The sequence below is a fragment of the Arvicanthis niloticus genome, chromosome 9, assembly GCF_011762505.2.
Source record: "Arvicanthis niloticus isolate mArvNil1 chromosome 9, mArvNil1.pat.X, whole genome shotgun sequence".
Lineage (NCBI taxonomy): Eukaryota > Metazoa > Chordata > Mammalia > Rodentia > Muridae > Arvicanthis > Arvicanthis niloticus.
This window is the reverse complement of record NC_047666.1, coordinates 82309675-82381763: the sequence shown is the minus strand read 5'-3', so window position 1 is coordinate 82381763 and position 72089 is coordinate 82309675. Positions and strand designations below refer to the sequence as shown.

The following is a 72089-nucleotide window of genomic DNA, read 5'->3' as shown; positions in this document are numbered from 1 at the left end:
ATATTTCTTTGTGAGATATCCAACATGTGTTCCTTATAGAATTTTGAACAATAAAAGAACTACACATGTTTTGGTTTTATGAAATTAAATGGCATTAGATTGGTTCTTCGCAAAAAGTAAAGGTTGTCTAATTGAGAATATTAAGAAAAATCACAGAGCTCTACCAAGGTGTGCAAGTGAACCTTCTCACTGTGGTGAGTCAGAGGGCACCGGCACTTGCCCCCACTCCCTTCTTCCTGCTCTTCACAGGAAAACAGAGCTTTCCCTGGGTGCAGAGTTCTGTCAGGCAAACGCTGCCAAGAGCCCAGATGTTTCTCAGCATGAGAAGATGGATGTGTGTTCTGCTGAAATTCATAAAAGGGGTTGTTCAATATCTGTAGACTGAGAAGGGCAAACAGAGAACCTCGCCCTGAAGAATAAACCGTGGCTTCAGGTTTTTCCCGTCTGACTCTCGTTTTCTTCTTGTCTGCACTCGGTGAATTCAGCAGGCATGAAGCTGAAACACGTAGCCATGGCCCCTGGAAAAGTCCAGGGGTTTACCAGGAGGTGTGACCAAGCCTTAAGGAATAGACCTTTAACCATGGACAGTTAAAAGCCTTTTAGGAAAAGCAAGGAGAGGGGCTGGAGAGGTGGCTCAGTGGTGAGATGCAGCACCATGTTGGGGCAGCTCACAGCTGCCTGAAACTTCAGCTTCAAGGGATCCAACACCCTAGCCTGGCCTCCGTGCCTGCTGATGACCAGAGGGCGGGGGGGGGTGAGAAGGGGAGGACGGAAGACTGTACAGTTGGCAGGCAGAGGCTGGTCCCACGAGTCCCCACCATATCAGCACCTGAGGAATTAATAAGATATCAGTGTCCTGTGTCATCCTAAGAGAAGGGAAGGATATTATGGTCTGGACTGAATAGTCTGCAAGAAGGAGGGGTCCTTATTCTTTAGACAAAGCAACCCTGAGAGGCAAAGATGAGTGGCCGAGGAGCAGCCGCTCGCTGCTCAGTGACGAGTCGGTGACTGACTACACCTGAGACTTCCCAGTCTCCAGATATTAAACTCGTATGTTCTGGAGCCATACTTATTTTCTTAACTTATTAAACCAGGTAAAATCCTACCTACAGAGGGAGGGAGCAGAAAGAATCAAATCTTCTGGCATTTTATTATCTAAAACAGATAAAGTAGGTGTTAAGATCTGACAGACCATTAAGAAAAGAGTTAACTGGTTTTCAGCAAAAGCGAAACAAGAAAACTGAAAATTAAGTATTGATTTTCTTTTCTCATAAACTGGTATCGTTGTATATAGGCATTCATTTTGTTTTATGGGAAGAGTTGGAGGCTCTCTTGGGTTTAATCTCTGTTCTATTTGCCCTGGCATGCAGGAGGTGGCTACTGCAGGCTCAGCCTCGTAAGTGACACTTTCCAGTCAGGAGACCCCAGAGTAAGACCTTGTGGAATGTTTGCAAATGGATAAACAACTGTTGCATATACACCATGTCAAACCTGGTCTGTAGGCTAGGAAGTATGTGTGGATTATTTCTACCATAAAGATGTGAAATCTCATCAATTCTTCCTGGAAACTTGGCAAACATCTGGGGTATAAGACAATAATCAAATACTTTTTCTTCCCTCCCTCCCGTCATTCTTTCCTTCCTCCCCCTCTGTGTATGTGTGTGCACATGTGTGTGCATGTGGTGTGTGTGTATGAGTGTGTGTGTGCATGCGTGGGGGTCTGTGCAGGTCAACCCCATTGCCTACAGATCCTCTGGGACTTTGTATCCATTTGACCCCTGGATTCTTTACACTTTGCATTTCCCACCATATATATATATATATATATATATATATATATATATATATATATATATGAACCTTGGCGGTGGCGTGCACATGTCTGCTGATGTACACGGTGCACTTTTAATCTCCATGAGGCATCCTCCCTCTTGGTATCCTTGGCTTATTTTCCTTGACTTGTGGGTAACATTCGTCCATCCAGGAATCTGCAACTGCAGTTGATTGATTTCTGACTACAGTGCACACTGAGGGTTTTATTCTTTCATCTGTGATCAGCTCTTAAGTTCTTTCCAGAGCACAGGGATAATGACATTACTGGGAACTTCACTGTGTGTGAACCCTGGACGTGTGTCTGGGTTGTAGATCGTCCATCCGTGTTTGTAGCTCAGCTACACAATCCCAATGCTTCTTTATCTAATTTGGTGCACGGATGCACCCACGCTTCTGTCCCTCCACAGCTTGCCTTTTACCTGTGATATAGGATTTATTTTTAAACATCTAATGATAATTCAATTCTGGTTTTTTTGTCCATTTCTCTGTTAGAGCACTTGGCATTCGTTTACTAATATTTATGTTCATCTCCTTTAAACTGTGAAGTAACAGTGTGTAAACAGGAGTGTGTACTATACACATATAATTACATGTATAACATACATGTATAATTACATGTTCCAGTGAAGGGAAGAGCAAGGCGGGCATAGATAGTACACGAACAGGAATATGCAGGTCACACGTGTATTGTTAGACAAGCAAAGGACAGAGCAGGCTGAGTGTGGCATAAGTCAAGAGCACACATGCTTAAGACCCTCAGAGCCATCTCTGACGCATCCCTCCTGTGCCCCAGGGGGGCGCCCTGACTATTTAGAAAGTTATCTCCTTGTTTTCCGTGGTGACTTACTGCCTGTGCAAATGCTTCAACCCGCAGAGTGTGATGGCTTCTTCTGAATGTAGACTGCAAACGTGCTTTGGGTCAGGACTGTATCTGTGAGGCATAGCGTGATCTCTAACCATCTTAAAGTGTCCAGAATTTGGGAGGTTCTGTCTTACTATGTTCCTACAACTTTATGTGTACCTGAAATGTACACTGGATTGTCTTAGTTAAGGGTTAAATAAACCTAAAGCAAAATAATAGTCATCTCAGTTCACTTGGATCTCCCATTTTACCCAATTTAAAAACCTCTATATTTGTCCTAGATGGGGGAGGGGTTCTGAACGCACTGCCAGCTGTTGTTCTAGCAACCATCTTAGCTTTGCTTCTGAACATTTTGTGTTTGATTTAATCAGTAATTAGATTTAATACACCCAAACTTCCCGTCTAATGTAACTAATGGTGGTCAACTCTTTTATATGGTTTTTCTCCTCAGTATTTGGACCCAAATATGTACCTTAGAAGAACTGATGGTCCTTCTGGCTCAGAGGAACCTAATAGGGAATAATTAAGTTAAAAACCACCAACATACTGCCCAGGACCACAGTGCCTGTTAAAAACAAGTAATTAGATCCCAGGGGTGTTGCCAAGTCTGTAGAGGTAAGCACATTTTTAGAAAATATTTATCTATTCGTTTATTCTATGTGTTCATGTGAGTGCCTTGAGAGTTACCTATGTACGCCGTGTGTATTCACGAGGGGAGTCAGATCCCCAGGAACTGGAGTTATAGGCTGTTGGGAGCTACCACGTAGGTGCTGGAAACTGAACCCAGCTCCTCACAAAAAGCAGTGAGCACTTTTAACCCACTGAGCCATCTCTCCAACCCTGTGGCAAACTAATTTTTCAAACTCTTTACTGATATTCACCTTGTCTTCTTGTTCTCTGGTTGTTTCTCTTAAAACAGTCCATGTTCTGTTTAAATTAGCTGAACTTGCCAGCCAGCTCCAGAAAGCCTCTCAGATGTGGACACAGAGTGCAGAGGCAGTAGTTAAAGCAAGAACTGAGAGGTTAGAGGTCACGGGGCGGGGCTATGGGGAGCTATCCAAGGAGGAGGATGCGCACTTTAAAGGAACAAAGAGAAAACTTGCTGCCAAGAGACACAGAGTGGGATAAAGTACAGTTCCACGAACTCCGCGTGGTTCAGTGGTACCAGAGCTTTCCACAGTTAAAACAAGATGCGAGGGAAGCTGTTGAGACTGTTGTAAGTCAGGCGGCATGGTGCTTATGGCTTGACAAGGCCATTGTACTGTTTTTAGCGAGCAGTGTGGAGCCGGTTCACAATGGGAACATGACCTAGTCTGGGTTTTAGAAATATAGCCTTCAAGATAGTGTGAGATTTATGTTGTCAGATCTGTATTTTGTAAGGTTCTATTCTTTACTTACATGTTTGAGAAGACGGTCTGTGCGCATGAGTAGCACGTGCTGAGAAGGCAATAGGAGCTGCTGTGTGGCCGTGCTGGGAACTGAACCCAGGTCCTCTCAAGAGCAGTGAGGGTTCTTAACCTCTGAGGCAGCTCTCCAGCCCCAAGGAGTATTTTATGTATTAGGATCTATTTGGATAACAGTAACCTGGAATAACAGGTTACTTTTTAAAAGTGAATTCAAACCCTCACTTCATCAGAGCCTCTGAGACGCCAGGACGTCATTGGCTCAGTCTCCTCCCTTGTCATTCTTCTCATGTGTTATCCCAACTCAATGTCTGGGGTGGTAAATCCACACTGGGCAGCCAGACGTAAGAGAGAGAAGTCAAGGGAGATGAGTGCACTCCCTGAGTGTCTTTTTTAAAAGAGCCCCAGAAACCACCACGTGACACCGTAGTGCCGCTCTGCAGATGCACGTGAACCAGTGTGCACACCCACCACAGACCAAGTAAGCAAGTAAGCAAGCAAGCAAATAAACCAACAACTTTAAAACATCTACCCTGGAACTATTAATTCTCTGGGGTTTCCTCCAAACAAATACTAGGGACAACAGAAAGTGTGATTCCCTAATACCCAAGTGGCTAAGCTCCCCTGGGACCCAGTCTCTCCTTGTGCAAACCAAGAGTGCTGAACTTGCTGCCTGGCTCAGTCAGCAGACCCCTTGCTTGCACCAGTCAGCAGCACAGAATCAGTCACCCTGTACCTCGCAGGCTGGTACACCTTGCCAGTGGAAGAAATATAATTGAGGCAAGATGTTCAAGTTCAAGTAAACACAGTCAGTCTAATTGCTTCCCAAGTCCTTCCCTCATCTGCTGGAACCTAGTTCAGTGTGGTCTGGTGGTATTAAACTCTGGCAAATTTACAAAGCGCTTCATTACAGTAGAGCGAGCTTTGCCAATTACATTTCAAAATTGCGTTAAAAGGTTTGATTTGGTGGGAGGAAGGAACGGCTCATTTCCTGCATCAGGAGGCAGCTGGAGGTCTCAGAGTGAGGCTGGAGCGCTTTGCAAGTCAAAGCAGGTAGGACCCAAGGGTGCTGCCAGGCTTTAGAAACTTCCAAGGAGTCTAGAATAGCAGACAGTCTGCTGAGGGTCGGTCTTTGGAAAGACTGTTTGATTCCAAGGTCCAGAATGCCTTACACAGACATAACAGTGGGCCCAGGGGCAGGACTAGTAGGGGCCAGTGTGTGATTTGGGTCAAGCTGTCCTCATCTCCTGTGGTCTCTGCCAACTAGCAGTGGTCATCAAGGTTAGAGTCTTTAAAACCCAGCAGCTTGACGAAGCGCCAGCAGTGCCTTTGGCAGACACCGTGCTTTCCCTTGGAAAGTATGCTGGCCAGGATTTCTTTTCTTTTCTTTTCTTTTTTTTTTTTTTTTAATAGTGGGAATCTGATACGGGCATAATATTTTAGAGTTGATAGCTAGCACAAAATGTTCATTTTTCAGCCAAAGAAAATACTCCTCTTTGAAGAAGTATTAGATTGTAGGCTATGGTAAAAACACACATTTCCCAGGTGTCCAAAGAGAAATACAAATCAGGGGTTGGGGCTAACTTTGAAGCCATGGTTATATGTTCCTCAAACCCCTCGGCGATCCCCAGCCCTGCTGGGTGTGTTTTCAAATGCCGCAGTCTTGGCAGAGGATACACGACATTGCGAATGTCTGTACTGTTTGCCAAAGCATTACATCTAGGCACATTTGCAGGGTGGGACTCAGAGTTTTCAATTGCAGCTGCTATCGTATGTTGAATACCAGGTTAGGTTTACAAAAGACTTCCAAGTACATGAAATCTATAAATTAGCAGCGACTTCTCAAAAGTCAAAACACCACACCTTTGCTCATGAGAAATTCAAGACTGGTGTGTGGACAAATGTGATGCTGTTCAGAGAACAGTCCGAGTGGTTACATGGAGCTAAATGTGACGTTGAGGCTGGCCCTTCCTAGCAGGGTATTGGGTAAACAGTTAGCCTCTCACACAATTGATTGGCGATTGCTTGATTTATAGATTGAGGAAAATTGTGAACATGTTGCATGTTGTCTCAGCATGTACACATGTGTGCCCATGTGTGTGCCTCTGCATGTATGTGAGCATGTGTGCTTGTGTGTGAGTGTGCATGTGTGTGCCCATGTGTGCATGCATGTGTACGTGTCTGTATGTGTGAATGTGTGTTTGTGTGTGCCTATGTGTGCATGCATGTATACATGTCTGTATGTATGAATGTGTGCTTGTGTGTGTGTGAGCGTGCATGTGTGTATGTACATTGTGTACATGTATGTATGTGTATGTGTGTGCATGTATATGTGCATGCATGTATATTGCCTGCATGTATATGTGTGTGCATTTGTATGTGCATGTGTTTGTGTGCATGTGTGTGTGCATGCATGTGTGTGCATGTGTATGTGTGTGTGCACTCTCATGTGTGTGTGTGTGCGGGTGTATGCACGTAAGTAAACTCAAGATCTTTTCCCTCAGTTGCTCAGAAGTCAATCCCTAGGATTATCTTGTCTCTCTCCCACTTCACTTCAGTCTACCAACACACTCTGCATCCTTCTTTTCTGACTCTACCAGAGCCCAACCGTATCTCGTCACCTCCTTGGCTGCCAGCCTGTGGCGCCAGCAGCTCTTTCTCTACAATAGCAAATGTCGCCCTGCTCCTCGCTTTCTGAGACTATTTTCAGTACAAAGCCAAAACAGTCCTTTGTAAACAGAAGACAGAGCCCGCCACTCCTCAGACACACCCCAATAATCTTGTCCTCCTTCAGAGGGAAGGTTGACTCCTCCTGGACAGATATGACCTGGAATGCTCACCCCCTCATCACCCATCAGCAGTCATTGTACCCTCCCCACCCCCACTGGCCAGCATGGCGGCCTCCATGACCTACCACCAGTCAACAGACCCGCCTTAGAGCTCGGTGCGCTGTTCTCTCTTCCAGCACAGGCCAAAGTGTCAACCTCGGTACAAGTGTGAGCCCAACACTGCCGCTGAATGAATAGGAGTGAAAAAGATGCTCATAGCACACTCAGCAGTGAGACATAGCACACTCAACAGTGAGACATAGCACACTCAGCAGTGAGACATAGCACACTCAACAGTGAGACAGGACCCTAAGCTCATAGCACACTCAACAGTGAGACATAGCACACTCAGCAGTGAGACATAGCACACTCAGCAGTGAGACATAGCACACTCAGCAGTGAGACATAGCACACTCAGCAGTGAGACGTATCACACTCAGCAGTGAGACGTAGCACACTCAGCAGTGAGACAGGACCCAGCAATGCTAAAGCAAGAAAACTAAGGAAAAGATAAAGTCTGTGTCCTTAGAAGAACTAAAGATTTTAAAAGGTAGTATTTTGAGCAGGTCAGTGGTGGTGAACTCCTTTGATCCCAGCACTTGGGAGGCAGAGGCATGTGGATCTTTATGAGTTGGAGGCTAGCCTGGTCTACAGAGCAAGTTCTAGGATAGCCAGGGCTGCACAGAGAAACCTTGTCTCAGAAAATGAAAGGGAAAAAAGTATTATTTTCTTATACCATTTAATCATTATATAACAGAATTATTTTATATTGCTGTACACTTAAAGCTAGCATTTAGGGGCTAGAGAGATTGCTTAGCTGTTACGAGTGATTACTGGTCTTACAGAGGTCCTAAGTTTGATTCCCAGGATCTATCTCAGGTGGTTCACAACTGCCTGTAACTCCAGCTTTATGGGATCTATTGCCTCTGGAATCCACAGGCACATAGACTCAGTGTGTACATATCCATATATACCACACACACACACACACATGCACATGCACACGCACACGCACACACATGCACATGCACACACACACATGCACACGCACACACACACACACACTTAATATAATAAAATAAATATTTTAAAAGTAAGCATTTCAAACTGAGTCTCACTCTAAAATTCTATAGTTACAGGTACTATGAATATGATTAAGTACATTAAATACAGTTGTTCTCCATCCAAATGTGCTTGTAACATCCTGACACAGAGAACTATTTAAATATCACATTGAGTTGCTGTGTTTTTAATGTCAGAAAGATCCATCCCTCAGATGGACTGGGGAGGGAGAGCAGAGATAGAGTAAGGACCAGCCTCGGTGAGCTGAGCGCCAGGAAGTCTTTCAGGACTACAAATGTTTCTCTTTGGTTCACACCTATTTCCTAGTAGACAGTACGAATACAAGACCAAGTGTCTCGTAGCTTCTTTATTGAGTTCCGAGAGAGACAGTCGCCTCCAGTTGATTTTCCTTGCGTGGAGTTTGTTGATGACCAGGTGTGAAAACAACAGCTGAGCAAATCGCCGAACTGTAAAATAAATCAAAGTCAGCAGCGCACAGCCCAGCCTGTTGAGTCTCACCAGCAGAGTGGGCTTGTAGGGAACACGGGGCCGCAGGGAGCACGGAGCAGACACCGCTGACTTGGGAGAAAAGGGGAGGAACCACAGCAAGGTCTCACCTGGAATCTTCGTGTCACAGGCATCCTAGTTAAGTTCCAGTGGGGTTACCACAGAACCTCCCTGTTCCTTCATAAGGAAGCATGACATCCTTGCTGTCTCTAGACCCACCATGCCAGGCATTTGTCATTTTATGTGGGAACAGATAAGACAGAGATAACAGAAGACGTTATGTGGTGATAAAGTAAACTCAGCCTGGAGCGACGACCCAGTGGGTGAGGTGTCTGTTGTGAAAGCATAGGGGGCCTGAGTCCAAGTCTCCAGTACCACATAAAACAGAAAACTCAGGTGCTGTGGCTTCCTCCCATAGGCAACAGAACTTAGAGGCAAGCAAAAGGTAGCTGGGTGGAGCCCACTGGCCAGCCTTCTCGCCAAAATGGCAAGGTTCAGGCTAAGTGTGAGACCTTGACTCAAGAAGTAAGGTAGAAAGAGATGGAAGATGTCTGGTGTTGACGTTTGGCTTCCACAGTGCCCGTATGGGTGAGCATGACCAGGTACACGCAAGCACACAGAGAGAGGAGAGAGAGAGATTTAAAGATTTAAAAAACCAAATTATTTTTCTAATCTACAGTTAATCCTTTATAATTCAATTCAGTTCACTGCTATCTGAACAAGCCTTCAAATTTGAACTTGATGCTACGTCCTTATGCACCAGAATGATATCTTTCGAACTTGGTACATTTTTTTCTGGCTGAGTGATCTTTATACTTTAGGGTTGCTTCATGTGTCCAGGAATCTGACTGACTGTAGCTTGTGTCCGGTGACCTAGAACTGTCCTGCAAACCTGCTGTGGTTAGACCTCAGGACGCTGAAGAGTAACAGCTTGTCATGATGAAGCCCTCCAGCCAGGTCAGAAAGCACAGAAGACACTCTGGCAATTTTCCTTCAGTCTCTGGGCATCGGAGAACTCCTTGAGCAAGTCTGTTGATGCTTTAGATCCCTTTGCTGGCTGCATTTTGGCGCATGCGCACAGTGGGAAAACCTCTTAAGGGGTCAGGAGAGGAGAGCTAAGTGCCTGCAAGGGTATCATCACGAAGAGAAAATCGACGAACTGTTGGGAATGGACACGAGGCTGGTTGAGATCATCAAGGAGGAGAGGAAAGAATTAAGGCAGAGTACAGAGCTCTTGGCCTGAAGAGCCCGGCTGGTTCTCACTAAGCGAGCAGACGGAGACAGCGTCTTCGGGATGTTTGGAAAGTGAGGTAATGAACTTGGTTTGAGGCTCAGCACATCATGCAGAACACCCAGATGGAGAAGTCAAACAGGCCAGTGGAAATACTTAAGATGACTAAGAGAACACAGTCTGCGTAGTTAGATCACTGGATATCTTGCCTCTGTGCGTGTGTGTTCTTGTGTGTGTGTGTGTGTCTGTGCTCATGTGTATGTGTGCTCATGTGTGTGTGTGCTCATGTGTGTATGTGCTTGTGTGTGTGTGCACGTGCACACATGTGCACGTGCACACTCGAGAGTATGTATGTCCGCATGCATCTGTGCACTCAACAGAAAATCCACAGCCCAGAGAGAAATGTTCTGCAGTGGAAACCAGAGCTTGGGCGGGTGGCTGGTCTGGACTTACGGCTCCTCCTCATCAGCCCAAAAGAACAGAACGAGGAGGCCAAGCGGATCTTCCCACATTGTAGCAATGGAGTTACAGTGTTATTGTCCAACTGAACCTGTAGACCACACCTTTTATAAGTGATCAGATGTGTTCAAAGCCTGAGGTTGTCTTATATGACTTGGATGTCCTGGACTATGTGCCAGCAAGACGAAAGCAAGTCTGACGTTTCTCCTGAGACTTGGTTTGTAGTTATGAAGCCCATGGTCATGTGATGGTTACGTAGCCAGCAGCACACATAGTTAGATAACTCCAGCACAGGCTTGGATCCTGACAACGAGGGACAATTGTCAAAAAAAAAAATGCTGTCAGAGTCTGAGTCAGTGTGTTAGTCTCAACCTGTGCCATTGTCCACAGTGAGAGGCCCTGTGACATACAACCCCATACTTACATGATTCTGCATGAAACTGAGTCACATGCAAATGAAATTTATTATAGCCAGTAGTAGTTCAGCACTACATGACTCCTTCATTTGCACAGTTCTGCATTAATATCAATATTTGGTATCTTCACATCAGTGTCTAAAGTCACACTCAACACGCCTTCTATTTTTACTTGGTCGCCTGGTTCTGACCAGGATTCCTGGACACTGGAGAGGATGACCACATCATCCATCAGCTGACTTGGCCACCCTCTTACCTCCTGGTGTCCCTTCCTCTAGGAATATGTAGCTGCTGCTGGCTCTGCCCAATGGCCACCATTGTGCTCTGCACACCTGTATCACACCTGCCCTCTGCTCTGCACACCTGTATCACACCTGCCCTCTGCTCTGCACACCTGTATCACACCTGTCCTCTGCACACCTGTATCACACCTGCCCTCTGCACACCTGTATCATACCTGCCCTCTGCACACCTGCTCTCTGTACATCTGTATCACACCTTCCCTCTGCACACCTGTATCACACCTGTCCTCTGCATACCTGTATCACACCTGCCCTCTGCTCTGCACACCTGTATCACACATGCCCTCTGCACACCTGTATCATACCTGCCCTCTGCACACCTGTATCATACCTGCCCTCTGCTCTATACACCTGTATCACACCTGTCCTCTGCACACCTGCATCACACCTGTCCTCTGCACACCTGTATCACACCTGTCCTCTGTACATCTGTATCATCCTGCCTTCTGCACACCTGCATCACACCTGTCCTCTGCACATCTGTATCATCCTGCCCTCTGCACACCTATATCACACCTGCCCTCTGCACACCTGCTCTCTGTACATCTGTATCACACCTTCCCTCTGCACACCTGTATCACACCTGTCCTCTGCATACCTGTATCACACCTGTCCTCTGAACACCTGTATCACACCTGCCCTCTGCACACCTGTATCATCCTGCCCTCTGCACACCTGTATCACACCTGTCCTCTGCACATCTGTATCATACCTGCCCTCTGCACACCCCTCACACCTGCCTTCTGCACACACGTATCATCTTGCCCCCTCTCGGGTGTCACATATTATTCCATTTAGGGTAATACCACAGTCTCAGTCATGTCAAGCCACTTGATCAGTCTTCCCATGTGGACTCTGTGTGTGTGTGTGTGTGTGTGTGTGTGTGTGTGTGTGTGTGTGTACATGGATGCATGGACATATGTGTTCCTAGTGTAAAACATGTGCTAGTGACTTTCTGTTGTCTTTTGTGATGTGGAAACAGGAGAACACATAAGCATTTGGACAAACAATGCAAGAAGCCTTGGGTCAGCAGACAGAAGGTTGAGTCCCCAGGGGTCAGAGAGAAGTTGTTTCTCAAGTCACCACACCCATCATAGCCCTCAAATGCTCTAGCATGAACAAGTGGGGCAAGAAATGGCACCAGGCAGACTCTGCTTACTTCCTAACTGTGCTTTAATGACAGAGACTGTCCTGGTCTGAACACAAAGACCCCTGTTTTATCTCCTGTCTGTCCTCTCCACTACACTGTCTGCTTAATAGAAACAACATATTACATCTGCTCTGAGATGATGCTGTGTGTTCAGGGCTTCTCCTGACCGTGCGTCTCATGACATCACTGTTGGCCTGGGTCAAATCCTCAGAAAGGCATCCTCTCCTAACTGTTTTCTAAGGTCACTGACAGGAAAGGAAGGCCACTTTAAAGTCCATTCACCTCCTGGTTATGTCTCATCACACTGCTGCTTGTGGTTAGACTCCATGACTATCTGAACAAGGCCCGAGGCTGGAAATATCTGGAAATGTCTCTTGAGGAGGACCGAGGGCCCTGGATTTATGTCAAAGTCCTCTGTTAACTTCCTCTTTGAGGTCTTTTTTTTTCTAAGCAGATGATAAAACGGTGGTGTGTCACACAAAACTGGGGACTCAGTCACAAGAGTTCTTGCTGCATAAGCAGTAGAGCCAAGTCTGGTCCCCAGAACATGAGGTGAAAAGCTGGGTGTGTTGACACACGCTTGTAACCCAAGCACGGAGATGTAGGGACACTGATCCCCGGGACTACTGGGTTCTTACAAAAATGTGGGTGAATGACCCTAGAAGTTGACCACTGGCATCCACGTAGGACAGCACACATGGGCATATACATATACAGTTGTACACATAAGTGTGCCACCCTGTGTGCACACACATGCACACACACACACACACACACACACACACACTCACTCACTCAAATAGCATAACATATTGCCAAAGGAATGCAAGAAACTCTTCTTACTACCTGACTTCTGAGCCACCATGTTGCCTCCTTCCTGTCTCTGCCTGTTCTTCAGAGTCCGCCAACTCCCCTGGAGAAGTGCCAGTAATTCTCCAGACCATGGTCCAGTGTGTTGTTTCAGGTATAATAACATTTGTTAATTTGTAATTCCACCAAGATGCAAGTTGTAAGGTGGTGATAAAGCTGTAATTCTCACAGTGGAAACCGTGGTTCTTCCTTCAGTAAACACGTACAGCGAATCTACCCTGGGCGTGGGAAGGAACAAGTCTCCAGGAGTCCCTGACTCGGGGAGCTTAGCATCTACCAGGATGAGGTGAAGTCATGAAAGCGAGCCATGGTAGACTGCAGAAACTGATATTGCCAGGGTGGAAAAGACAGTGCGTCCCACCAACACTCGGGAGGGGAACGAGTCGTTTCTTCCTTTAGGAGAATCAGAAATAATGTATGAGAAAAGACAAGCATTAATAGCATTGGTATTAACAATGAGACAAGAAGCACATGTAAAGGCACTGGTGGTATTATTCAGTCCTCTATAAAGTAGGCATTTGCTCTGTTTTGTGAAGGATAAGCTGGAAGTTAAGGAAGACTCGGTCTTGTTTGTTTTTGAGGTAGTACTGAGAGTAAAGAAGGGTGTTGTTCATTGGTGGGGATCGGCAGTATCAAGGCACGAGCATGGGGAGGCCAGAGGCATCTGCTGGCGCCATGCAGGTCACTGTGGTTGGAGCGTTGGAAGGGTCCAAGCCAGTTACAGAAGAGACGCAGGTGCAGGCTATTGTGGAGTAGCATCTGCACATCATGAGGAGAGACTAAGACAGGCCTGCTGGTCCCTTCTCATCCCAGCAGCCAAACAAGAAGCTGGGGTTCTCTGTGGTGTGGGGAACCCAAACTCAGGTCCTCGTGTGCACGGCAGGCCGTCCCACCCCTGATGTCTTTGCTGTGACAGAGAAGGTTGGAAGTGTCCTTTCCTTTGAAGGACGTAGGAGCCCTCAACACCCTCCTCATCTCTTCTAGTCTCAATGTTAAATGAGGGTAAAGCTCGCTATCTACCGACTGAAATCTGTTCACAGTTTATCTGAATCCTGAAAACAGTTTCATTAATTGGTGCCATGGGGTTCTCTCTGGGGGACCGTACCCATCACGGACACCTGCAGCTGTAATCAATAATAGATACTTGGCAGTAGCAACCACTGACCAGTTAGCTGTGCCGGAAGCAGACGGGGAGAGGCACCTGGGTCGTGGTCCCTCGCTGCCTGCCTGTGTTTCCATCCAGGGCTGACCTGGATTTGTCTGCTCCTGTATTTATGCTTGACTCTGTAAGGACAGGCTTCTGATAGCTCCTCTTTTACTCCTTCAACCCAGGGTCTGTAAACAAGAATTGAGCAAATTGCCTGAAACTTTAATCTCCCAACAAATGGCCCCATAGCCTCCTTTGATATTCTCAGGCAGCCCCTCGTGATTGATACTGAGTGAGGTAAAATAGCACCTGCATTTGAGGCCGAGTTACTTCCACATAGATCATGAAGGAATGAAAGGACCCTGTGCCTTCTTAGACTGGTGAGATGCTGTGCAATGGGAGTCCATACTATCTATGCAAATATGAAACTGTATGCCAAACTCTGATCCTGAGGAGATGGCACGTGTTATACTTTACACATAACCCTCAGTTTTATGTTGCCCACATGCATACCCACTGCTGGAGATGGGAGGAAAAGCCTATGTACAGAACCCTCCTTCACACAAGTGAAGTGATAGTAATAGTGCCAATTTAGCTGGGCGGTGGTACATGCCTTTCATTCTAGCACTTGAGACGCAGAGTTCAAGGCCGGCCTGGTCTACAAAGCTAACTACAAGACAAAAACAAAACAAAACTAAACTAAACTAAACTAAACACAACCAGTAACTGAGGACTTTAACATTTGAACCCAGATTCTTGTTCTTGATACTTTCAAAATTGTGTATGTGTAAATTATTTGACGAATATTTTAAATAGTAAAAACAGCGTTTTGCCACATTTAATTTTTGTTTCATTAGGGTAAAAAGCACAAGATACAAAACAATTTCTTTGTTTTTTGTGTCAGGGTCTTTTTTTTTTTTTGAGACCTGGCCTAGTACCCTATGTACAAATCAAATTGGCTTTGAACTCATGGTGATCCTCCTGCCTCTGTCTCCGGAATTCTAGTATTAGAAGTGAAACTCGGTTTTCATATTTTCTATTCCCTGTTTACTTTTACAAGGGTTTAATTCCCATTCAAAGTTCTGGAATGTCTCCCCACAGAGGCTAAGGTCAAGGACAACTGAGAGGCAGGAGAAGGGCGATCTTAGAGCAGAGGTGAAGAAAAGCAGGATCGATCAGGTTCAGGAATGGGTAAGCCTTCGGATCCAGGAATACACTGGGCAGGAGTCAAACCGGGGATGAGCAGGGGGGCAAGGCCCTCAGAGCAGACCAACGAGAGTAACTCTCCTGCCTCATCGCCTGGCGCAAAGCCTTTGGACAAGACTCATGTCAGCCAGCTTCTGCGCTATCAGAAAGGATGCTCCCCTCTTACTCCCATCTTAGCTCCTCCTCTACACACCCCAAATCTTAGCTCCTCCCCTACACACACCCAAATCTTAGCTCCTCCCCTACATACACCCAAATCTTAGCTCCTCCCCTACACACCCCAAATCTTAGCTCCTCCCCTACACACCCCAAATCTTAGCTCCTCCCCTACACACCCCAAATCTTAGCTCCTCCCCTACACACACCCAAATCTTAGCTCCTCCCCTACACACCCAAATCTTGGCTCCTCCCCTACACACACCAAATCTTGGCTCCTCCCCTACACACACCAAATCTTGGCTCCTCCCCTACACACACCCAAATCTTGGCTCCTGTTCCTGGGCTCTTATGCAAAATTCTCTTTGTGCTCTATTTTGTCCTTGGTTCAAAACCACTGGCATTGTCTCCACAGCAGCAAAGAGGGAAACTGGTTTTGTTACAAAAGTACAGTAACTTAGGCAAGGGAGCAAGGAAAGTACACTGCACTGGGGGTGGATGCTGCTGAAGCAGTCACACGTACAGTCCACTGCACAGGAAGTGCTCACAAAGTAGTCACACATAAAGTCCACTGCAGAGGGAAGGCTGAAGCAGTCACACATTCAAAGGCTTCAGAAGCTTTTCTCAATCGATAGAAAAATTTCCTCAGAACTCTGAAACTATGAATAGAATCTCTGATAAGACAAATGAGGTCATAATGACCTCATGAGAACATGTAAGAGCTGAGAAACCCACACGAACTGGAGGAGGTGGGGTGGGGGGAATCAGGAGATGATAAATCCATTCTCAGCTCTTCCCATAACTCTCCCAAAGAGATTGTTCCCCAATAGGCCTACTGTGTTTAAAGGGCACAGGTTCCCTCTTCAAGGTTGAGAAAATGTAACCAAATGTTCACTGCCCTCCAGCTTCTTGTCCTTTTTCAACTTATTTACAATTATAATTTAAATAGGAAAGTGTGTTGTCTACCACGGGAAGAATAATTGCTAACTTGTAGCACCCAGCTTCAGTCGGTTACATAGTAGATGCTTTTGATTATTTCTGAATGAGTTCACTTTGCCATCATCCACAATGTATGGAACAAATGCATGGACTCCTGTAACTTCATATCTGATAACCGTACTCTCCCATCACCATTGTCTATTATAGAACATTAGTGTGGGCTTCTACACAGATAAGTTAGGTGGGGTTTTCCTAACTTGTGATCTTGGTATAACTGCAAGGATTTCAGTTGTTAATTGGCTCTAGTTATCTCTACTAACAAACTGCTTTGTGCCTTAAAATTACATGGTTTCTATTCCTGTCCCAGATGTTTTCTGTGTAGTCTTTGTCAGAGGGAGGGGGAAAGTGAAGAGAGAGAGTTGTAAACCATGAGTTGTGATAGATTCCAACATCTGTGCACTGGCCTAGGTCCTCAGAAATCCACAGTGGTCATTAAACATGTCAGCCTGCGAGGGAGGTATGACTCTCATTGTTTAACTTCACAACAGCAGTCAGAGTGCAGAGCTGGAAGCTCTGTAACCATGGTGACCTTAGCCTGTTCCCTAAGAGGCAGTGGTGGCCAGATGTGAGGTCATTGGTTGTCATAAAGGCTGAGGTGCTCGCCATGGTCTCTCTGATTCTTTGCTCATAGAAACATTGCCTATATTGACTCTGACCTTTCTCATGAGGATGTTCTTTCTAGTACCAGTGTGGTAAAGGAATCATTAAATTTTATAAACTGAAGACAGTTGGATTAGCAGGTAAGGTCGCTTTAAAAAGAAAGTCCCCCTTGGGCCTCTGCTGTGGTCACTGCCTGAGGCCATGATCTCTTTACCTAGGAAAGAGAAGAGGCGACTCCTCTGCTGGCCAAGATGAACGCTTCGGAGCCTCTAACCAGTGATACTGACATCAATAAGCAAGACAGTAAAATACAGGATGAAGAGACGTAAGAATGGCTCGAACCGGGGCACGCAGGGTCTGGCTTACAGAGTTAGGGACGGAATACACACCTCAGTGTTTACAAAATGACTTAGGTGTGGGTGGCAAGCACCTCAGCAGGTAACAGTGCTTGCCTGCAAGCCTGTGGCTGGGGTGTGATCCCAAACCTCTGTGACAAAAGGAGCCCCCCTCCTCAATAGTAAGTACAATAAAAAACCATTTGGGAAGTCACTAGAACTACAAATTCCATATGTTTCCTAAATACAATGAATCACAGTATTAACTGTTTTCCCAACCTCTGTTTCATAAGACCTCAGCCTCTGAGCAACATAAAAAATAAATCCCCCTAGACAGAACTCTTCCATAAAAACCTGGGTGGGATTCACAGCTGCCATTTAATGGGCCAAGGCCAGCAGCTTAAAAGCTTAACTAAAGCAGGTGTGGAGGAGGTGTGGTGGCTCACACCTGTGTTCCCAGCACACTGGAGGCTGAGGAAGGAAGCCTGGGCTGCACTCCGAGATTCTCTCAAAAAATAAAAGCTATACGGAACCACCTCCGACAGCAAACCACACCACAGTGATGAACACGAGCCATCAGAATTCGCTCAGGGAAATGTTGGTGGGGAACCACATGTAAAACGGTCACTGTCCCACCGAAGCTGTTAACCATCTGTCAGCTGAAGCATCCATTGGGGAGGGTTGTCTCTGGTTGGCTAACAAACGCATTCAGTTCTTGAGGGCACATAACCAGAAGCCATGTGTCACTTTCGCCATCAGTACCCAGCACCTGTCTGTCATGAGAAGCTGGCACTGTCAGTATCTTCAAATCCGCATGCCCCAGCCCTCCTGAATGCTGGCCTGAATTCCTACCATTGCTCCTGGCTTAGTGTCTGTTACTTACAGAGATAGGAAAATACAAAGAAGGAACTTGGGGAATGCCAGGACTCGAGGCAGTAAGAAGACTGCCATCTTCTAACAGAGTCTACAGACGGGTGAGTGTAGGGCCCGTACGCCCAGCTGTACCATGAGAGCCAAGTCCTGGAACCTTCACGCTTCCCAGGATGTGTGCAGCCATCAGACACTTATTTTTAACAGGCTTCCTGTGTCCCTGGGCCAAGTTTCTCTGTTCCAGCTACACAGGGGCTTATTGGGAAACTTTACACTGGAATTACATGTATTTGGAAGGGATGTTGTTTTCCTGAAGGAAAAATTTGGGGCATTTACAAAGTGAGCGTACAGAGAAAAGAGCCAATGTGCAGTGGAATCCGGAAGTGAGGAACATGGATCACCTCCCAGGCTTTGTCTAGCCCGCAGCAGCAAGAAGCCCTCCCATGGGACCTGTCTCTGGCTGCAGAGATGACACGTGTAGACAGTCAGGCCCTGTAGTCTCCTACAGCCCACTGCTGTCATGGTCATACTCCAGAGTGTGGGCTCCTCAGACAAACGGGAGTGCTTGGAGCATCACTGAGCTCACGGAGCACCGAGCAAGTAAAAATGCAAGTTTGAAAGCCTATGTCATTTTTTTTCACATTTTTAAAACTCTGGTTGCGCTTTCTGAGAGGCACATTTAGTGGTACCTGCTGTTGATTACAGAAATCTTCAGATAAAAAGGTTTCCAGGGAAGAAATGCTGCAGAGTGAAGAGCCGTGGGCATAATGATTCCTAGCAAGGACTTTGTGAAGATGGCAAGAAAGGAGGTTCCAGGTCCTGGTTCCCCATATAAACCACAACAAACAACCTCATCCAGACATAGTCTTTAACAACCTTATGAACTGTGCCACGTGATGGATCCTGCAGAGATTTCCTGGAGGAAGGAAGCTTCATTTTGGCTCACAGCTTCAGAGCTGTCAGCCATAGTCAGATCCAACACCTTTAGGCCAAGCAGAGGCTGAAAGAACATGGAGGAGGGGTGTGGCTGAGGAGAGATGGGAGGAGCCAGAACAAGATAGAAAGCCCAGGACCCGTGTGATGATCCACCGCTTCCAGCTTGACTCCAGCTCGAACCACTGATTGTGAATCCATCAGTAAACAACCCCATTCGTTAGACAGAACCTTCTTACCTGGCCATCACTGGAAACTCTCTGGTAGACACGTGCAGAGGTGCCTTCCACTGATCCTGCTAGGCCTCTCTTACGACAATCCTGTCACATTCAGAATTAGTCATGAAGTAAGAGCTCTGAGAAGAGACCAAGAGAGAAGTCATGTGGGAAGCAAAGAAACTGGTTCTGGATTTATAGTAAATCCTGTAGACACATGTCTTGACATAGGGACAGCTAGATAGGCCATGTGGCCAGTTTTATAAGAGAGCAATGAAAGGGTTGGACCCATTGACTTTTATTACAATTTAACCAACACACACACACACACACACACTCCTGTTTCTCTGAGACCACTGGAAGAGTGTTGATCGTAAGCAATTATTAATTCTGAGATTCACCAGAAAAACCAACTCCACCATTTTGGGCCACATTTGAAGCAAGCTTTAGTAAATATTAAATGCTGACCAAAAGATGGACTTTGGTCAGGATGATTCCCTGGAATTTCTTGCCTGAGAGTGGCCTCAAGCCATGTGTCACATGGACATGTGGTGTCATGGCCACTGTACTTTCCCATGAGACTTTGCTGTTTTCCAAGAACTACAGTTCCCAGCATTCCAGGAAGTTACCTGGTTCCTGGGCAGGTGGGGGCTAACCAGGTTAATTTTGGGCATTACACCTTGTCCTGAGATGAAGCATGAGAACACTACTTAGCTTGTGAAGAATTATACTGCAGTTTGGGGACTTTACTCAAATGAACATGTGAGGCTTAATAAATGCTTTTTTTTTTTTTTAAACTGTGTTTCTAATAAAAGTCACTTATCACCATGGTACTTGAAAATGGCCATTCTTCCCTCTTTTCTGGTTTCCATGGGAGACAGGGAAGGGGAGGCTGTTACTGGACAGCAGTTATTATCCACATAATTTTGTCAATATTGAAAAGTTAGTCAGCAGCTCAGGAATTCAAAGAAGAGGTTATACCAGTGAACGGGCACTAAGGTCTTTTGTACACTCACAGTTAGGAAAATACCCATGTCTTGACTTGAGTAAAAGAAATCAATTTAAAAATCTAAGAAGGAAATGCTGAAATCCTAATTGCAAGCATTATACTGACCTATAGATTTTTTACTTTTCAAAACCACCACCAGTAGATATCTGTTGATCTTTAAGTTTAAAAAAAAACGAAATATACAAGAAGACAAGGCAAGCTCACTTCCACAGTTGGAACCAGAGTTTGGGGGTGCTGGGTTTCCTGTCAGATGTGTGAGATCCATTTAGCAGAATTCTGAGTAATACCTCGTGCTTCCTGAACTCAGATGTCTTGCTTTTCTTACTTTGTTCATTATCATTTTGCATACAGAAGAGAAGAAAAAGTTGAAGTCATCACTCCATCAAAACAGCATTCATCAGTCCACTTTTTCCCAAAGATAATGGATTCAAACACCACGCTTATCCCGTTGTCAAGTTCATGTTCCCAAGAAGGGCCGGTCGGCTACTACCAGGTCTCCAGCACTCAGAACAGTGGCTTCACCTTATCATCCGGAGGACCGCTGACTCCTAAATCCACCATCCTGAGCTGCTCCCACAAAGACAGCAGCCTGGGAAAGCAGAGTACGTACCAAGTGTCTGAAACGTTCCCACAGCACGAGTTTCAGTTGGCTCTTTCTTTGATGCTGCCTGTTATCATTTGGCCCCAGGGATGTTTGTTTCTCAGTATCAGTATCACACAGAGTAGGTTGGCAGGGTCTCTAGATCTGAAGGTTTAAATCCAGGGCGCACATGTAAACGCAGATGCAAATACAACATCTCCACGAGGAAGACACCTGCAGCTACCATGATGGCTTCTGGGTCCACCATTAGCATGTGCTAGAATCACTGGAGAACTGAAACTTGTTATGAGTTCCTAAGGACCCTCCATTGGACACTGCTAAAAAGAGTAAGGTGCCTAGAGCCAGCATGGTGGGCTGAGGATCAGCTGCTCTAGAATTGATTAAGGTGCCTAGAGCCAGCATGGTGGGCTGAAGATCAGCTGCTCTAGAATCGATTAAGAACTAAAATTGCCAGTATTGTAGTCCCAAGAATCCTTCTGGTGAGCTCTGCTGTAAGGATCAAGCAAGCGGTCTTCACCATCTCTGTGGAGAAGATGCCTGGAGCTCCAGTGATGGCTGAAGAGTTAAAGTGTCAGGTGTGTAGTAAGAAGAGCCCTTTGCAGGACACTGACACAAAGGATACCCAGTATCTTCCCTTGTGTCTTTAGGAGACTCAAGGCTCACATGCATAACAGATATCAAAAGAGGAGATGATACAGGAGATGAGGTAGCAGAGAGAAAGGGACAAAGAATGTGAAGCAGGAGAAACTGGGTGGTGCTGAGCCGTGTCAGTAGGGCACAGAGCCACAAGTGCTGTCGAGTGTGCTGCTTGCTGCAGTCAGATGCTGCTGCCCCAGCAAATGCAGAACCAGCTCTTTTCTGCCCTGCATAGAGTGAGGAGGGATGGACTCAGCACCCGTGATTCTGACAGTCTGTCCCTGCGGATCGAAAATTAAGATACCGGCTTTGCAGGGTTCTGCCAGGCTTGTATGGAAACCCAGCACATAGTATTACTGGAAATCAGCTCCAATCCTTAGCCCACCTGTAAGCTCCTTCTAGAATAATCCACATTTGAATTGTGTGTCCACAAGTACCTAATGCCTCACTCCCTCTACTCCGTGGATATTCGAAGTCTGGCTGTTTCTCATCTGTTCCCTGTTTAGTTCTGGTACATTCCTAGGCTTTGACATGATGTATGTGCAGTGTGTATGGCTCTCATGATGTTCACGTTATGCATCATTGTCCGTGTGACTCAGATGAGCTGTCCAAAGACACTTGCTAAATTCCTGGTGACCTTTACCACTGAGGTACAACGTTAAATATGCAAGTACAGGCTTTAGATTTAAGAAATCATGTTTTCCCATCTCCTGGTACTATGTAGACTATTGTGTTTGCTCTGTGTTTAGGTTAAACTAAATGCCCCTGATAACGGGGGCTAAGGGGAGCTAAGTGTAGTGCTGTGCCTTGCATGGCAAGAGAAGATTGGGGTGCAGTCTTTTCCTTGAGTACCACAGTCCTGCAGTCCTGCAAACTCAGGCCTGTGAACACTGGGACATGTTGTGCCAGTTCAATGCCATCTGTGGTCCTCACTGAAGTAAAAACAGGAGCTCAGTTAATGCCTCCTTCCCTTTGAGAACACAAGCATTCTCTCCTCATGATAGGCTGCCAGGGAGGATGCCATGCCTTGCCCTTTCCCAAAAGACCTCCCCACCGGGCTGTGGACGATAATCTAATTCTCATGTTTCTTCTCACCAAAATCCTTAGAGGAACCTCTATAGTCATCAGGGCCATTGGTATAGCTTGGTGACAATTCAAGATGTTCTTAGTGTGCATGAGGCCCTAGGCACAGTCCTATTGCTACAGCAAACACCTATTCTTTGTGCCTTAATACATTTCACCTTTTATTAAAGATAAAAAAAAATCTAAAACAAGATCTGAGTTGTTTTTATGATTTGATGATTCTTGGCCCAGGGTCCCATAATGCAAATCCCTCATCCTATACTGATAGCCATTGTTTTCTCAGTGCCAGCTAAATACCAGACACCTGATTTACCCTGGTCCTCATCGTCTCCTGCAGAGGTGGTGTTGTACCAGGTAGGATTTTAATTTGGGCAGTATAGCAAGCATTAAGTAGAATAAGAGTATATTTGTAATATATAATACTCATACTCAAGTTTGACAGGTTCAGTGTTTAACTCGTGAATACTGGTGGTTTCTAGTGCAGCTAAACAATCAGTTAGACATCCAGCATGCTCGTCCAGCATGCTTGTGAGAAGGAACGAGCAAGGAATGGGAATTCCCCGAGGATGCCTGAGCCAAGATGCCTGTACCGTCCATCCAAGCACCATGCTACACCTGAGCATTTAGGACAGCAGAGTCTGTAGAAAGTGGGGCAGCATGGAAAATATTCACTTACAGCTGCTTCATATGCCCACCAGTGCCTCCGTCCTCACCGAGTCTGGCAGAGGTGGAAAGCTTATAAAGAAACTTGGTTCTGTAGACACAGGAGTAAAGATAATGTTGTTGGTTTCTTTTGATGACTGTTTAAATGTCTGTCTTAGCTCGCTTGTCTGGTTTCTTTAAAAGGCACAAGCTTCATGATTCCAAGGAAACAGCCCCTGCCGAGCTCTGACTTGGACACGTATGTTTTGGGGGACGGTGAAGATTATTTCCTTTCTTTGTTTGGAGAATCGAAGAAGCTCACAACACATACATCCCAAGCCGAGGAGAACGTGAGCAAACACCTTTCTGTGATTCTTGAGGAAGTTGGCCAGTTTATATCCAGGTACACACTTGCATAACTTACCTTCTTCTGTTGAGGTCATAGGTTAGCACAAACCTGAGCTCTGGATTCTTTTTGGATACATTTATTTACCAAAAACCCCAATTCCCTGAACTATAATAACACATGCTCTGAGAAACTCAAGACAACTGATAGAAGTTTTCAGGGCACCAAACATGAGATGTGATTTTTCCAAAGATGTCAGAGAAGACTACGCAGCACAGTCCACAAAGTTTGCCTGCAGTCACTCACCTGTGGGCCTTTCCCTGCTAGCTAATAATTCAGATAGATTTCATCTTTTTCTTCTATTAGGCTGTTAAGTTAAAGACAAGAACAAAATGAATTTTTACACCAATGATCTATTTTTATGGCCATCAGTTTCTCTGAAAAGAACTGATCAAGAAAAGCTGTTATTAGGTCTAAAAGAAAGGGCTTGTTCAAACTGTATTTCTAACCCTTCAGTACTGAGTCTCTGGAGAAGACTAAGCTTTGACAAGCTGATAGCACACAGTGGGTATACAGGCATGTCTGAGGGCTGAGGGGGACAGGTAAGGAGAGGGCAGCGTCCTGTCACTCAGGCCCGATGCTCCATTTAACTAATAATGAGAAAGCCTGAGTATTTGTTCTGCTATCTGGACACACACTGTCACAGTCATTTAGTAACTGCCATCGTAAAAGTGGTGATTAAGGCAAAGGCGTACAAGACTTAAATACTTCTAAATAAAATTCTGCGTGTATGCCTGTGTGTGTCTGTCTGTGTGTGTGTCTATGTGTGTATACCTGTGTGTCTGTGTCTATTTGTGTGACTCTGGTGTGTGTGTGTGTATGTGCATGTGTCTTTGTGTATATGTGTGTGTATATGTGTTTCTGTGACTGTGTGTGTATCTCTCTCTGTGTGTCTGTATATGTGTGTGTCTGCATCTATAAATGCACGCGTGTGTCTCTGTATGTAAATCTGTATGTATGTGTGTGTCTGTGTCTGTTTGTGTGTGTGCTATGGTAGCAATCCACCTTGTTTTTAAGCCCATTTCTCATTGGCTTGGAGCTCCCAAGTAAGCTAGGGGAGCAGTCACTGAAGCCCCTGCAGGGATCGTCTCTCTCCACTCCCAACCAGTGCATGTCTCTACAGCAGGCCTTTTTACATGGACTCCAGGAACAACTCAGGTCTTCATGCGTGCTTGGTAAACACTTTACTGACAGCCGTCCCCAGCATCACTTCTGAGTATGCCTTTAAGAACTTCCAGGTCAGGGAAGCCCTGTGGGCTGTATCTAAGAGACAAATAGAGTACCCAGACAGTGAGGCAGAGCTAGCTTCTAGCCCGAATGATCTTAGAAGATACCATGAAGGAACTACCATTTAGGCAGGCTTCGAAAGACAAATTTGTTTAAGATATGCAAATTTGAAGTCTGTGAGAACACATTAGAACCCCAGTTCTCAGTATCTGGGTGGGATCACCTGGTTGGGAGAGGCTGCATGCTTTCAGTGTCCTGACTGTACCTCCGACAATGTCAGGGTCTCTGGGGGAAATGGGACAGCCATTATTATTTTTGATCCCATGGTGATTCTGAGGTGTAGACAGGGTTTCTCTTTGTCCCACAGCTTGCTATGAAGTCTGGGCTGGCTAGCCAGTGAGTCCCAAAGTTCCCCCCATCTTTGCCTCTCCAGTGCTGGGATTATGAGTGTGCCCAAGCATTGGTGCCTGGCTTCTTTATGTAGGTTCTGGGGTTGGGACTCAGATCATTGCTTGTACTGTGTCAGCAGTCCCTTTACTGTCTGGGCCATCTCCGCAGGTCCATCACTGCCTTGGTGAGGTTTGGTGAGGTAGGATGTACTTTGATGTAACTTCAGATTTTTTATACTTACTGCCACTGAGCCTGGTTTGATATTTTAAATGTGAAAAACTGACCATTATGTCCAGATCCTTTCAACACATGTATTTGGCTGCTTGGAACTGTGCCATCATTCTCTAATGTGTTATTTTATTTATTTAAACCAAATATGTCCCGCTCCTGGCCCAAGACTCTTCTGAGGACTGCATGCAGTGCTCCAGGAATTACCATGAAGTGCTCCAGGGGTTAGCATGCAGTGCTCCAGGGGTTAGCATGCATGTGGTGCTTCAGGGGTTAGCATGCTGTGTTCCAGGGTTAGGAGGGTCTCATCCTGACTGGGGAGAACAGATACTTGGCAGATGCTTCCCTGCCAATGCTTTCCAGTGTCTTTCCCTCTAGCCTTGGGGAGTCTTGTTCACCTATGAGCTGAACAAGCTGAGTCCACAGAAGACTAGAGACTCCTAGAGCTTCTCTGTACATGAATGCTCTACTGTCTGCTACTCTCTGCCTGTGACCTCCAGCCACCTAGGCCTCCTTAGATCTTAACCCTGTCAGAGAACCTACTGGTTCTGTGTGGTTCCCTCTCTTTTGGGAAGTCAGTAAGCTCAGTGCATTGGCTTCCTATCTATCAGGCATCACCTCTTGTCATAGACCAGTGACCCAATATCTTCAGAAACATTTGTATTTATCACAGTTCTCAAGCTGAAAAAAAAGATGTACCCATAATTCAGTCAGAGCCATATGCGAACACACAGGAGAAAAGAAAGGCAGGGCTGAGTACGCTCAGAAATCTCTATGAAGCAGATGCTGGTGGCTGGTGGGTATGTGAGGAGAGGCACCTGTCTGGGAGAGAGTGCACAGAAGTGTGTGCCCATGCTGCCTCTTCTAGGAGATGGGACTAGAGGGACCATCTGGGACTGGGGACACTCAACAGAGATTAGCAGGTAAGGCCCTGAGCAGTGAGAGATTTGGGGAGGAGCCAAGAGAGGACACTGACAAACAACCTCAGGTTTCCAGTGAGACGGTGAGAGGGTACATCCTGTGGCATGTAGTAACACCGTGAAGCTAGCCTAGTATCTCACTACTTCAGACTGATTCAGTAAGACTCATGTGGGCTTGTTTGTGTTCAAACTCAACCAGCTGCCAGAAGCAAAGAATATGTTCTCTTTTGACGAAACATTATGCAGAGCCTTAAATGATCTCTCTGCAGAGTTTAAATACGTGATACCTGAAACTAAATCAAAGCAGCATGCACAGGAAATAAAGGTTAAACACAGAACAGATTCCAGAAGCAGACATAGGACGTGAGGCGTTGGAGATACCCAAGGATTCCAACAAGCAGTGCCTAAGCCAGTCAGGGAATTGGGGGACAAGATAAAAATGTCAGCCTGGATCTGTACACAGAAGGCAAAACAACCAAAAGCAATGATAACCATACTGTACCATGCCGTACCGTACCATACCGTACATGTTACCAGAGATTGTCATTCAGTTCACAGGTTTCTCAGTGTATCGGATACAGTAGGAGAGGCAATTGTTGATGAAAATAAGAGAGTAAGGAGGTTAGAAAAACAGAACAGACAAGAAGAAATGAAATGGAGGCCAGGCAAGATGGCTCAGAAGGGAGACGTGAGTTTGACCCCTAGAGTGCCTGTGAAGGAAGGAGAAGCAACTCGTATAACCCAATCTCTGACCTCCACATACCCAGCAGCTGCTGAAGCGTGTATACACACATGCACATACACACACAAATATAATTAAAAATAAAACTTAAATATCCAATTAGAGCACAGTTGCTGAAGAATAAGAGTGACTAGGGAAGAATGTGTGGATGGAATGTCTCACCAAAAGCAGAGAATTTTCTCCCAAACTACTAAAGATAACAACCTGAAGACTAGATGAACATTTCCAACTCACAGTGCGTAAAAGAAACCATCCAACCAACCAGCCTAGGTTTATTGTAAAGACTTCTGAAGGAGAATGCTTTAAATTGTAGACATCTTCAAAAACACTGCAGAAACATCGCCTCACGGCTGATTTGCTTTTTTAAAAAAATTAGAAGATGGGGCCACCGAAGTCAGTCTCCAAAGAGAACAGTGGGACCAAGCCTGCAGGCCAAATGGGCAGTGGTCCTGACACCACCTTACTTACAGTCTTACAGCTTACAGTCAATTGTAAGTTGTGTGGATTAGTTTCATTTTGCTGGCGTAACAAGTTGCCACCAACTTCATGGCTTAAAATAAGCAAAATGGCACCTATTTTTTGAAAACAGTTTACTATACATTTTGTGCGAGAGAGAAGGAGGGAGGGGGAGAGCATGCATGGAGAGACTAAAGACCAGCCTGTGGCATTCCATTTTCTCCGTCCACTGCATGGATTCCAAAGATCAAGCCCAGGTCACCAGGCTTGGCAACAGGTGCCTTTTCTGCTGAGCCATCTTGCTGGCTCTTACAGTTCTGAAGGTTATAAGCCTGGGTTGGTTTGCCTGAGTTTTCCAAGCTCTGAGGCTCTGGTATCAAGAGAACCTGGTATCAAGCTCTTCCAGGTTGTTGCCAGTGTGGCTCCTCTGGCTTCCGGACCGAGGAGCACACTTCCTGGCTGAGTGCCATCATGGAATCTTCTCCTCAGTGTTAATGCCTGGGCCCCTGTACCACCTCCAGCAGCTGTGTTCATCCCTTCTGTTCAACTGGAGCCAATCCCCAAATTTTAAAGATTCATTGGATTGGAGGCCTATTGGATAACCTAGGATAGTCTCTCTCTCAAAATCTACAGCTTTAATTGAAGCTGCAAAGCCTTTTCTATCTTTCTTTAGCATATTCGCAGGCCCCCAGGGGTGAAGGGTGGGTCCCTTTAGGCTACCACCATGGTCTAAAGGCAGCTAACTCAACACTGAAGAAAGAAAATGAGGGAAGATTTTTTTTTTTAATTAAGCACTATAAAGCAGTGTAAACTGAAGTTGTTTTCATGAGCACAGGGAGGAAGCCCATCAGTAGAGCAGATAGAACCTCTCAGTATTCAGACACTAGCAGGCCCTGGGCTATAAACCTCAGGATCTACCCACGGTAACCCACTTCCTCCCCAAGCAGTGCCATCAGCTGGAGATCTAGTGTCCTAACCCATAGGACATTTAGTCAAACCATAACATATGCCAAAGGAGATGAGTCACAGCCTCCACTTTCAGGATATATGTACATATATTAAACACTAAGCTATGAATGAATTATGAAAATGCAAAACAGCCAAATGTTCAAGCGTGAGTAACGAGGTATGAACTGGCAGTTTACCTCAAGGGAACCCTGTTGCAGTGATTATTTTAATAGTGGCTGCCGGTGAAGCTGACGGTCTAAGCTGTGGCAGCTCTACCTAGCTCAGACGCCATGTTCTGTAGCCAGAGGCCATGTGCGTGCCACAGCTAGAAACGGCCAGCCAGAAACACCAGCCCTGCCACCCATGAGACACCAGCATGGGAGATGGCTCTGCCAATCTTCCACACTGTCTCTGCAAGGCTGGGCATTGCCCAGACCATCCCGCCATCCATGTGGGCCCAGTAGAAAAATGAGACTCTAATGCTTAAATATTAATCAAAGGGTTTATATATTTAGTAATGTTCAATAATAATATGCCCATACAAAGAGAGATGTTTACCAATTAGCTAACCTAAATAAAAGTTGTTACCCATGACTGCTCTCCATACCTGCATGGCTCTCCATCCTCCTACATCTCTGCTCTCTCTAGATCCTCCTCTTCCTTCTCCCCTTCCTCTCCTTACTCCTCCCACCTTAGCTCTCCCTACAGAATCCAAGTGACCAAGTCAGGGAAAAACAAAGGAAACTGCAACATTTTGTACTCATGATGCTGAAAACATTAATTCATCCCAAAGTAAAAAGTTGTCAAGGATGTGGGCAACAGGAGGCAGCCGAAGCTTTGGCGTTGGCCGTAGGAGAGGTACGACCACATGGATTATGCTCTCATAAGGAAATCTGTATGGCCGCAGTTCAAGCCTGAGGGAGGACGTGTTGAAAGGGAATTTGAGAGCATTTAAGAAACTAAGCGGAGCTTGCTGCCATGCTGCCAAGTTGCTTTAGTCTCCAGAAGGTCGTTGCAAAGAGGAGGAACACAGTGATGTCAGATCGGAGCTGTGCAAAGATTGTTCTGGAAGCTACATGAAGAGCATTCGGAGGAGGCAAAACTGGAGAAACCTGCTGCGGTGCTGTGACAGCGTCACACAGATGAGAAACATTGATGCTGTTCATAGCTCACCACAGTTATGTCCTGACCTTCAGCTGTGTTGCAAGTGACACTGAAATATGCAGATGTGTAAATGACACAGGCCCTGCAACATACTACGTTCTCAATAAAAGAAGCAAAAAAAAAAAAAAAAAAAAAAAAAAAACTATCATATGTGTGCATAATGTCACATTCAGAATTACTTTTAACTCACAGTGGCTGTTCATCCTCATGGTCACTTTATCAGACAAGAACTATGTGGTTTAACTTTCGATGACCATACTTTTAAGACTTAACTTTTATGCATATGGGTGTGTGCCTGCACATGTGACTATGTACCATGTGCATGTGGTACTCATGGAGGCCAGGAGAGGGCGCCAGATCCCCTGGAACTTATTGGAGGTTGTGAGCTGTCACGTGGGTTCTGCAGAGGAAACCCAGCTCTCCTGCAGGAGCACCAAGTGCTCTTATCCAAGGAGCCTCCTCTTCGGCCCTTTGATTTCCTTTTGAGTGTTTGATGTCATGTCTTCTGTCCAGAGCGAAAATAGAGAAAAATCATAGCCATGTTTTCCATGAGTCATTTTCCTGAGGTTGCAAGATACACAAGTTGTGGGGGCCAGGGAGAAGGCTTGGTGGTTAAGAGTACTGGCTGGCTGGGCAGTGGTGATGCACACCTTCAATCCCAGCACTTGGGAGGCAGAGGCAGGTGGATTTCTGAGTTTGAGGCCAGCCTGGTCTACAGAGTGAGTTCCAGGAGCACTGGCTGCTCTTCTAGACGTTCAGGCTCAGCTCCTGCACCTCACTACTGTCTGCTACTCTGGTTTCTGGTCACCCAGTGTTCACTTCTGAGCTCTGTGAGGACTATATGCGTACAGTGCATAGACATACACGCAGGCAGAACACCTGTACACATAAAATAAGAACAAATCATTAAAAATTCCTCAGACCCTCTATAGACTCTTGCCTAAGAGAGTCCGTAGCTTGGCGGTTCACTGCTCAGGCTTGGTTGGTTGGTTGGTCGGCCGGTCTCTGGAGAAGCCTCAGCTGAAACATGCTGCCAAACTCAACCGACCTTGACTTTGTAGCTCTCCTGCCTCCGTGTTCTGTGTGCCGAGATGACAAGCATGCACCACATTCCTGGGTTCTTACTGGGGGCCAGAAGCTTTCCCGCTCATTCCCGTCTCACCTTCATTTCTTATTTTCTAGTTCTCTCGGAGACATTAAAGTAGCAGAAGTAAACATCAAGGGCCTCTTTGTGAGGCTCGCTAACTCCTCCAGTGAAAAGGAAGTGGAGATTGGAAACCACACCCTCCAACAAAATGTGAGCGGACACGCCGTCTCCCTGTACCGGTTCCCCAGCAACATCACACTGCAGGCTGGCTCCTCGGTGACAGTAAGTGTGATCTGAGACCATCATACTCTCAGAGTGACAGGAACGCGCATCAGCCGGGAAGACTGTGCGTGGAAAACACTGTGAGCTGGGAACACGGTAACCAAGGATACAATGATGTGTGACTACCGTGAGATAGGGGTATCGTGATGACATACAGTGACCTGGGAGTGCCATGGGCTGGAAGTAATATAGACTGGGAATACCAGGAGCTGAGAACACCAGGGGCAGAGAATACCAGGGTCCAGGAATACCTGGAAATACCATGTGTTGAAGATACACTGAATTGGAAATATCCTGATGTAGAAATGCCAGGAGCTGAGAATGATATGAGTCTGGAATCTCATGATCTAGGAAAACTGTGAACTAGTACTACCAGGGTCTGAGTTATGAATACCATAAGCTAAAAGTACAGTAAATTGAGAGCACCATGAGCTGGGAACACCAAGATTTGGCCAGGATTTGAGACTATGATAAGCTGGGAATCCTGCGAGCTGGAATCACGTGGGCTAAACTCGAGCAAGTGGAGAATCCTGGGAGCTGGGGATGTGGTTGGTTTGTGATACCTTGGGCTGGAATGAGGTAAGAATTTAACAAGCTGAGAACCCCAGGGGCTGAGACTGCTGTGAGCTGGTTAGAAATAACCATGAGCCGGCACCACCAGAAGCTGAGACCATTGTGAAATGGGACTGGCCGGAGCTAACACTCCGTTGTGAGTTGGAACAGCATGATCTGAAGTATGATGAGTTAGGAATACCATGCTTTGGAGATATCAGGAGCTGGGACTCCCGGGAGCTGGCCGTATGGCGGATTGGGAATGATCTGGGTACACTGTGAGCAGAGAATATAGTGACTTGGGGGACAAATAACCTGGACTCCGGTATAAGTTGGGAACACCATGAGCTGGGAATATTGGGAATACTATCAGCCAGGAATATCAGGATCTAGGAAAAACTGTAAGTCAGGACAGCAGGACTGCCTTGAACTGAATGGACATCACAAGCAGGGAGTCATGAGGCAATATGGTGAGTTGGGAATAGCCGGAGCTGGGAACACTGGGAGCCAGGAACACTGGGAGCTGGGAACACTGGGAGCCAGGAACAGTGGGATCTGGGAACACTGGGAGCCGGGAACACTGGGATCTGGGAACACTGGGATCTGGGAACACTGGGAGCCAGGAACACTGGGAGCTGGGAACACTGGGAGCTGGGAACACTGGGAGCCAGGAACAGTGGGATCTGGGAACACTGGGATCTGGGAACACTGGGAGCCAGGAACACTGGGATCTGGGAACACTGGGAGCCAGGAACACTGGGAGCCGGGAACACTGGGAGCCAGGAACACTGGGATCTGGGAACACTGGGAGCTGGGAACACTGGGATCTGGGAACACTGGGATCCGGGAACACTGGGATCTGGGAACACTGGGATCTGGGAACACTGGGAGCTGGGAACACTGGGATCTGGGAACACTGGGAGCTGGGAACACTGGGATCTGGGAACACTGGGAGCTGGGAACAGTATCAGAGCTGGGTTCCTATAGGGAAAGCACCCTCTACCATCACCCCGTGGCTTGGCACAAGTGGCCTGGTGGATACTTATTCTTTGTACTAAATGTGATTTTGTGGTCTGTAATGCTGTGGGTTGGAGCCTGTACTTTGCTCTCCACAGCTTTCTTCCATGTAGTAAGCAATCTTATTCTGGCTTGTTCCCCAAAGCAAAAGTCCTAAGTCCGAAAGCGGATTCTTAAGAGACAAGCAAAGAGACGGTCATCTCAGGGAGCAGGCACTGAGGAGCGTCTCCTGCCCCCTCCCCACCTGTGTCCCTCTGAACCTCGGTGTCTGGTCTGTAACAACAGTAGGTTGTAAGAGTATGTGTGTGTTTGTTTTACATGACACTTGAGATAAGACCTCTACAAGTTTACTTTTGTAAACCACAAAATCAAGAAACAAAACCAAGCAACACAAAACAAAACAAAACAAAAAAACTCAAAAAAAAGTCCTAATGTTCTAAATAATCTTACAGTGTGCAGTTGGTCTGAATTTGTATCTATCTATCCTGGGTCCACTTGCTGTCCACAGACCATGGGCTGGATGGTTGTTTAAACCGTGTTCAGCCACTGTTAGCATTCCATTATATTTTAAAACAACCTAAAAGCTCAGATGCCTTTATAGTCCCAGGTCCTCAGGAGGCTGAGGCACAAGAATTGTGTGAGCTTAAGGGTTCCAAACAAGCCCAGGCAAATGCCTTCCCATCTTTAATGACACCGAAAATCTAATCTGTTCAGGAAGATTAGTAACAATGGTACCATCGCATGTGGATCTGTGTGCAACCCCAGTAGCATTTGTCAGCAACAAACTGCTTTCTCTAAGGTGTGGGCAGCAGCTTCGGAAGTAAAACCACAGCCACCGACGGACTTTGTCTGGGAGGAACAGAGCAGGTTCCGATCCAGTCCGGACTGCACGACCATCTTGTGCAAGCCCAATGGTGAGGTGAGTGTCAGAGTTGCCAACACTCGGAGCCACAGTTCCCTTCGGCCCTCGGTCCTGCTTACATTCTGTACTGCATAGCTAGAGTCACCCACAAATGCAGCAGTGCCTCAAGCAGACCAACACCCCCTCTCTCCCGGTGTATGCCTGATGCCCAACAGCAGACATGGTGTCCGGAGTTTCTGTCTCCTATCCCTCCCCAGTGTGCTCCCTGCTGGCCAGCTGGAGTTGTGGCGCCCTGAGCTTCTGAAGGCTGTGGCGGATTCAGAGTCAGGGGTGGGTTTCATTTTCGATTTTGTCTGGAAGTGTGGGATAAGGGAGGTACAGTACACAGCCTTCTCTGCTCAGCTATTCATCCCACCAATGTTTCTTGAGAGTCTTGCCTATGCTCTAGGCCAAACTATGCACAAGGAATGTAACACGAAGACTTGATCTCCGCGCCTACAGGGTGCACACGCTAATAAAAGGGCTTAAACTCTTAATTTGGAATGACTATCTTCTATACGGAATAAATGAGATACATTAGAAACAGTTTTCTGGCTTTCCTCATGCTTGACACTCTGATGCTTTCCTTGGTATAATTATGTTCCTTAGGATTGAACACTATTAGGATTGAACCACATCCCTCTTTATGACAATCAAACACCATTTGTTTTTGAAAACTGTTCTTTAGATATTTTTTAATTCTTGTCTTTAATTCTTATCCCTAGACAAATTTTCTAGGCCACAGAACCATTGACCCTGCCCCCCATAATATGTACAGCTTGAGATGAGGCAGCCCACAGATTGGCACTGGTAAGCTCAGCTGGGAAGCACTGGGCATTCTCAACAACCTCACAAATAACATCTTTAAACGATGACCAGTGTTCAACACACAAGATGACACTCCAGATTTAAACCACACCGTCTACTGTAGACTACCTTCTCTTCAGGCCATCTCTTAAATTCATGCCACACCCTTGGGTTACATCGAATTGGAAAAACCCAACTGTGATAAAGCAGTAAGCTTCTTCAGCTAGAAAAATACACCCTTGATAAGAAGGCCAGGGAGAGCCTATGTCCACCTGAGACCCTAATAAAAACATACAGTTCTTTAAAACAAGAAAATCACCCCCATTCTTACCTCAGTGAAGCTAATCCTCCCCCTGCAATTGCAAGAAAGGTTTTACTGAAAAATCCATTCCTGTCCATTTGCTGAATAAAGCAGACAGTTTCACCAGGACCCAGGAGCAGCTCTCCAGCTATGCCACAGACCAGTTGAGGACAATCTGCATCTTGTGGAGAAGCCTCAGAGGCATCCCTCCCCTCTACCTGGCACAGCCACACAGACCAGAAAAGTCTCTCTCTGGTTCTCAGTAACACTTGCTTTAGATAGAGCACAGGCAGATGACATGATGGACATTCATTCTTTCTTTCTTTCTTTCTTTCTTTCTTTCTTTCTTTCTTTCTTTCTTTCTTTTATTATTTTTATTAGTAACTTTTTAAAAAATGTTAATCAAAGGCTTTATAAGTTTGGTAATGCTCAATAACAAGATGCCCATACAATCAGAAGTGTAACCCAATACCCAACCTAGATACACATACTATATTTGGCTGGAAGAGACACGAAACATCCTCCTCCATGTCCCCCCCCCTCTTCTCTCTCTCTTTTTTTTTCTCTCTCTCTCTCATCTAGCTCCTCCTCTCCTTACTCCTTGAACCTTAGCTCCTCCTACATATCACCCTTCCCATTAAAATAAAAAAAAGAACTTTTCTCTCAAAATACAATTAGAGCATAACTATACCAATTTGTGTCAGTAAGGTACAAGATAGACCTAATACCCAGTCCATCATTTTGTTGACTAAACAGAACCTCTGTCATCTTTCCTAACTAAAAGACTTAGTTCTGAACCTGGCTTTTTTCTTGGCTTTAGAATGAATGTCAGCTGAAAACCATCCTCTCAAATCTTTTCTCTCCAAGTAAATAGCCGGGATTGGCTATGAGACTATAAGTCTTCAACCCTATCAGAATTTCAGAATGACTGAGTTAACTGAAATTATGGGAAGCACAAAGCATAGCTTCTAAAACTTAGCCAATTTATAGAGAGTGCTGAACACTTAAACACTCCCTATACTACAAGACGTTGGAGCATCCGATCTTCAGTCTTCTGGCCCAGGATCATCTGACAGACCTAGTAATGCAGAATTATTAAGGGCTGATTACTCTGTCTTGGCAGATATAATCAGTTGACTATTCTGCAAGTGTGTCCTTTTCTGGACAGTATTTTGTCGCTGTCTTACCACAACTGGAGTAACTACAAAGATACTCAATTTCTTCTTAGAATCAAGACAGGGAAGCTGTCAGGAGCAGACAGGTCTCTAATCAAAATGAGCATTAATACAGAAATGTTTGTAACATCAATTCTATGGACTTCTGATGTTTTGAAAACCAACTATCCATGTAAGGCAATTTGGACTGTTGTCTGTTAACTCCTCTCAGCTATTTCTAAATAAAATATAGAAAATGCCCTAACAACAAACTCAGAGCCATGAACTTGTTATAGGCCCTTAACTCATGGGCTAACCATCTCAAATCAGTTTAAAAAGTGAAATAAGGACTGGGTCTAAGCCTTGTATTCCTAAATGTGTTATATAGGCACAATGCCTATGAGAGTAACAATATTAATCTCACTTTTATGTCAATAAGAAATCCGCACCAATGAATACCTTAAATTTGAAATCAAAGTAAATTTTGTACCATTTAAGAAATTATAACGTCATCTTAATAACAATTATACAAATTTCTATCAATAGGTTATGGCTATGCAGTAACTCCTAGCTAATCCTCCCTGTTCCAACAAAACCACTACTTTTCCCTAGAAAGACAGCCCAATATTGACCACCTCAGTCCCCCAAGCCCAGGAAATAGGGGCACCGACTCTTCATTAACTTCTTCAAGCTGATTACAGGCGTTGAGATATTAGAAGAGGGGCAGGGGGAGAGTAAATTGATAAGCCTCTGATGTCTGTGTCTTCACTGCATCCAGCTGGAATTCCAAGACATCAGAGGTTCGAGCAGGTCTGCTCAGCTTGCTTGATGAGTAGATACACCAAGGCTGTGTATTCTGCAATATACAATTCTCAAAACAAAGTTTAGTATCAAGATAACTTTTTGTTTGGATTCTGGAATCTAGTCTTCTGGTGGCCTGCCTCTATCATGTCTAATCCATATAATTCTGGGAGTTTCTATGAGGGTATGCTCCTACCATCCTCCCATTCTCGCCTCCCTGCTCTCAAATTCACCAAAACTAGGGAATCCAAACTTCCAGGCACCAAGACTGTCCACTTCCACTGATGCCTGACATGGCTACCCTCAACTACCTATACAGGTGGAGCCATGAGTCCCTTCCTTTGTGTTCTCGAGCTGGAGGTTTTTAAATGACTACTCCAGCTTGTTTCTTAGGACCATTTGCTTGAAAGAAAAATTGTTTTCCAGCCTTTTACTCTAAGGTAGTGTCTGTCTCTGTCACTGAGGCGGGTTTCCTGTATGCAGCAAAATGCTGGGTCCTGTTTATGTATCCAGTCTGCTAGCCTATGTTTTTTTAATTGGGGAATTGAGTCTATTGATGTTAAGAGATATTAAGGAACAGTGGTTGTTGCTTCCTGTTATTTTTGTTATTAGAGGTGAAATTATCTTGGTGTGGCTATCTTCTTTTGGATTTCTTGGAAAAGGATTATTTTCTTGCTCTTTCTAGGGTATAATTTTCCTCCTTGTATTGGAGCTTTCCTGCTATTATCCTTTGTAATGCTGGGTTTGTGGAAAGATATTGTGTAAATTTGGTTTTGTCATGGAATATCTTGGTTTCTTCATCTATGGTAATTGAGAGTTTTGCTGGGTATAGTAGCCTGGGTTGGCATTTGTGTTCTCTTAGGGTCTGTATGACATATGTCCAAAGTCTTCTCACTTTTATAGTATCTGGTGAGAAGTCTGGTGTAATTCTGGTAGGTCTGCCTTTATATGTTACTTGGCCTTTTTCCCTTACTGCATTTAATATTCTTTCTTTGTTTTGTGCAGTTGGTGTTTTGATTATTATGTGACGGGAGGTATTTTTTTCTGGTCTAGTCTATTTGGCGTTCTGTAGGCTTCTTGTATGTTTATGGGCATCTCATTCTTTAGGTTAGGGAAGTTTTCTTCTATAATTTTGTTGAAGAAATTTATTGGCCCTTTAAGTTGGGAATCTTCACTCTCATCTATACCTATTATCCTTAGGTTTGGTCTTGTCATTGTGTCCTGGATTTCCTGGATGTTTTGTATTAAGAACTTTTTGCATTTTGCGTTTTTTTGACAGTTGTGTCAATATTTTCTATGGTATCTTCTGCACCTGAGATTCTCTCTCCTGTCTCTTGTATACTGTTTGTGATGCTTGCATCTATGACTCCTAATCTTTTTCCTAGGTTTTCTATCTCCAGCATAGTCTCCCTTTGAGATTTCTTTATTGTTTTTACTTCCATTTTTATGTCCTGGATGGTTTTGTTCAATTCCTTCACCTGTTTGGTTGTGTTCTCTTGTAATTCTTTAAGGGATTTTAATGTTTCCTCTTTAAGGGCTTCTACCTGTTAACCTGTGTTCTCCTCAAATTCTTTGAGAGTGTTATATATGTCCTTCTTAAAGGCCTCTATCATCATCATTAGAAGCAATTTTAAATCTGAATCTTGCTTTCCTGGTGATATGGGGAATTCAGGACTTTCTAGTGTGGGAGAACTAGGTTCTAATGATGCCAAGTACCCTGGGTTGCTGATTCTTATGTTCTTGTGCTTGCCTTTTGCCATCTGGATCTCCTTAGTGCTACCTGCCCTGTCTCTGACTGGAGCCTGTCTTTCCTATTATCTTGGTTATATCAGAACTGTGTGGGGTGGGTGTTACTACTGGGGTTAGAGCTGGGGCCCAAGAGCTGCTCAGTGCTCAGGCCCAGACCGGAAGGAACCAGTGCTCCGGGCCAGGAGTGAATTCCTGGGTTCTAGTGGGTCCCAGTTACTCCCTGTTTGGGGGCAAGTGTTGCTGTCTTCTTACCTAAGATACTGCCCAGGTTAGAGCTCCTGGGAGCCCTGCTTCCTCTGGGTTCTGTGAGATTTGGGTCAGAGCTGCCGCCCGGGATCTGCTCAGTGCTCGGGCCCAGACCGGAAGGAGACATTATGGATTCTTTTCACAGACAAACAAAGTGTGACTTAGGTCACACTTTGAACCACCTTGTCCTAAATATGACAATAGCCAGTGGCCAATACAGCCACAACAGATGCTGTAGAGTGTGATAAGGGGGATTAGAGTTTCTTCTGCCTGCAGCCTTGTAGTAGGTAGCCATCATTCTGATTGCTCCCTGAAAATATGACTCTGTACTGTCATCATTAATACACTGTGAGTCTCAGTTTTCAAAACAGGGCAGGATGATCTCAGTCAGTCACGCTGGAGTCATAGTGTTCATGGGCACAGCTTACCCTCCCTCCATGTCTGGGACTTTGTCAGGCCCTTGTTTTGCATTTAAGAACCAGGTATGGAGCAGATCTCTCCTGCACTATGGGAGCTCATGGAAGGGCAGGCTAGAGAAATCACAGCAGATTTGACATGTGATCCAGAAGTTTCTCTCTCTGTTGTTATATACTCAAAGAAGACCCCTAGCATAAATAAGTCTAGAGAGCTAATGTGTGGCACATGGGCTAAAAGCAATTAAATGGCATTGTGTCTGGGATTTTCAAAAGTAAATTTCACTTGTGCTTGTCACAGATCTGTGGGGTGTATGTGTGTGTAATAGTTTTAAATATATAAATGTTTACTAATTCTGTAATTAGTGTTGGAACCTTTAAAGCACAATAAAATTTATTTTAAAAATAAATTTTAAGCAAGCTGGAAAGGCTCACTCCTTTAATTTAATGTTCTGGAAGCTGAAGCAGGAGGATCACCGTGATTTCTAGAACAGCCCGGGCAGCATAGCAAGCTCCAGACCAACCTGGTCTGAAGAGTGAGAGCCTATCCCAAACACGTGAGACCAAAAACAAATAACATTGCAGTAGGCTACAGCCGCAAATACATACATCTCCTACAGTATTTGACATGGAGAACCCTCTTCATTCGTGTTAGGCCATTGCCTGGTACACTCCTATCCACTGGAAGCAAGCCTGGGAGAAGCTGGAGACTGACATTGAATTTGAAAGAAGCTCAGTGGTGATTCCGACGATGAGAAGCCACATGTTTGGGTGGACAGCAGCATCTACATCTCCCATAAGTAAGGAAAAACAAGAACCAGCACAGAAAATGCCCTCCCAAGTCTGCCCTGTTATCGTCAGGTAAAGAGTGTTTTGCTTTGCCTATGTGTTCAGTCTTTCTCCCAACAGTAACGGAATGTGTGGGAAGGACTGGGGGAGGGGCAGATGGACCATCCATCCATCAATTAGCCATGGTTAACTAGCCACTGCTCTTTTATTAAATGCTGTGACACAATGAATGCTCTGCCCCCAAGGTCTAGAAAAGGCATGCTGTTTATTTATTTAATGTTTTTATTATTCATTTTTATGTGCATGGGTATTTTGTCTGCACCTGTCTGTGTACCATGTGCATGCAGTACCCACAGAGGCCAGAAGAGGGCATCTGGGAACCGGAGTTGTGAGTGGTTAAAAGCCACTATGCTGGAAACTGAAGCTCTTCCAGAAGAGCAGCCAGTGCTGGTAACTGATGAGCCAACTCTCCAGCCCACTTTTGGTTTCTTAAATAGGCTTTCTCTTTTGCTACTGCATAAATTTCCTTTAAAGTTCAAGTTGGTCTTTCTCTTGTTATAGAGAAAAGGAAATCCCGCCAACCATTTTACCCAATAAGAGTCCTTGGTGCTGCAACCCCAACACCCCTCCACATCCGTACAGTTCTCTGATTGACTCACGTGACTCAGACATTTCTGAAAGCAGTTTGGGTACACAGCTCAAGCCTCAGCCAACCAAGCCCAAACCAGACCCAGGTAAGCCAAAAGCATACATGTTATGTGAGGGGCGGGGGGGGGAGGGGGGAGCGGGGCGGGGCGGGGGCAGGGGCAGAGGGCATTCTGTGTGCTGAGTGTTAAAAACTATTCAGACCTATGTACCAGACTGTGTCAGCCTTTGTCTCTGTGACAAATTCCTGAGAGAAACAAGTCAGAAGGCTGGGTAGACCCATGTGGTTTTACCAGAGGTTTACCATGACAGACAGATGGTGGAGAAAAATCTGTTCACCTCCTGGTGACCAGGAAGCAGAAAAAGGAGCAGGTATCAAGGGAAGATGCAGCTGCAGAGGGTCTCCATCCTCTGTCCAGCCCCTGCCTTCCCCGGGTCCATCCTCTGAGTCTGTTCAGATTTGGCCGCCTCCCAATCTGCTTACCTCCTCAGTCCTTGCCTCTAAGTACTGTTTGTGTTAGGGACTCAGCTTCAATAATGAAGCCTTGGGGGACCCTTCATTGAAGCTGTTGTTTTGAGGTAACAAACCTCTGCAGCTTCATAAACTTTATCTGTCACTGAACCATTCAGTCAAAAGAACCACCATGGGGTTTGTGTGGGTATATGTGTTTATTTTTGAAGAACTATCTTACTCTATATCCCAAAATGGCCTGAAATTCACTGTGTATCTTAGACTGTCTATGAACTCGTGACAATTCTCCTGCCTCAGCCTCCTGTTATAGTTCTCGAGGGCTGGTGAAAATTACATTCTGCCTTTTAAAAACTGGCCCTACATGTCATATGGTAACAAAAACTACCCACCACCCCAGCACACCCCAACAGTGAGCCCAACTTGTTTTTCTTTTTCAGCCAGGCATCCTGTCCTAAACAGAACTGTCAGAGAAGATGTTTGGGGAGTTGTTTTGATTGATTTGTGTTATGTGTAGTTTTTGCTACCCCTGCTTTAAGCTCCAGGTGGACTGTACTACCAGCCCCTGCCCAGAGAATACTGGAGCCATGGATGAAAAACACAGACACACACGTAGCTCATTTTGAACTGGCCTTACTGGCTCAATGGCTGGGTGTTTCTAAGCCTTCCTTGGCTGTCTCACTCCCTTCTTTTCTCTCCCAGCTCAGCATCTTAAATCTGCCCTCATAATTACATTTCTAATATCCCACCTGCTACTCCAGGCCCAGTAGCAGGGAGGTGGCCAATGGCCACTCTGCCCGAGATCTCACAGGGGTGATGGCTCCTTCTCCCCCATGAAGCATGGCAAATACCTTTTTCCTCTCTTGCATCTCTTCACTTGCCTGCAGGGACCCAAGAGTCCCACCTCTTCCCTTCTGTCCAGCAATTGGCCCCTGGCATCTTTATTGATTGATCAAGAACCAATTGGGAAACGGGACCTTAGCATTAGAACCACCCTGTACAAATTTGATTTCAGATTTAGGGCCTCCTAGATGTCCCAGAATGGCCTTGGACACTTGAGCCTCTGTCTCGGCCTCCTGAGTGCTAGGATTATAGGCATGCAACACTGTGCCTGGCTGAGGAAACATTATTAACCCAGACTCTGGATATATCTTCACATCTTAATGAGCCTGCTGTATTTGCTGCAAAACTGTGTCTGTGTGACTTCTTCTGGGAGAGAGTACTTGAGGCACATCAGATGTCCCCAAAGTCTTGAGAAAAACTGAATCTGAAGAACGCTGAACCAAGAAGGAACCAGACCCCAGCATTGAAACACACTGTTTCACACAGTACTGTAATCTGGAAAGGCCACAGACTCATGTTTGGCAGAAGGACGAATTTAAAGGTAAATCTTAGGCAGAATCTCAAGGTACAAAACACAGACAGCTCTGTCTGAGGTGAGGAGAGATGGCCATGCTCCCCACTCACAGCCTTGAGACTCCCCCACCCCCGCTTTTCTGTGACCTATAAGACCCCTCAACACAACCACTGAATTTCCCATAAGACACCAAAAGCCACCATGTTTGTAGAGTTGCCAAGCACCTCCTTGAGAAGTAATGCACACAAGCTGGGCGGTGGTGGCGCATACCTTTAATTCCAGCACTTGGGAGGCAAAGGCAGGTGGATTTCTGAGTTCAAGGCCAGCCTGGTCTACAGAGTGAGTTCCAGGACAGCCAGGGCTACACAGAGAAACCCTGTCTCGAAAAACCAAAAGAGAGAGAGAGAGAGAGAGAGAGAGAGAGAGAGAGAGAGAGAGAGAGAGAGAAGGCACACCACAATAGCCCCTTTTAAAAATGGAATAATAGGTTAATAATAACCAGTAGATATTAAGGGTAATCCATTTTCATAAAACCACATATATATGTGTGACTGTTTCTCAGCTAGGAAGTAAGATTTGAGTCTGACTTGTCAAGGTTTTACATACTTAAGCAGCAGATCCTCAGTGAGAGACAGGTGTAGTTCTTATGGCTCTGTGATTTTCACCGGAGACCCTCAAGAAGTACATCTGCTATGGTTTTCTCCAGTGAATTACCCTCAATAACTTGCTTTTTAAATAAATTTTGTCTCAACTTTTCCTGAAGCTACTCTCTGTTGTGACCCAGAAAATATTTCTGTGTCTGCACATTCCGTAACAATTCAAAAAGAAATGCATACCCTGACACACTGCTCAGTATCACACAAGTTTGACATTTCTATGCTTGAAACTATAAATATGCAGATAAATATGCATCAGAATTACCAGAGCTCCCTTTTTTGGTTCCTATTGTAAAAGACGGTTGCTAACAGACATGTTCTAAATGATTGACACACAACTGGGAAAAGAAATTCCTTTTCATCACCAGGTCAGATCCATGAATCTATGACAGAATTCTCTGAGGGGAAGTTACCTCATGTGTGCATCTTCGGGTTACCTACTGTGGGGCAGTTTGCTACCGTGAGCACACAGAGAGAGATAAGTAGACTAACTATGCTTGCAGGCTCCTCAAGCCTGCCCTTTATCCTCCTGTAACATACAGGTATTTGCTGGGTTGCAGAAGAAAGACACTCTGGGAGAGAGAATAGTAATTTCTGCCTTTAGTTGTTTCTTAAGTACAATACAGGAGCTTAGAGACTAAAAAATAAGATGATTTAAAGAAACATCTACACACCCTATGCCTAATTAATATTTGGCATTGGGAGGGAGCAGTTCAAAACAGGGTTTCTTCTACGTAGCCCAAGCTATCTTGAAATTTATTCCAACCACTTAAAAAAAAAAATTTAGGGTGTAAAACTCACCTATATGCTAACCACTCACAATTAACAGGTGCTGGTATTTTGTCAAGATGACTTTACTACCGAGCATCCCCAAATCTGAAAGACTTTAACCAGCTTTCTAGTTTGAGCTGATAGACCACAATGTTGGCTATTCACACTACTCAAATGGGGCAGGGGAGACTTTTCCTATCCTGGGGTCCCTTTGTAAACTTTGTATACTTTGTAGAATTTGTATACTTTTTAAACTTTGTAAACTCCCAAGGAAGGAAAGTGGTCAGGCCCCTCCAAGACATCCCTAACTGCCGTAAATGCGTTTCTAGCCTCTGTAACTGTCACAAAGGTCATCTCCAGCCCATAGACAGTACCTTCCCCAGATTATGCTAATTTTAGATGAAAAGTCTGAACAGGAAAGCCCACCAATCCCTGAGTTTCCCTAAATTCAGGACTTGAAATCCCACCAATCCTCGCTCTAGAAATCTCTGCCCTAGAAAACTCCATCCCTTAAGAAATCTTGTAGAAGCCCTGCCCTTTGTCCAGCTCCCTGCTGTCTGATCCCTCCAGGGACCTCCAGTAAATCTCCTTTCTGACATTTGCTGACTGGCATGACTCTCTCAACGGAAGAGGACAAGAAGACAAGAAGCAATGAAGAGAATTAAAGAAGCAAAGAGAAGGAACAGAGCTAAGGCTCCTGAACTCTCAGCTCAGCTGGGGATAGCCTCCCCTGGGAGCTGCAACACCTCTGCTGAGGAGACTTCCTCAGAGCTATGTGGTCCCTTGGCTCCAATGTCTCAGGATGACCTTCCACTGAGATACCGTCTCCCCTCAGAACTGTATGGTTGGTTCCTGGGCTTCCGAGTCCCAGGACACCTCCCCATCTGAGCAAGAAGGCCAAGGTGCACCACTCTGGTCCTTTTAAACACTAACTGCACATATGAGGCTCTGTTGACCAGTGCTGTGTGGCTGCTTTGCGTTTGACTTCCAGAAGAGGCACTGCACTAAGTGATCTGCAAGCATAAAGGACTTAAATGTTACATGAGGATCTGATCCTGTTACTGTAACACTCAATTTTGATACATTTTTTCTATTCCCATATTGTCTCATTCCACAGCCATGTAGATAAGCATTCTGTATCTACAGCCATCTTCCAGCGCGAACGTTTATACCCAGGGACAATGGCTACTTTGAGAGGACTAGTCAAATGTTTTACTCCTCCATTATCCCTATGTCTGCTTGCTCGGCCGTGCATGTGCAGCTTCTGATTTAGTTTCCCTGGCTCTTCTAGAGAGCCCCGTTTCCTCATTCCCTGTAACTTTACATGTGGACGGTGGATGTGACGAGCTCACTACTATTTCAGGATGAAATTCCTTTGAAAAGTTCAGCTGTGTGCACATCCTAAGTAGGAAAACAGAAGATGTGTTCCACGGTCCAGGATGAATTGTGTGCTTATAATATTCTGAGGGTTTTAAGTCGTTAGTACAGTCTTAAGATCCTTGTTTCTCTGGTAGGTTAATGCAGTAGCCACTTGCCTTAGGCAAAGGCTACTAATCAAAGGTGAGTGATGCAACCTAGCCAAGACTGCAGGGCAGTGTGTCACAGCTACCACATGGCAAGGTACTCCATCATGTATTTCCTGGTGAGGCATTCTGATTTGCAGGTTATCTATGAATAAGTACCACATGCAAGTTGGGTTCCCCCCCCCCCTTTTTTAATGTTTTAACCTCTAAAACTTAATCATGGGGAAGAAAAGACAGCTCAGCAGTTAAGAGAACTGACTAGTCTTGCAAAAGACCCAAGTTCAGGTCTCAAGAACCACACAGCTGCTCACAACTGTCTGTAACGCTGGTTCCAGGGGATTTGCTGCCCTCTTCTGTCATCCAAAGACACCAGGCATGCAGGAGGTACACACACACTGGAAAAATTCATACATGTAAAGTAAAATAGTAATACTAAGATTTAACTGCTTACCACCTGGAAATGTTAAGAGAAAATCATAGTCATCTCAGTTGATATAAAATATGCACTTTATTAAATTTAACACCTATCCATGAGATGAAAACCCTTAAAAACTAGAACTAAAAAGAGTTTCTTCAGTCTGACAAATGACTATTCATATCCTAAAATTCTAAGGTGAATTCCTCCAGGTGTAGAGTGAGAGCAACTCTCATTGATGTAGCTTGAGTTTAGTGTTACACTAGCGCCCAAGTATAAAGAGACAAGGAAAATGGAAATTCTTGCATCCTGCTCCCCCATAACCCCATAATTCCTTTCTTGGTAACTATACATGCTGAAGAGCATGTCTGTTATGCCATACCATATGGTAGCTGGATTGATTTATAATACCCCACACTAGAGGCGTCCAGTTTATCACTCATCCAAGAGATGAATAAATTTTGACATAAGGAACAACACCAAATGAAGCATGCAATGGCATCAATAAACACTGTCAGCATCCTATCAAGACAAAGGGTTCAGACAAAAAATTATATTGGGTGACACCATACAAATAAAATTCAAAAACTTAACCATGGTATCTGAAATTAGAAGAGTCCTTTGTGACTGAAAAAAAGAGGCACTTGTGGAATAAGGAGTGTACTGGCTGGTTTTGTGTGTCAACTTGACACAAGCTGAAACTATCACAGAGATAGGAACCTCCCTGGAGAAAATGCCTCCATGAGATCCAGCTGTAAGGCATATTCTCAATTAGTGATCAAGGAGGCAGGGCCTAGCACATTGTGGGTGGAGCCATCCCTAGGCTGGTAGTTCTGGGTCCTATAAGAAAGCAAGCTGAGCAAGCCAGAGGAAGCAAGCCAGTAAGCAGAATTCCTCCATGGCCTCTGCATCAGTTCCTGCCTCCAAATTCCTGCCTGTGTGAGTTTCTCTCCTGACTTCCTTTGGTGATGAACAGCAGTGTGGAAGTGTAAGCTGAATTAACCCTTTCCTCCCCAACTTGCTTCTTGGTCATGATGTTTTGTGCAGGAATACGAACCCTAAGACAAGGAGAGGTTCCATTTCCTGGCCTGAGTGGTGTTTGCATGGTGTCATAAGCCTCATAAAATAACCAGCCACATCATAACTGGACCCTTTACCGCAAAACGGTTCCACAGCACACACATGCTATAACCTGCTCCTTACTGAGGACTGTACCCCAGCTCTTTAGTGAGTATAACCCATTTGAGGAGAATAATGTCAATGATCCGTTTCACCACACAATTAAAAATACATTTTTGGGAATGCAAAATGTTCCCGTTAATTAATAAGGGGCTAAACATTTTGGCTTTTTATTGCCCAAGACATTACCATCTCCCTTCAAGACTCAAACACAGAGCAATGCCGGGGGAGTTCCTGTAAATGGCTGTAGAGCTACTTCCCTTCATTCTTGGGATACAGGCTTTCAGAGTTCAAACCCCTCGTGCTCAGGCCAACCAGACTGCACGGACACACATGAAGCATGTACAGGGTCTATTTCATGCCTACAGAGCATTCTAGAAGACGGCCAGTGATGTCCTACCCTCTTCTACATCTAAGGCCTATACTACTGCCTGTGGCAAATACCTTGGAACCCTAGGTGTGACTCAGCCCCATGGACACTCAGGAGGGTTGTATCATGCTGTGCCAAACAGAATCCCGATTCACTGGCTTCTGGAAATTGTCCATGACTGAGAAAATCCCTGCTGACTGCACACCTGCCCCACCATGGACCCCTGTCCATGACACCCTACTGACAGAGCCTGGGGTGCTCCGTCGTAAGCAAACACTGGTGAAACCTGGTAATTCTGAACTTGTCAGTATGGCTGGGGGGCTTTTCCTGTTGTTTCCAGAGTACCTCACTATAGTCTTAGAATGTTTCATTTGGTTGGTGTTGGTTTTTTGAGACTTTTAAGAGGTAACTCAAGCAGGCCTAGAAGTTACTATGTAGCCAGGGCATCCTTAGCTGTTGCCTCCTGGGGCCTCATCGCTGCCTCTGTGCCGAGACTAAAGGGATGATCTCCACGCCAGCCTATATTCTTTTCTACTTTGTTGGACAGAAGTAATCTGTCCTTGCTGGCAATGAGGTCACCACTCTTCAGTGTGATTCACTGGCTCCTATGTGAACACTGTGTTTACACGCTATCAGATACAACCACCTCTTTCTCCTGGCTTCAAGGTTCACCCATAGATGTAATACCAAACTTGACCAACCACAGAATGAAGATATCCGGAAATAAAACACTAACCATGTACACTGTCATTATTACTTAACAGCACAGCAATGCCTCATGGAATGTTCACTCTGTACGTAGATTTTTACAAGTACTACAGATATGGTTTAGAGTGTGGCTGTACTGGAGAGTGGCATGTGCAAAGACTGCTGTTTATACAAGAGCCTTAAACATCTGCCGGAGCAGCAGTCGAACCCCACAGATTCCTGAGAGTGAAGGGCACATGTCACCTCAGCCTTGATGAAGGTGGCAGGCAGGAGACAGTGTCCTCCTCTGCCCACACATCTTCTTGTGCCCCTCATGTCCCCTCCCCTGGTCACCATCTCATAGTGGTAGGTGTGAACACAGAAATCACCGGGAAATTGGATAAGCAGCCTGTTATCCTACAATCCTCTTCTTAACAATGTAACTCAGGATGCTGATCAGGAGAGTTAGCAGTTTAAAGCCAGTCTGGGCTACACAGATACTTAGAAGCAACTTGGTACAACCTCTTACAAAGTAAGAGGAAGGCTGGGTAGCCAGCCTCATTCTGGAGCAATCAAGCCTGGCAGTCAGTCTTCAGTACTGAGAATAAATTCTGTGCACACACAGACCTTCCAGGGGCATGTTCTTTTCTCGGTTTGGAATATATTTTGAATACGCCTCCTTTTAAATTATTCACCGAAAATGCAGACTTAACAATAATTGAAAAGTGTTTTCCTCGAGTAGTTGCTAAGCTACTTGCTGCAAGTCTCCATTAAATGCAGCCTTCAAACCACAGATTTCTTCTAGTTAACAAAAACCCTGGTGCTCAGAGCCCGTTTGACAATTTTTTTTTTCCTGTGAAAAGTTAACACTTGGAACATCAACTGAACTCCTTGTCCTTTGTATTTTTAGGGACCAAGAAAAAGAAATCAAAGTCATAAGAAAATGGGAAACCATGAAATCTGTGAACGTGAGTAACTATTGTAGAGTTGCTTTATAGCAAAACAACCTAATAATTGCAATAAATTTTTGAGGGTCTCACTTCATGTCCAAAGCTGGCCTCAAACTTATGTTAATCCTCCTGCTTCAGCCTCCAGATGTGATGTTTGGAATACTGCAGGACGTGTATTTTTCTCTTTTGTTTCTTCTTTCTTTCATTCTTTTAAAAGACAGGGTCTGGTGACATAGTTTCGGCTGGCCTAGAACTTGCTATATAGAATATACTGGCTTCCAACTCACAAGGATCCACCCACCTCTGCCTCCTGAGCCACAGTGAGACTGAAGTTGTGCACCCCAACACCCAGCAACCTGTGTTCTCTAATTTTCTGACAGACAGTTCTGTTCCCTTTGAATCCATCATGTCTTGTTAAATAATGTGCTTTCTAAGAACGAGAAATTATTTGCCCAGATGCGCATTTTATTTTTGTTCATGGGTAAGTAATATGCCACTGAAATCTAGAATCAGAACTCTACACGTAAACCATGATGGGAACTTCGGGGCTCTGTCCTGGGACGGTTCAATGGTGTTGAAAGGAAGAGCAGGAGTGCCATCTTCTGGGATCCAGTTGCCTCATGACTTAGCGTCATCTTGACAGTCACTTCTCCAGTTGCTTCATCATTTTGGTGATGTCAACACCCGTTATTGAGGAAGAGTCCAGCAAAGGCCATGTGTCGGTGTGAATGAGAATGGCCCCCCTAGGCTCCAATGTCTGGATCTTGATCTACAGTTAGTAGAGTTGTTTGGGAAGGATTAAGAGCCATATCCCTTGCCAGGGACTAGCCCAGCCTTTAGGTCATGAGGTGGGACACAGCTGCATGAAGGCCAAAAGCTGATGATCTCTGGCCTTGTGACTCTCTTACTATTCTTACTGGCTTCTGGTCATCAACTTCTGCTGTTAGCAGCGGGCAATCTGGGAGGCTAGGCTCATTCTCTACCACTGAGGCCAGACAAGGCAGCCCAGCTAGAACATATCCCACATTCAGACAACAGCTTTTGGGATAGCCCCTGCTCCAGTTATTCAGGACCTACATGAAGGTCAAGCTGCACATCTGCTACATATGAGTGGGGAGGCCTAGGTCCAGCCTGTGTATGTTCTTTAATTGGTAGTTCAGAGTCTGAGAGCCCCAAGGGTCCAAGGGTGGGGGGATACCCAGAGGGCCCCCACCCACTCAGAAGAGAGAGGAAGGATTATGGGAGGGGTGATCAGGAGGGGGACGTGAGCAGGATATAAAGTAAATAAGTAAAAAACCATTTTAATTAAAATAAAACATATATACAAGTTTTTTAAAAAAGAAGTTAGTTACTTGAAGTGTTTTTTTCTTTGACTGGAGGGCTCCTCACTGATTCGGCGAGAGGCTAAGAGTTCATTAACTCTACGAGCCAGAGAAAAAGGAAAAGGAAAAAAGACGTGCATGAAGAAAAAACACACGCTCCGGACAAAGCAGAGAAAGAAAAGCTCCAACCTTTATTTCTGTTTTAGAGACAGTATTTATACTTTCTCTAAAAATTATCTCATACAACTATCAGGTAGAACCGTTAAAAGAGGATAATTGATTACGTGATTTTCTAAGCACTCTTACATTCCAGTAAGTTCACAGTAAGTTTAAGGCAATAATCCATGTCATGAATCGACATGCCTTAAGAAATGACAGCAGAATTGTTACATGTCTCTCCATTTAGACAAGTACATCACTAAACGTTCACTGTCTGCTACAAGCCCCCCCACTAAGTTCATTATAAGTTTAAAGCAATAATTTCTATGTCACAAGTTATCATGGTTTTGTCAAAAGACAAATCATCTACCTTGTGTCTTATTATTTTGCAGTCTAATGCACATAAAGTAGTCGAGGTTTCATTTCCTGTCCTTGTACCTTCAACAAATTGTGCATTTCAAGTTTGTGACCTTTGGTTACCAGACAATGGTCTCATGCCTAACCTAGAAGGAATGTCTTTCTTGATCCAAGCCTGCTTTCTTCTCCTAGTGCACTTAGCCTGTGACACATAAAGGTTCACGGAGCTCTGATTGCAGCTTCTATTTTATAGGGGGCTTGAAATTACTTGTATAAATTTAGAAATTCTGTAAAATCATTATCAGGAATTATGAAATCATCAATTTATCTAAACAGCACTAATTCACGAAAGTTCATCTTCATGTTGATCTGCAGGAAATTTGCCCAATAGGATGGACTGATACCCAGGAATCCTTAGGCTGTGTAATAGTGACAGGACAGGCATATCAGCAGTGAGAAGCAGTCCTGGGATGAAGTCTCTAAGGACCCTGCATTCTCAGAGTTTACCCTTTGCAATCTTACAAAATGGTAGGCCGTCTCCAGAAAACTCACTTGCTTGCCTTAGCCTTTCCTAGACGGCTTCTGACAGACCCTGGTGGAGGAGGTATTAAGTCACTGGCATTGAGATTTCAAAGACCCACATCAGGCCTGCTTATCTCTTTTGGCCTCAGGGTTGTGTCTCCAGTAGTTCTCAACTGCCACTCACAAGCCATGCCTACTGGCTGCCATGTTGCTTACTGATGGCCATGGGTTCTGATCCTCTGAAACTGTAAGCCTGAATAAACACCTCTTTTGTAATTGATTGGTCATGGATTCTAATCACAGCAATAGAAACGTAGCTAAGCCAGGCAGTTTTCTGTTGCTTTAAGTGATTCCTCTAAAAGCCAAGGACAAGGCATAGCCGTGTCTTTCTGCAGGTCCTGTTTGTTCCCACGGCTCTGTGCTCTCATCCCCCACTGGCTTGGTGCCATCCCTTGGTTTAAGGTTGGAAACAGCACCATAGCCCTAATGTGTGAGTGCTCTGGCCCATACAGTGAAACATGACAGCCTGCCCGTTCCTCACAGCCTGGTGTCCCCAGTGTACTGACCTCTCAGGTTGTCTCTGTTTGCTGAGCATGCTCTGTCTGTCATAAAGCAAGTGGAAGCTAAGAGGGGCGGGTGATTTGTTTGATTTTTAAAATCAGCAGTGCTGTGGGTTGTCTTGTGCATATTGAATGACCCAATCTGAGCAGAGGGGTTTAGGTTTGTTTTGTTTATTTTATGTATATGAGTACACTGTAGCTGTCTTCAGACACACCAAAAGAGGGCATCAGATCACATTACAACTGGTTGTGAGCCACCATGTGGTTGCTGGGAATTGAACTCAGGTCCTCTGGAAGAGCCGTCAGTGCTCTTAACCACTGAGCCATCTCTCCAGCTCAGAGGTTTAGGTTTTATTTTTTATTTTTTTATATTTATTTATTTATTTATTGGTTTTTCGACACAGGGTTTCTCTGTGTAGTCCTGGCTGTCCTGGAACTCACTCTGTAGACCAGGCTGGCCTCGAACTCAGAAATCCACCTGCCTCTGCCTCCCAAGTGCTGGGATTAAAGGTGTGCACCACCACTGCCTGGCCTGGTTTAGGTTTTAATAGTCTCTCTCAGATGGTGGTTTGCCTCATTGTGATGGCCACAGGCTTCTGCCTGGACTGCCAGCTTTTGTTTCATTTGGTTTTGTTACAATCCATCATGTTTTTTGAAAAGTTCAAGGGCTATGTTACCTGTCTTCTCAGAATCTCCATCCCTCACCTGCTGGTGTCTCTGGGACTGACAAACAATGCACCTTCAGATTATCTCTGAGGCCTTCCTTCCCGGGAGCAAAATTCTATTTCTTTATTTTATCTGTGAGCAAATGGCAGCACCTGGATCTGCGGTCCCCAGGGGGAAAACTGTGGCCCCTTGGACCTTATGGCTGGTGACGAGTCCTCCTGGTACAAAGCCATGTGCTTGTATAATGTGTCCAGCCTTCATTATCTCTCCTGAGGTCACGTGGTAGCCAAGACTACCCTTATCTCCAGTCTGTGGCTAAGGAAACTTTATCACTGAGAGCATAAGTAACTTACTAAAGTCATTCAGATATCAAATCAGGCTGGAATCTCAGTCTAACTCCGGTGTCCCTGCCACCTGGGCTCTAAGATGATCTCTGTTTCACCATCCTGCCTGTCTGAACATATAAAAGAATCACATTTAGAAGTGAGAGTAGATTTATTGTAATCTTTAGCTACAGGCAGGGTACCGAATGTGCATGCGAGAGCCAGAGTGTCCTCAGGAAGAAGTCAGGTCAGATTCTCCACCTGAAGATCTGAACATGAGAAGCTGACTTGGGAGCCGGGAACCAGGCTTGGAACGGAGCTCAGGTCCTTTGAAAAAGCAGTATGTATCTAACCCAGGAAGCCAACTCTCCAGCCCCAGCATTCTCATCCCAAAGGATCAGCTCCTCTGAGAGTGTCAGTCTTGCAAAATACTGCAGAGATCCAGGTCTCACTTCCAGTATTGCTAATTCAATAGATTGTCAACTATCGAGACTATAGGCAGGGTAACTAATGTGCATGTGAGACAAACACACGCAAACCCAACTCCTGCCCCTGGTTCTGGGCTGATGGAATTTCTGCATGACAGTGTGTGCAGTCCGTGTGGGAGTTCTTCAGTGGGACTGTGAATGATCTCGAAAAGATGCAGGCACTCTGAAGGGACATGTATCTCTCAGTCCGACTATCAGAGTGTTGAAACAATAGACTCCAGCCAGAGAAATGAGAATTTCCCAGGAAGCTTCTGGTAGATGAAGGAACCGGCACCAGCCAGAGGGGAAACTTATCTCTTGGAGAGAGGTTTCACACAGTTCTAACAAGTCATGAGACCAGTGTACAGGATGAAACTCAAGCCCAGACAAGACTGGGTCCGTGGTAGGTGGGGCCACATCTTGACCAGGATTACCTAGATATACATATTCCTAACCCTCTATTTAGACTGGGACCTCACTTCATGACCCCAAGGACTCAGGGATGTTACTGAATGTCTTCATCCCTCTCCCCGTGTGGTGACATTGAATAAACCACCTTCCTCTGCCTCAGGCCCTTAACTTGGCTCTTTTTTTGTTAAACTGGCTTACTGAGTATGGGTTGGTCAACCTGATTTGGGAGTTGTGACCCTCAAGTTGATAACTGGACTGAGGGCTGTATACAGGAGAGGGAAAGGTCACAGAATGCTGCAGAATCAGGGCTTGCCACCAACCAGAGAACACTGGTAAGGCTTGGGACTTTTCCTGTCTGACTAGCCACCTGTGATGAACTTACTGACCCTCTGGGTCACACTTGGGATAACAGAACAGAGCACAACACAGAGCTTGGTGGAACAGGGTCTAGATAAACATCACCGGCTCTGGCCTCAGGCACTGCCACTGTTCTAGATCTGTACATTGAGGAGCATGCCACTAATGCAGGGTGTTAACCCATAACCAGCCACAGCTCAGATGCTCAGCAGGTACTCCTGTACACTGGGTAGGTTCTCCTGCTGAGGTACTGGGGGAAAATCTTGTGAACTGAGCTATGGGCACCAATCCTTGTTCCAAAGAGCCCACACTAGATGTAGGGTGTCCTTAGAGCCTCTGAGGACCAGCCTTGAGACCTTAACAGCTGAAGGACCCTAGCAGACCCACACATGGCAGACATGGAGCCAGCAGGTTTTGCCTTTCTCTCTCCCCCTTGCTAAACCACAGATTATATTCCCAAAGCTAGCCACCAAGGTGTATGCCTTTATTTGACTATTTCCTCCTGAGACTGACGACCAATGTCCAGCTATCAAAGTATTAAAATCCAGCAATCAAATCTCCCTCTTGGTTGCCACAATTAACATGCCTAGTCAAAACAAACCAACTTATCCTAACACGGGGTTTCCTCTTTCCATTGATAAACTGCCATTTACCTGTGGATCATGCCTGCCTCCTCTCTTGTCAGGAGCCATCTAAGATAGGCTAAGGCTAGCAGGTGACCTTCCTGGAGGTGGCCCACCATCTTTGCATGGTACGTGATGGGTGCACTCTGGAGAGGTAGGCCCCCAAGAGACTTCATCCAAGGACTGCTTCCCACTGCTGATGTGCCTTTCCTGCCATTATTACACAGTCTAAGGATTCCCGGGCATCAGCCCACCCTACTGCGCAGACTAACTGCAGATCAACATGAAGATGAACTTTCATGAATTAATGCTGTTTAGATGAACTAGTGATTTTATAGAATTCCTGATTTCATTCAAATACTCTTAGGAAGAAAGTTTTAAGAGATGGTTTTAGTTGTTTTGCTAGAAAGATGTAATAAAGTTAGAATCAAGAATAGAATGTGCCCACTCCTTATAATGGTAAGTAAAATCTTTATAATAAGAAATACAATGAGCCTTCATAATTATACTAAAAAGAGAAATAGGCTTGAGACAAATTTGTGTTCAAGGAAAAGCATTCAGGTCTAAGGATGAAGCCACAGGTGTGCACTATGGCCATGTAAAAACTTTTGCTTTGAACTTTTGATGAGCTTACACTATGAAACACTGCTTTGAACATGTTATTGATACCTCTCTGTAACTCCCCTTTTGTGTAACATTTTATCTATAAGGCAATTCTTTCTTACATAGAGAACTTTTTGTCTAAAAGCCATAAAAAGCTGAAACCAAAAATGAAAGGTGGTGCAGCCATTTTCCACTTTGCCCATTGTGTGTTGTCTGTATGAGTGACTTCTTCCTTTTCCTTCCTTTTCTCTCTGGTTCAGAAGGAGTTAATGAGCTCGGGACCTCTCAGCTGGCCAGCCAGGCTCCTAGCAGACTCCCTGGAGAAAGGAGCTCTAGTAATAAATCCTGTTACTTAGTTTCCAGCTGCCACATGGCATCTGTTAATTCACTAGAAATCGGCTCTTATTTAAGCACAATGAGTTAGGTTTCCCCCAACGCTTACTTAAGCATAAAGAGTTAAGTTTTCAGTGCTTATTGAAGCACAGAACAATAATAGTTAAGTCCCAAAGTTCAATAAAGTACGGAAAGTTAAAGAGAAAAAAAAAAAAAAAAAGCCAGCTGTCTTCAACTACAGAATAAGCAAGAGAGTGTTAAGTTTCCAGAAGCCATGGGCTTCTAGCCCCCAGTACAGTCACAGAGTGTAAGACCAGTGATGATCAGTCTTTCGGCTTTCATCCAACTCTGTCCCACCTCAACTCTGAACCCCAAAAGGTCAGGACAGACACCAAGCACCCTCTATCCTGAGGCAGTCTGTTGTCCCTCTGGGGCAAACATTCCTTCCCCCCTCCCTATATTTCTTTCCCCTTTTCCCTAGTCCTCCCTTCTCCTGTCTTTGTCTCTTACTCCCTGTCCTCTGTCCCTCTGGGACAAATAAATCTCCTTTGTGCTGAGAACTTGGTCTTAGTGTGTTCTGTGCTGACCTTTCAACAGCCCTTTTCTGCTAGCCTTGACTTTTCCTAGATGTCTCCAGACGCCCTTCCATCTCTGCGCTAACCATATCGTTTTCTTTCAGCCTCCAAAGCGACAATGTATCCGCTTCCACAGTTCTTCAGTCGCTGTGTCTCCACCATCTGTTCTCCACAATGTTGCCATCGCTGCCTGTGCTGATCTTGTCTGCCCAGCTTCTCCCTTGCTGCATCATGGTACACTGTGTGGGAAGAGTGAAGGGGCCAGCATGCTGGGCTCTGTTCCTGCTGGTGAAAAACATTACATGTTTTAAAGATATCATAATGCCAGGGAGTGTCGGCAGTTTCTCATCCACAGAGGAGACCAGAGCCCAAGCAGTCTCTGGCCTAGATATTACAGAGGCCCCAGCCTGTTCCAGTAGGCAAGCAAAGCTTGCTTCTGTCGATTCCATTTTAAGTGAGTTAACTGCTCCTATAGGTCATCCTGACAGGTTTTTCCTTTCCCTTGATAAACCGCCATTTTCAAATAGATCATGTCTGTCTCTTCTCTATCCAGAGGCAGTCTGTTGTCCCTCTGGGGCAAATATTCCTTCTCCTCTTCTATATTCCTTCCCCTTCTCCATGGTCTGTCTCCTGTCTTTGTCTCTTATTCCTTGCCCTTTGTCTTGGGTGCCTTTGGGATGCACCTTAGACATTTTAAGGAAAAGCTAATTTGGTGGCAACATAAAGGGAGTCAGAAATCACAAATTTTAGAAACCACTGAGTGACCTGGTAACCTACCCGAGAAACACTTTGATGCTCATGTCTGAAACCCAGCATAAGTGATTCTTGTAAAATAGCTACCATCTCATGAGTTGAGATGCTCTGCATTATCACCATATCTGCATTAAAGCTATAACCTAAGCGTGCACATGTTTCATGGTTGAATTCATGGGAGGGAACGAATGAAAAAAGCTTAGCAGAAGTAGAAACCACACAAAAAGGATTCCTCCCTCATGATCACCCTACCCATGTGCAAGTATCTCTTCTCTGTCTGTCTGACCAAACTGTCTAACAAATAGAACTTCAGGGACAGGAATGTGGCTCAGGCACTGTTCCCCATGAACAGAGCACTGGGAATGTCACAGTGACATCACTTCACTTCTTAGAAGACACGGACCAGAAAGAAGGAACACACAGGAAACGGCCAGCGAAAGACCCGAGTCTGCACAGGACACACTGAGACCAAGTTCTCAGCACAAGATTCATTTGCCCCAGAGGGACAAAGGGCAGGGAGTGAGGTACAGGAGACAGAGGATGAGGGAGAAAGGGAAAGGAATATAGGGAAGGAGAAGGAACATTTTCCCCAGAGAGACAACAGACTACCTGTAGATAGAGAGGAGACAGACATATTCCATAGGAAAATGGCGGTTTATCAAGGGAAAGGGGAACCCGTGTCAGGATGAGTTGGTTTTGACTAGGCATGTTAATTAGGTGGGCCGAAAGGGAGCTTCTGATTGCCAGACTTCAATACTTTGATAGCTGGACCTGGGTAGTCAGCCTCAGGAGGAGGAAGTGGCCAGTAAGGAAACAGACCTTGGTGGCTAGCTTTAGGAATGTAATCTATGGTTTAGCAGGGGGCAGAGAGCAAGGCAAAACCTATCCGCACTATGTCTGCTCAGGCCTCCTAGAATGACAGTGCCCCAAGAACCCATCTCCCATATCTCCTGGCCTCCCAAAGGTGAGCTGATTATTCATCCATCAGGCCTGAGTCCTGGCTGTCTCAGGAAGCCTCCTCACAGATACACAGCTACGCAGAGCAATGTGCTTCACTGGGTGCTTTAGCACAATTGAGTAGACAATCACAATTCATCGCCACAGTGAGTATGCCCAAGATCATCTCATTCCAATTTTAATCTAGGAGTAACATGTTAAAAAATTCTCTAAATAGCTCAACCATGTGTTTTTGTAACAACTGAAATACATTTCTAGTCGAATTGTCTACTTTTGCTCCTCAAGAACCATCAGCAGATAAATGGATTTTTAAAATATGTGCTACTATACAGAGTCATCTTATTGAGCTATAAGAAAGTGATATTCAGACATATGAACATGAGCTGACATAAGCCAGGCATGAAAGGACAAAGAGTGTGGGGGTCACTTTGTCTCAGGAGAGAAATCTAGAGAGCTTGAGAGCACAGCCCAGTTTCCCAGGAGTTTGGAGTAGACAGGGGGGATGGGAAAATAGTTAATATGTGGAAATGCCGGAAAGGTTCTGGAAATGGACAGTGGAAACAGCTGTCCAGCTGTAATACTGATGTTCTGACCATTTAGAGATGGTCAGCATGTTTGGCACCAACATCTGGTAATACTTGTCAAGGAGCTCCAAGATGAGAAGCCACACCACAGTCTATAGTATCTAGAAGAATCCCTTACTCAACGAGATACTTTCTCATGTGCCTTCCTGGGTCTAAAGATTCACATAAGCAGCAGACGGTCTAGCTGCTGAGACTCCGATCACGTCAGCTCTTCGCGCTCCAGTCTCAGGTAGACTCGTACCTTTTCAGAAAACAGTCTGCTCCACTTTGTGCCAAGATTATGCCATTAGGTATCACCTTTGAATCCCGAGCTGACTAAACTCTGTGGGCTGTTCTGTTTCATGGTTGCTATAGAAACAGTCAGCACAGTGCTTCAGAGAGAACAGAAGGGGCCCTAAGAATGTACAGATAGCGTTGACTTTTCCTGGCTTCTGATCTCTTCAGCAGCCTGCGTCTGTGATGACTCCACGTTCACACTGGGAATAAACAGCCAGAAAGGTCTGTGTCTTTGGACAATAAACACTATCCTGACAAGCTTCTCCTACCCCCACCCCAACCCTTTCCCTCAAATATCGGTAGTAAACACACAGAAAACACGGATTACATAAACTTCAGGTATCTCCAGTTACCCCTCCTACCCACAGAGGTGTTGTGAGCATAGTAAAAAATATCTTTTAAACATCTAAAAATAGCTTAGTCCAGATCCCCACCACACTCAGGCCGCACCTGATAACCGGAACTCAGTGACATCACTCACTCCAGATAACCAGACACAGTCCCAGAACCCATGATGCCCATGGAACAGTATATAAGCAGAGACCAAGAGCAATGCTCTGCTCTGCACATCTGGAGAGACACCACCTTCATCTTCCCTGCTGCTGGAGCATCTATCCCTCAATTCAGAGACTTCTGTTAGAGACTGGACATGACCTTCAGCTAAGAGAGGTCACCCAGGTAAGCAGCCTTGGGGAGACAGGCTTAACATCGTAGTTAGGAACTCAGAGCGTGAACGTTGTTGTGTGATGACCTCAGCATAATAAAATATAACTTTTGTTATACCATGAACATTTAGCTTCTTGCTCTTGACAACAAGAGGCTTCCTAAATCCAAAACAGATTCCACTTCACGTTCCCCTTGTGTTAGAGGATTGTGTTGTGTGGGAAGATTTTCCTGTCTCCGAGTCCACGGCCTTGTCAAGTAGGTTTATCTGAGTACGTCCCTGCCGGTGGTCAAACTACGGTCTGTGTGTGCCTTGCTTCCTCCTGTGAAGTGTGTCCTGGGGAGAGCAGCCCTTCATCCTTGCAAGAGTCTAGTCAAGCTCTGGAGCCTGTGGTAGATTGCTTTCCAGTGACATCGCTAGGCGTGAGCTTCCGAGACAGTGCCTGCAACGGTCTCCCTGTGCCAGGGTGTTCCCTACGACCCAGGGGCAAGGTTAGTGTATGCCCACAACACAGGGACCTTTGGGGTCACAACCTTGGAGAACACTGTTTTACTAAGCTCCTCTGAGTGGAGGTTCCGGGATCAGGTTGATTTCAGTTTCAGCTCCGGAGAGCCGGAGAGCCGCCGCAGAGCTGCAGAGCCCGCCCTTTCTGCCCAGCCCGGCTGAGCCACCTGCAGAGCCCTGTTAAGACCACAATTGTGAGTATCAGAAGTCTCCTAGCTTCTCAGTTTTGTATAAATTAAGTACTAACTCCCTGAATGTCCTGATGGAGTGCAGTTTACAGGGGTTATCTGTTGAGCCTGGATGTACAAAGCTCTGAATTTCACCCCAGCACAAGATAAATGAGCCTGGTAGCAAATTCCTGTGATCTCAGCCCATGAGAGACAGAGAAGAGGCTCAGGAATTCAGGGTTATCCCTGGCTACACAGATCAAGACCAGCCTGAGTTACTGGTGTCTTAAACAAAAATAAGCACGTAAATAAATAAATAAATAAATAAGCATAAAAGAGAGGTTTAAGAGAGTTATCACTTGCCTTCTCCCATCTTGTGGGGAATCCTGGTAGCTTTGTTTAGAAAGTAGTTTCCCCTCCTTTTAAAAGGACAAATTAGAGAAAACTTATGGCAGCTTGTGCAAGAGAATAAATTTCACATTATACAGCTATCTAAAACTTTCAAATGTTGGGCAAATTGGGAACTAGGGACAAAGAGCCCAGGGGATATTTTCTGAACCACTTTTTTACTTAAATGGAAACAGATTTTGAAAAATAAATTTCGGTTCTTTGGGGTTTTATCGGTAGTCTTTGCTTAGACGGTGTGAGAGAACCTGAACTGTGGACTCAATCTCAGCCAATGAGTTTATAAGCATATCAAAGACTCGGGAGAACATGAAGTCACTGCATCTGTCCCTCACATCCTGGCTTCACCTCCTTTTGGTTTTAGTGACATGTTTCCCATTGTAATGTTATCTTAATTGTGTGCTATGTGGGCCTCATGAGTAGCTCAGGCACCATCGGACCAAATTGCTCATCTCTTATTTCCCATTCATTTTTGGGATCACTAAGTTGGTCCCCATTGTCTCTTGCTGCAAACGATGCTTTAAGAAACACTGGTACTCATGTCGGATCCTCTTATCTGTTCCAGTTTCATTTCTGTTGGTGGGAAAGAAGAATCAAGGTAGGGAAAAGGGGGTTACTTTCATTTATATTTTGAGGTTAAAGCTCACTGCTGAGAGGAAACCACAGCAAAGGGGTTAATCACATCAAATCCACAGTCTAGGCAGGGAGAAATGAATTCACAAATGCTGCTTGCTTGCTTGTGCTCAGCTTGATTTCTCCTCTTTTATACAGGTCAGGACGCCTTGTCTAGGGAATGTTGCCACCCACAGTGGGCTGGGTCTACCTATATCAGTTAAGACAATCCCACACAGATACCCACAGGCTAACCATATGTAGACAGTTCCTCACTGAGACTCTCCAAGTTATTCTGGGTTGTGGATCAAAATGACAATCACCAAAACTAATCACCAAAATCTAAAAATGTCTAAGTATCCAAAAATGCCAATAATCACTTTCCATTTTAAAAGTACTTATAAGAGGTGGCTGGAGACATGGCTCTGGTTACCAGCACTTGCTCTTATAGAAGACCCAGGTTCAGTTCCCAACACCCACATTGCTGCTCACAACCAGCTGTAACTATAGTCTTGGGGGACCCAACACCCCCTGCTGGCATCTTCAGGCACCAGGCCTGCATTTGGTGCACATATACACATGCAGGCATTTACACAAACACATAAAAATAAATCTTCAAACTACCTAGAAAATGTTTTGTTAACTGAAAACTCTCATTGGATAAAGTACAAATATTTTCTAGATTGGCATTTCCCATTTTCAACTTCAATTCCTAATTTTTGATTTTCAGAAGACAGATCCAGTATCCAAAAGTTACTCTTGTTCTCCTCCCTCCCTGCCTCCCCTCTCCCTTTTTCTTCCTTTCTCCCTGGGCCCACTTGTCTGGCTAGTTTGAGGTAAACTCTCATTGTGCCCTGACATTGGTTTCTGCAAACAGACTGCACCGTGAAGGCTGGTTAGGGACTCAAGTTGTCCCTGTGGTCTGCAACTCATACTGAGCCCTTCAGACCAGGCATGTCAGGAAAGATGTTTTAACCAAGAATTCAAATATCTAAAATTCTTACTCATAAGTTTTCCTGCCCTCTAACCCTACGTCACAGCCAGTTACTCTTCCTTCAAGACATGCTGACACTTCTGTTGGCCATTTTACTCTCTGATGGTTTCCTTCCATTTGTAGTGCGGTATGTAATCCTTAAAGAAATGGTGATCAGATATCGGAGACATAGAAGAAAGGGTCCAGAGTCAGGTGATGGTCATTCTACAACAACACAATCATTGCCCGAAATGTTGTAGTGACACTACATTTGCCAAGGGAGGGAAACGGCATCAGAGAGAGTCACATGATTTACAACGATGTCCGTGTAGTGGTACCATGCCAAGGGAGGCAGGCCGGCATCAGAGAACCCGTGCCAAGTGTGCTGCTGCAGCCCGGAGCACCTGGGAACAGACTCAAAGCTCAGAATGCTGTTGACAAAGGATAATTAATTGTCAACAGCTGTTGCTGAGTCTGTACCTCTAAACAAGGAGGAGGATGCAAACGAGGTTACCTAGCTCTGCACGTTGGGGCTGAGGCACGCTGGGAACACTCTGGTCTAGAGATACGGGGTTTTGAGAAAACAGAGAGTGTGATTAGAACCATCTCTCCCTTCTTCACCATAAGAAGAGTAGGAGGGAAGACTGCTTCTGACTCTTTTGTTACAGAATCATTTGGGGGCCCCAGCAAAACATCTGCCATATAACGTTCTGTCGAAGGAAAGAGAGGCAACCCAAATTGTTAGACACACAGTAGGTCCACACAAGTATCAGTATTCCACTGTGGTAGTTAGAACTGTGTTAACTCTTACAGTTAATTCTTTTCCCCCTCTTCATCAAACTAAGCTGACAGCCTTAGAACTTTAAGAATAATTTTCAACAACTAATCTAACTACTGAGAAATGTAAAATTAACCGTGGCAACGGCAGTAAAGTCAGTGTCTTTGGAAACAACCTCCAGCCCCTCCTGGGTGCAGCTTTCTCTGCTCTGTAGGTTCTAGTTGAGCTCTGCCAGTTGGTCACTTCACTTCACAACTGCCAAGGTTGTACATGTTGAAGATGGTGACTTGACAGCTTGAAACTCAAAGCAGAGGATGAAGAGTCTTTGTTGTCTCCATTTTATTTGGATCTTCCTTCTGCGCTGCCTTCCAAACAGACTCACTCACTATCAACAGCCAGCCATTGCCGTCATCATGGGGAAAACATTCATGAAACTTAAAACAAAGTTACTGCTTCACTGAGTGTGTGTGCGTGTGCATGAATGTAAATACATGTATATATGTGTTTATACTGAATGAATGTGAATGCATGTGTATGTATGAGTGTGTGCATGTGAATACATGCGTGTGCTGAATGCATGTGAATACATGTGTGTTGAATACATGTGAATACATGTTTATACATGTGTGTGCTAAATGCATGTGAATACATGTGATTACATGTGTATGCATGAGTGTGTGCTGAATGCATGTGAATACATGTGTGCTGAATACATGTGAATACATGCTTATACATGTGTGTGCTGAATGCACATGAGTGCATGTGAATACATGTGTATGCATGAGTGTGTGCTGAATGCATGTGAATACATGTGTGCTGAATACATGTGAATACATGTTTATGTATGTGTGTGCTGAATGCATGTGAATACATGTGATTACATGTGTATGCATGAGTGTGTGCTGAATGCATGTGAATCCATGTGTGCTGAATACATGTGAATACATGCTTATACATGTGTGTGCTGAATGCATGTGAATACATGTGATTACATGTGTATGCATGAGTGTGTGCTGAATGCATGTGAATACATGTGTGCTGAATACATGTGAATACATGTGTATGCATGAGTGTGCTGAGTGCATGTGAATACATGTGGATGCATGAGTGTGCTGAGTGCATGTGAATACATGTGTATGCATGAGTGTGCTGAGTGCATGTGAATACATGTGGATGCATGAGTGTGTGCTGAATGCATGTGAATACATGTGTATGCATGAGTGTGTGCTGAATGCATGTGAATATGTGTGTGCTGAATGCATGTGAATACATGTTTATGTATGTGTGTGCTGGATGCACATGAGTGCATGTGAATACATGTGTATGCATGAGTGTGTGCTGAATGCATGTGATTACATGTGTATGCATGAGTGTGTGCTGAATGCATGTGAATACATGTGTATGCATGTGGGGCTATTTACTCATATGTAAAGCTATAAACATAGATAGCATCTTCCTTAGTAAGCATCCCTTATTCTTTTGAGATGTGGGGGTCTCTTAAACCTTGATCTAGGTTGATATGCCAGACAGCCCCTCAATCTGGCCTCCTAGCAATTGTGTTATACATACATGTCAGGAAGTCGTTCCTGTCATCATGCTTGCTTAGTTAACATTTTACCTACTGAGCCATCTTCCCAGCCTCTCACTGAAGGCCTACTAAGTAGAAACCTGTAGGGATTTTTCTTTCATATGCATACATAAGTGTGCTATCATTTGTAAAATATATATTAGCATATTCATATAGACATAGTACATGTGTAGAGAGAAGGAGAGGAAACATGTTAACATGTCTGTAGTTGGAATGTGTCCAGTGAGTAAAATCAACCGAGGATTTGACTGGAAGGAACTCTTGAAAGCTCTGATTAGGACATCCTGTCTGTCTCAGCGGCCTCGCATGTCTCCCCTTGTAGGAAGTGAGAGGACATGCACTGGGATTTAATCCATTGTCTGCGGTGCCTGACTTAGCCGTGGACAGTCAGATGACAAGGGACTTTGAAGCTCCGTTTTATTGTTGTCAAATCATCAAAAAATATTCCCAAAGAATCTTAGCATTTGAGGCCAAAGACAGTGCAGACATCTGGAAGTGACGTTAAAATGGTAAATCACATACCAAATTTTGGTCCAACAAATTCTTTAGCCATTGAAGGTCTAAAATAGTAATGTACAAAGCTCTTTGAAAGCGGCATATCCAGTGTAGAAAGACTTGCTGGGTGTATCTCAGACACTACAATGCTTGGCCTTCACCTGAGGCCGAAGGCTAGGATCAGACAGAAATCTGAGAAGGGCTGGAGGGGTCATTCAGGAAGACTTGAGTTCAGTTCAGCAGCCATGTTGGGTGGTTCACAGCCACCTGAAACTCCAGCTCCAAGGGATCGAAGGCTGTCTTCTGGCCTCTGAGGGTACTGCACTCAGGTGCACATGTGTACACATCGACACAGACACACACTCAGAATGAATGTTCTAAACCTAAGAGTAGCAAGGCACAAAATAAGTATACTGTGAAATGCAAATGCATTACGGTCATCTTCTATTGACTGACACATACCTGTCCTCATGACAGCACTTTGTGCCGTAAAAATTCCATGGAAGCTGTGATTTCAAATAGGATCCAGGTACAACCTCAAATGGGGAGGTCCACATGTCTCTGACATAGTTCTCTCCACAGGCCTCTGCCCTTTGCAGGTATCTAACAAGATGTCCCTTTAGCACTGGCCTGGGAGCCCTGGCTTACAACTTACAAGCTCCACGAGCTCCTCTCCCTCCACAGCGTCCTCGGAGAGGAGACTGCGGCCATGGAACTGCCTGCAGGTTGTGTCGGGGGCTCCATGGAAGTGACTTTTCTGAGTGAACATACTTGATAGGGTGGGCTCTGCAGCCACCTTTAATTACCAGGCGCCTGTAAATCAACCCAGAAAATTCACTGCTTCTCCAAGCTGGCATCCCAGAATCCTTTCCTTGCTGTGTCATTCCTGGTGTATTTTAGGAATGGGATGTCTGTTCTTATCTCTCCAGGAAAAATTACACAACAATGTCACTTTTGGGAAACCTTCCCAGACAGGAGTGGCATGCCTCTTCATTGCTGCTCCCTTCTGCCTCTTGGCTTGTAACGTGAACACAGTGTCAGTTCAGTCCAGATTACACCCTTTGCAGAAAGCTTGGTTCTCTGACATTAAAGATGTCAGGTAGCATCCTCAGCTTACCTGACGCTCTGCTGTGCCTAAGCCACTATTTCCTTGCTTTGTTGTGTATTGCCACTTTGTAATGTACAGCAGAACTTGACCCTAACCCTTCCATAGAAATAGCCCACACATTTGAAAGCTTTGGGGGGGAAATCTGCCCATGTTAACAACCACCCATCAGTGACATCCTTACAACAACAGATTACACAACAGATGTGAGGTGGAATGAGGTGGAGTGTGGGTTGAACCTCTGGATGCAGCTACTAAATACTATGAATTAGTCTAAGGATTTTGTTTCTTTGTTGAGATAGAAGATACACTATTTAACTCAGACCAATCTGAAATTCAGTATGTTACCCAGGTCAGCCTTAAATTTGTGGCAAGCCTCATGTCTTAGCACCCCAAAGGCTGAAGTGTCATCCAGATTATAAACTGTAATTAAACAAAGAATTCTGCACTGTTAATTTTTTTTTCTCAGCCAAAGGAGCCTTATGCATAAGTGCGATTTTCTTAATACTTTCTCAAGGCTGTCTGATAATTTTACAGTTTCTCTCACAGTTGGAACAGTAGAAAGAGGCTAAAGAAGACTGTGAAGGACGCACGCTAAAGGGAGGTTGGCATTTCATGAAACATTCGTGCTGAAGCCCAGCTGTCCCAAGAAAAGATTTTTTCCAAACATTCAACTTTAAAAAGTTAGGATATTTTATTGTTTTCAAAATAATAGAAGGACTGATGTTCAAAAACATAAACACTTTTGTAATAGGAAGACTTGGAACATTCCCCAAGGTCTGGCTTTATAGAGATGCTGTGACATGTTCCCATGATAGCATGCTGCATCTCAGCGCTAAACACAGCTACAGACATGGGTAACGATGGGTTCTTCTATTTGTATTTGTGTGATGCGGAGGTGTGTCTGTGTGTCTGTGTGTCTGTGTGTCTGTGTGTGTATGTGTGTGTCTGGGTGTGTATCTGTATGTGTCTATGTGTCTGTGTCTGTGTCTATGTGTGTCTGTATGTGTGTTCATGTATCTATGTGTATGTGTCTGTGTCTATGTGTGTCTGTGTCCTTGTGTGTGTCTGTGTGTCTGTGTGTGTGTATGTCTGTGTCTCTGTGTGTTTGTGTGTGTGTCTGTGTGTGTGTGTCTCTATGTGTCTGTGTGTGTATGGGTGTATGGGTGTGTGTGTGTGTGTGTGTGTGTGTGTATCCCCAGGATAGAGAACCTTCCTCACTTGACCACTACCCTATTTTTTTGGAAACAGGCTCTTGCAGTCAAATCCAGACCTCACCGATTCAGCTAGTCTGCCTTACTGTCCTCTGGAAAATTCTGTCTACTCTCACCTAACCCTATGTCTTGCTGACATCCCTGTTAGTCTTGCTAACAGAATGATAACAGCCCATCATTGTTTTTTTTTCCTCAGCAGTTCCATGTTCTGTGTGAAACCCATCTGGCCACCTCGAGCTCCTGCCCTCTCTAGTGTCTCCACAACACATTTAGATTTTCCTTGTAGGTACAGGAATGATCCAGCCCCAGGGGTTCTTCTGTCCTGTTTCTCCTCTTCTCATCTGTTTGTTTTGGCAGACATTGGACTATTAACTGCGCTTTTATCCCAGCCAACAGCCACCCTGAACAGGTCGGAATCAAGCTTAGTGGTGGCTGTGGCTGGCTTCAGTAGTCCACGATCTAAGTGTGACTGGCGAATGGCCTATCCATCACCCTAATGGGCTATCACACTGGAAGCTCCTCTATTAGCTTAGCTCGTCCACAGGGGTTAAGAAAGAAAGAGTGTGCCACAGCTGAGGCCTTCAGAGGCCTCTCTCCCAAACTGCAAATGCTCTCTCACACTTGCTTTTAATAATTGAGAGCCTAGCTCTGAAAGCCCCCACACCCAGCTGGGCCTGGGGGGACTGTAATCAAAATAACATAATCAGATCCATGGCAGCATCTCTCAGGCACCTCTGGAGACCCATACTCTGTTCTGGGAAAAGCAGACTGTAGTGACGCAGCTGCATAGATTCCTTCATGGCCTGGGGCAAGCAGCTGAGCCTCGGGAACCTTATTCCCATATCAGTTTCCCTGCTGATAAATGACAGACAGAGGAGGCAGTTTGGCGATAGTTGATTCGACAGAAAGTTTTGCAAGCCTTTTGACCTTAAGAACCTTTACAAGGCAAGTTGGGTAGAAAGGGCTAGCCTAGTGTCAGTGGCTAAAGGGCGGAAGAAGGGCTTTATTGAGTTGACGTTCACCTTCATTGTCAACTTGAGTAGATTTGGAGTCACCGGGGCACAAACCTCTGGGTGCATCTGCAAAGGTGACTCCAGGGAGGTTCTGTGCAGATGGAGGTTCATACACATGGCTTATCTTGCAACTGCAATTGCACGCATGCCCCTTGTACGAGAGCTGCTTCCGGCTGTGCTCCGTTGCTTGCCGACTCTTCCCCCCTTACTGCTTCATAATCTTTAATCCGGCTTTAAAAATTCACTCGGACTGATCCGTGTCTTCCAGTCATGCCTTACTCTTGGATCTCTGCCAACGAGTGAATTTTTTCCCGTGATCTGTGAAGACTTCTTTCTGCCTTCTGTGAAAGCAGAAAACACTACATCCTGTTCGTTAGTTTTACTGTGGGTTCTGGGAGTCAAACCCAGCTCCTTAAGCTTGCAAGGGAAACACTAAATGACTAGTCTATCTCCCTAGCCAACACCAGGTTCTTAAGGCAAATACCCTCATTGTCCAGGTAAAAGTAGAGGAGAGAGAGCTAGTCTTGGTTGTATGTTAGACACACAAGTATATTCAACCTACAGAAGTAATTGAAAGGCTGGAGAAATGTTCAGTGGTTAAGAGCACTTGTCCTTGCAAAGGGACCTGGTTGCGGTTCCCAGCCCCCACGTGGCAGTTCACAACTATCTGTACCTCCAGTTTCAAAGCAGCAGGCACATTCTGCTGCCTCCTCAGGCACTACTTGCACATGGTACACTTACATATATGCAGGCAAAACACCCACACACATAAAATATAAATGTCTTTTTAAAGTACATGGACTATATTATCTGTGTACTTTTCTGTCTACTCAGGTTTGCAGTGATGTTGGCTACCTCACTGTGGCCTTCGATCAATGGGTAAATCGATGGAGACAAAAATAAAAATACATCAGATTTGCTGAACGAAAGTTATTCATGGAAATTACCCTCCCACTGTGGCTGCAGATGTGTTTCTTGTCTTTGCCTCGTTATCTGCAGCCTTCGGGCTTTATCATGAACATTCAAAAAGCAAAAGGTTATGGTTTCTACTCCAAATGGGGACAGCGTCTGGCAGCAAAAGTTACATACCCATCGTGTTCCGTGCTGGTGCCTGGTCCAGGTTCTCTGTTTGCCTTCATCCTGTGAAATGGTGGGGCTGTTTGCAGAAGGAAACTCCATCTCTGCACATGCCTGAGTACACATGTCAGAGCCACAAGAAAACACCCAAAAGACCTGCCAAGTGTAGGCTCTGCAGAGACCCTCCCAAACTCAGACCTCGGTATTTGTATAGGAAGCCAGTTAATCATGTCTGCTTCACTGATGGCTGCTTAAATTTCAGTGGGGCAGTTGCTGCTTGGAAAAGAACGCATTTCTAAAGAGGACGGAGCCGACAGTCCTGCTGCCCTCGCCCCAGGGTCCTCACCGTACCACGCACGTGCTGAAGAACCAAACAGGCATTCCTGAAGAGCATTTTCCAAGTGTGCCTCAGAGAGAGTGGAGGCAGGTGAGACTGTCTGTGCCTCCCAAATCCACAGAGTCCTTTCCCTGGGCTTTCTCTTCTCACTCCAACCTGCCCCACCATTAACTTCCTTCCCCCACCCATGCCCTCCTCCCCCCACCGGGGCAAACTGCCTTCAGTGAGCACACAGCTACCTGTCGCGGCCCCTACTGCCCGGCTTTGTGGGCCAAAATGTTGCCGCCTGCTCCGCTCCACGCTTGGCGGCCACTGTGACCTGGCCCAAGCTGCCGCTCCAGTCCGAGGGTCAGGGGAGAGAGAGAGAGAGAGAGAGAGAGAGGATAAAGGGGAAGAGACGCGAAGAATGGAGACAAGACAGAGATTCTGATCAAGTCTCTTTTATTGAAGGGAATTCTGAGCTATTTATAGGCTTTTGCCACGTTCCTTGCAGGTGTTGATATGACGTAAGCCTTACAGGCGTCTATAGCGTGGACAGCACGTGCACCGTGTGCCTTGTAGGCTTGGATACCACGTGCGCCTTACAGGCATATATGGCCTGGATAGCACGTGGACAGCACGTGAACCGCATGCCTTGCAGGCGTGGCTACCACATGCGCCTTGCAGCTGGGGGCAGTAAACAGCAACACAAAATATGTGGGATATCAGAGTGTGCTTCAGCTGTTGTAGGCTATTGAAAACCAAATCTCTTATCAGGGTATATGGTTCCAGATGGCTGCAAAGATAATCTAGCCGCTTTCTGCTAAAAGTCGGCTCCCAACAGCTACCCATTGGGGGTGACCTTGTAACCTCAGGACAGTTTTACAGACCTGTACCCCACTTCCTTCTCCTCGTACAGGTTTGAAGACTGGGGGTGGGCTGGAGCTTTCTGACCAGAAGCCAGCCATCACTCTCCAGGGCTGTGCTGAGAAATGTGTCAGTCCAGGAAGCTGGCACCACCTCTCACCCCTGCTGACACCACTTTGCCCTAACTAATGCTAGTTGCCCACAGTCTGGGAAAGTGTTCTTCTGGAGTCTCCTCTGCCAACAGCATCAGTGTCCTCTGGTTGAGGTGACAAAAAAGCACAGGCTCTCCTCACCACTGCCCATCAGTTCCCTCTAGTCGAATCTTCGAAGACTTAGCCCACCTCCACTCCCACTTCTCGCCCCACCCCCAGGTGCCCTGCTGTGGGCTCGAGCTCTGAAGCCCAGTCCTGGGATTGTAACACCATGATCACCCGGGCCCAGTCTCAGGTGGTCACAATTACCTGGTCCTGGAGCTGTGGAGCTTGTCTGTCTGCCTGTCTTCAGCTGTCAACTTGACACAGACCTGCAGTCACCCAAGAGAGGAAGGCTCAGCTGAAGAATCGCCTCCATCAGATTGGCTTGTGGCTGGGTTCTGTGAGATTCTTAGTTGCTGATTGCTGTAGGAGAGCCGCCCCACTGCAGCTGCGCTGCCCTTGGATAGGCGGGCCTCAGATGGAGGAGAAAGTTAGCTGGGCAGGCAACAGCGGCAAGCCAGGAAGCAACAGTTTCTGCCTCCGGGTTCCTGCCTGAGTTTCTGTCCTGACTTCACTCAATGGGGCACTGGACGTGTGGGCTAAGTACATCATTCCCCACCCCCAAGCTGCTTAGAACACTGTGAAGATTCAATGAAGACAAGGGAAACCCTTACCACAGGACCTAGAGCAAGAACTCAGTGCATGCCTAGTATACTCAGCCATATCAAACACATTCCAGCAGAGTCCAAGAGACAGACATGGTTCCCAGCTCCATCCCATACTGGCGTTTGCTGTAGGCTCCACACCAAGCAACCAATGCCCTGAAAGCTGTCTGTTGAGGTGTTGTAGCTGCTGTCAGTGGCTGGGTGCTCCCTGCAGATGCAGAAGAGTATAAGGACCAAGGACCTTCGCCATGTCATGCCATGGTAGTGGGCCTACACGGGGGACTCCATGACCAGTCCCCCTTTTTCAGTGTTAATGCGTTTTTTCATGTATTCCAGTGGCTGAAGAGATACCTCAGTAGTTCAGAATGCTTGCTTCTTTCTCAGAGGACCCAGGTTCACCTCCTAGGACCCACATCAAACTGCTCACAAAGTCCATCTCCAGGTCCAGAGGAAGATGAAGCAGCCTTTTAGTCTCTGAGGGCACTGCTTGCACACTGTGTACATACAGACAAGAAGGCTCACATACACATATGTACATGAAATTAAGTGAATTTTTAATTAAAAGTGATAAAATGTGTGTGGTCTGCACACTTGCAAGTGTGTGTGTGTTTATATATGTGTATGTGTGTGTATGTGTGCCTGTGTGT

The 72089-nt window shown here is 45.4% G+C and overlaps 1 protein-coding gene across 1 annotated transcript; it reads left to right on the top strand.

Annotated features, from left to right (window-relative positions):
- The first annotated feature begins 17054 nt into the window (after window positions 1-17054).
- Lmntd1 (lamin tail domain containing 1) lies at window positions 17055-57140 on the top strand. Its single transcript, XM_034512260.2, has 10 exons — window positions 17055-17171; window positions 17250-17356; window positions 20745-20995; window positions 23560-23758; window positions 31019-31205; window positions 33574-33693; window positions 39802-40007; window positions 40497-40669; window positions 48918-48975; window positions 56340-57140. Exons 2-9 carry the CDS (start codon window positions 17283-17285, stop codon window positions 48944-48946), a joined length of 1239 nt encoding a protein of 412 aa, XP_034368151.1. The 5' UTR covers window positions 17055-17171; window positions 17250-17282; the 3' UTR covers window positions 48947-48975; window positions 56340-57140.
- Window positions 57141-72089: the final 14949 nt, after the last annotated feature.

What these genes read in the sequence shown, in the direction of transcription:
- Lmntd1 (XM_034512260.2), top strand. Translation starts at nt 17,283, where the DNA reads ATGAACGCTTCGGAGCCTCTAACCAGTGATACTGACATCAATAAGCAA. An exon ending in GTCTGCCCTGTTATCGTCAG is followed by an intron (nt 40,008 to 40,496) that starts GTAAAGAGTGTT and finishes CTCTTGTTATAG; the next exon opens with AGAAAAGGAAATCCCGCCAA. An exon ending in CAAGCCCAAACCAGACCCAG is followed by an intron (nt 40,670 to 48,917) that starts GTAAGCCAAAAG and finishes TTGTATTTTTAG; the next exon opens with GGACCAAGAAAAAGAAATCA.